Source organism: Antrostomus carolinensis, unplaced genomic scaffold (genome assembly GCF_000700745.2).
Source record: "Antrostomus carolinensis isolate BGI_N321 unplaced genomic scaffold, ASM70074v2 scaffold5921, whole genome shotgun sequence".
Lineage (NCBI taxonomy): Eukaryota > Metazoa > Chordata > Aves > Caprimulgiformes > Caprimulgidae > Antrostomus > Antrostomus carolinensis.
The window spans coordinates 1-55,386 of NW_010293374.1; the positions used below are offsets into that span (position 1 = coordinate 1).

Consider the following 55,386-nt stretch of genomic DNA (forward strand, 5'->3'; position numbering starts at 1 on the left):
AGACAAGTCCACAGTGCAGTTCCTCACAATATGATGTAAATATACTCTTCAATTAAGTAAATGGTACACCTTAGAAACTTCTTTATGGTGAGGGTGACAGAGCACTGGAACAGACTGCCCAGGAAGGTTGTGGAGTCTCCTTCTCTGGAGACATTCAAAACCTGCCTGGATGCCTTCCTGTGAAATCTCGTTTAGGTTCCTGCTCCGGCAGGGGGATTGGTCTAGATGATCTTTTGAGGTCCCTTCCAATCCCTGACATTCTGTGATTCTGTGCTAGCAACTTTACTTACTCCTTTTGCATAGTCATTAAGGTACAAAGTTTAATATGTCACATACAATTTCTCAGTGAAGCATTGCATTATTAATAGGTTCTCATTTGAATGTGCCTTGAATGCAACTATTTTAAAATTTAAGCATAAGTATGATTGCACTGTTAGAGTATTATTCCATAAAATTGCACAATGACATTTCTTTAAAGAAAAATAAATATTCTGTGATCTCAATCTGTAGGCACGTGTCTGTAGTTGTATATTATACACACACACACACAAAGTTTTTTGTATATCTGAATCAGAAGATCATCTAATAGCTCATATATGCTGTATTGTCTGGTGTACAAATGATTTATAGAGCAAAAGCTCCTTTAGACCTGGTACCCAATTTTTCCCCTAGACATGCAAGGTCCTGCTCATAGGAAGGAATCTTAAAGCACTAAGCTGTCAAGCCTACAAAAAAAAAATTATGCAGGCTTAATTGATGACTACAAAAGGATTCTAACTAAAAGGATTTGGTCAAATAGCTGACTTCCTTTCCTCCCCTCCTTTTCTGGGTAGTCAAAAGTATTGCTCTATAATGAAAGCCATTATTAAAGGACTAGAAACGTGAGAAAAGCTGAGTATGTAAATTCTGTAGGTGTGTCTGAACAGCTGAAACTGCAGCTATTAACCATGATCAGTGTTGTGCTACAATTTCTTTATAAATCAGTTATAGATTTAGCAAATTATTTTTCTTTATAGTGGAGAGTGGGTTTTTTTCATTCAACTAATTTCTAATGTAAGCAAATTTTACTCTCATTATAAGGCCAGCCCTGTAAAGAGTCAGTCTGATGGATGAAAATTTTGAACAGTTGTGATCATGTAAAAATAAGAAACTAAAACTGAAGTTCTCTGTCTCTGACTTGGTTTAGATACCACTCTGATAAGTCGATGCTTTGTATCCCTACTTCAGTTCTATTTGCACAACATATTTTTCAAAACCATTGTTTACAATTATTTTCTATAATTCGTGATAATTATGATGTACATGATAGATAAATACAGCAAAGGGCGAAGATGTACAAAATTCAAGCAGTTAGCCAACAGTCTGTTTCAATAGCTTTTAGGCACCCACATGTCTTTAAAGACTGTGATTGCAAGTTTACGTAGCACAAATTTCTTTTAAGCTAATTTCTTTTGGCTAAACAAATAATGAAGAGCTAAACCGCACCAGAGAGCATTCAAGATAATGAAAACCATGCCTTTGGTTATTTTCTCTGGACTTTATTTCCATTTGAAGTTCATTTTTATTCTCATTACATATTTCATGGTTAGAAAGCTGGAAGAGGCCATTAGATTATTTAGCTGGAGCTTCTGTATAATGTAGGTTCTTAATGTCAACCTATTATTTATATGTTTAGCTTGTAACTTCTATACAATGAAAGAACAAATAGAATGTATAATTCATATAGTGTTTTTCTGTAAAAGTATTTCTACTGAAGAATACTTCTATTAATTTCAGATTTGCAATGTCACTTTATTTTAAGATCCCAGTGGAGTTTTAATCTTGTGTTTTAGCTCTTAAAATAATTTTAAACTATTCTGGCAGTAGTAGAAAAAAGGCTCTTGGGTACAGAGCTTAGTTGTCTAATTTCTAAATAGTTTAAATGCTAAGCCTGTAAAATAAATTATGTATAGCTTGAATTTAAATGAATAAAGAATACTAGTTTGGGAAATAGCTTTAATTTAAAAAGAAAATGATGGGGGTTTATGTAACTCTCAGCTGGGAATGCATTTGTTCACAAAATAGCTATTTGTTGTTTTGAAAATTTAGTTCTGCTTAAGCTACAGGCTCAATAAGAAGCCAGCCCACAGACAATTTCCATATAAGAGCTAAGCCACTGATGCACCTAGTTTGGCTGGCTTAGTAAAAAAAAAGACTGTAAATTGACTTCTTGTAAAATGTGCCTCACAAAAAATTAATGCGTGCGAGGTAGAAATTGTGGGTATTTTCTTCTCCCTTCTACTCCCATGAGGTATAAGATGCCAATTAGTGTACAGGCACCACTGTAAGCACTGAAAACCCGTCTTTTGTGCATGAGGTTCCCAGACCTTCATTTTTTTGGCTGTTTTTGTTTGGTTGGTTAGTGGGTTGGTTGGTTGGTTGGTTTTGGTCTTTTTTTTGTCTCATGCTATACCATGGAAGAATAGTGAAGCTGCTGGTTTTGATCCATAGATCTTTCACTTAGACACTGAAATCTCTTCCTCCCCCTGCTTGTAGGCTTGGTAGCCTCAGAGCTGTGCTGTAGCCAGTCTTCCACAGGGTGTCTTTGCCAGGCTGCCTCCTGACCTACATCAGCTGCTCCTGTGCTGTGAAGAAGGTTGCCCTTCTTTAGTCTGGCTGGTAGGAAGACAGCCTCACCGCAGGGTCCTCCTCTGCCTTTTTCCTACCCCAGGGGCAGTGTGGCCACAGTTTTCTGCACAAAAGGGTGAGTTATTCTTCAGATGTGTTCAGCCTTCTCTGCACATATGTATTTGAGGGTGCCTTTCCTAAGTACTAAGTTTCTAAGTTCAGTTTCACTTGCGTGACACCAGGATCTGTGCCATTGTTGCTACTTCTCTATTTTGAAATAACATTTCTCAGGCTTCAGCTTCTTTTTCCCCCTTACATGCCAGTTTGACTCTTAGGACATTCATTAGGGCTTGGTTGCTTTGTTGTGTTTTTCTGGGGTGGGGATGGAAGGGAGTTACTCTTCTTTGAGGTGAACGTCCTTCACTTCAGGTGTTTGGTTAAGCCTTCTGTTCACCATAGGGCATCCTCTGCCCTCACAGAGACACTTGTCAATAAAGCTGTCATTGGTTTTGGTGGGTGAATGTTTTCCTGATATGATCAGGAGTATGTTTGGAAGAGGGAAACATTGCCAAGAAATTTGGACCTGTGTCACAGAAGAAAACCATCAGATTGTGATGTTAGGACACTGATCATTTTATGCAAAACCACAATATGAAAAACTCTGTATCCCATTACAAGGCAACAATGGTTCTAGGACCAACTCCTACCTTAGGGTCTGCTTACAGCTGTACTTTTTGTTTTCCCAGATAATGCAGCTATCTGCTTCAAAGGGACAGTGAAGAATGAAAAAGAGGAAGGACTTTTTAACTTGACTTTTTAACACCTGTTTGCTAAAAACTGTGTGTATAGGCTGTGCCATATGCATTACTCCAGAGTACTCAAAACTGTTCTCTAATCCTTTTAACTGTGTAACTCCAGAGGTATTCTAGGAACTTTTTGTACCTTTCATACTGGATATTTTCAGCCTGGGGTTAGATTTTTCTACCATTGAGTATTTTATTGGCATTACTTACAGATCAAGAACTACTCAGCTCTTAGAAAGAGTACCGGCATTTGTCCTGAAGGTTTTGCCATGCGTGAAAGGGAAAAACAGTGTTATTTCTATTGATTCGCCTTCAGACCACGTAGCAAATTCAAAGAGAAATAACTAAGTGAAGAGAAATTACTAAGTGGCAGAAGGGAACAAGAAATATGTTCCTGGGCCTCAATCCGAAAGGTCTTGGCGTCTTATGAATGTCAAGTCTGAAAATGAAAAAGCGATGTCAATAAACCAGTGCCTTTGCATTGCTGGTTGGCAAGTTCCCTCACTAGCTCTTGCTGTCCTTCCTGTCAGGATCTGTCACTGTGAGGGAGATGATGAAAGTCCCCTCATCACACCATGTCGCTGCACAGGGACCCTGCGCTTTGTTCATCAGGCCTGCCTGCACCAGTGGATTAAGAGCTCTGACACGCGCTGTTGTGAACTCTGCAAGTACGACTTTATAATGGAGACCAAGCTCAAACCTCTTCGGAAGGTATGGTGCTTTTGAATTTAATTACACTCAAGTGTCAAGTGGCCAGAACAGCTGTGCAAAATGCTGGCACAGTTAAAGAAACATCTGCCTGTCCAAAATGGCTTTGTATTTGCAGTTGTTAAATCAGTCCCAGTGGTTTTATTTCTACATTTAAGTTAGTTAATTTACAGAGGCAGAGGATTTGGACTAAAGACTCTATTTCACCATACATGCAATATGAATGCACAAATAATAGGCTTTTGTATTTAAAATTTTTATCTTCAGCTTTTTGTTATTGGCTGATCTGCTTATTTTTAAGCCACTAAGAAACCTTACTCATCATGTTTTGCTCCTGAATAACACAGTCCAGTTCACCCAGTAATTTTTACGTTGAGCCCATAACTTCTGGTTGAGAATGACATGTATACCAATGCAGACATAGCAGTTATAAAGTAACACAGTCAATCAATTTAGCTGCATCTGTTCTAACTGTTACACTTGTGGGCAAATTAATCACTCGTACATTAAGATTAGTTAATGGAATCTAAACTACAGGGCGACCTTGTATCCTGAAAGTCAAATGTACACTATCCGTGCTCATCTGTTTTCCAGGATAAATCAATGTAATGGTACATGGGTTTTCAGTATAGGGAAGGAGAACAGTTTGTTAAACATATGTGGCTTTTGTTTTCTTTGGAGTGAATCATTTCTCCTTTGATTTTTTCCTAAAAATGCTCTTATCCTTTTTGGGTTTTGTTGCATCTTTGAAGTTTGAGTTAACCTAGAATAGGGCAAGTTTTGATTTAAAATAAATTTCAGTGTGAGAACCCTTGAAAAATCTGTAGAAACTATTAGCTTATAACTAGTGTATGCATATGTACAAGTGCTTAGATGGCAAAACACATTTTGTTTTTTTCAGCTTTGCAGAGGTAGCAGTTCAGAGAAAGGAGAGCAAATGAAATTCCTTCTCATTTCCTATCCAGACAAATTATCTAGTAAGTCCCTGATGATAAACCACTTTTGAAGAGAGAATGGGGATTGATTTGACAAGCAAAGCTTGTGATAGGAAAGGACACAGTTCTCAATTGCCAGGTAGATCTTGTCAGGTAGACTGGAAATTGGAACAGATGTAAATAAAAAAACTGATGGCTAAAAACTTAATTATATTGACTTAGTTTTTAGTAATTGCAGATAAATTTTAGCTAATGTGACAGGAAGGAGATAATTGTATAAAATCCCCTGCCTGTAGCATACCTTTTGAGGTTTTTTTCTGTATATGCATTTCTATTTTCAACACAAATTGCTTTAACCTTCCATCTAACAAATACACTTGCAATACTTTTCCCAAGAGAATATAGAATTATCAGTATTTTTAACAAATGCCTCTTCCTGATTGTGTTAGATAATAGATAGAGCATCTTTTAAAAAATTGAATTTTTAAAAAAAATAAAAGGGGTGAAAAATGTGCATAACTGTTGATATCAGAGGTAGACACCTTTAACTGTGTGTGTCTCTTCATTGCTGCTCCTGTCCCTTTTTTCTTTTTTGTTAATTGAAATAAATTAATGGAATACTGACGGATTTAGAGTGGTAAGGTAATTCCTGGAAGTATGTTGCTTCTTAATTGAATGATTTCCACCTTATTCATCTTATCATTGGTTCTCAGGTGAGGTTTTGATTTCTGGCATAGCAAAGATGAGCCTCTTCTTTCAGACAGGATATTTTTGTTTCTGCTCAAAGTATTACTCAAATTTAGTATATCTGCCTGACAATAAATGCTGAGAGCATTATCCCCTTCAAATGCATTGCTAACACATATTTATCTATATAGTATGGACCCAAAGTCTAATTACAGATCATTTTTTATAATTTACACCCATTTCAGAAACCAAAACTTTTCCAAAATTTCCAAAATTTTCAAGTTAAAACCAGTTATCCTTTTGCATTTATAGCATTCAACTGTGACACCCTTCACGTGTGCCAAATAAGTGTATGCACCATTGCCATTGTGCACAAATTTACAAAGCACTAAATGGTTTACAAGAAGCAGTTTTGTAAACCAAGCATTTGTAGCAAAGACAAGGTAAGGGAGGACAGAGCGATCTTCAAGAGACCTGCTGGGTAGTTATAGCTGACTGGTAACTTTTCACCCAAATATCTTCTATAAAACTCACTGAAAGTACTGTTTTGTCAAAACATGCATTTTGCAAAAGTGGAAGGTTCCAGTGAAACACTGTCAAGTTTCTTGTAAGCTTTTATGGAGCCCAGAGCCTCAGCTGTGGTACATTCCCTAGGAATCCAGGTTTTCAGAAGACAGCATGAAGAGTGGTTACTAGTGATCACAGTGCTATGGGACAGGCAGATCAGAAAGCTAAAGCTCTCCACAGTCCTGTCTCCTTGTTGCAGGATCTGAAAATCACTACAGAGACCTTAGGACTTCCAGACCTTCCTGAAAGCTTTAGGTTTTGCTGAGGCTTCACTATGTACTAGACTCAGAGTCTTCAGTCTCCAGCACTAAGCCCAGCCTGGCAGCATTGAGTTAAAATTTCCCAAATTTCCTAAGGATGGAAAATGAGGAATTCTCTGGTCATAATGACAAGTACATTAAGAGCAGTGGCAGTTATATCTGAAAATGATGCAATTCTTATAAGCTTTGGCATATGCCAGGTAGAAACAGCAAAATTGACTAAAAAAAATTATTTATTTTGCTATTAAACTTTGAGGAATTCTGAAAACAGATTTCATTTCCATGTTTCCTGAAGAAAAGACCACAAATTTGGTTCCAACAGAAGAGTACCTATTCATTTCCATAAGAAACTCATTTTATTAAAAAAGACTGGAAATTTCCCCTAAAGTGAAAGTTTCTCACCAGCTCCAGAAGATGCTATTTCCATGGCCATTAGACCTGGATTTGAAGTGGCATTCTTTAAGTGAAAGTGTCACATCTTTCCACCATCAGTTTTGATTTTTAATCTCTGACTTTGCCATGATGTGAGATTCTATGATTCTGTACTTTAGGTCTTGACTGTGCATTGCTTCTTTATGATTAATTTTATCATAATAACTTTGTAACATTCCAAATGCTGATCTCCTGAAGGGAAAAATTACAGACCACAGGACTTAATTATAGGTATCTATATTTTTTTTCGCAGTATCACAAAAGCAGAATTTAAGTATAAAGCAAAATATTTGACTCCACTGATGAATTACTATCTTTATTCATGCCTCAGTCTTTCATGCACCCTCAATGTTTCAGTTTTTTATTGAAGTCTGGGGTTTAATTGCAAAATCATGTTTGAATATCATGTCATACAGCTGTTAGCACCTATAAGTGACAATGTGCAGCATACTAAGTTAACATAAATCAAGATACTTCTATTAAATCAATAGTTTTGTGCCAATATGCAACAGTTATTTAATTTTAGAATCCCTGAAAGCACCAGACATCAAATAAAACTTAGTTTAATCATTTTGGTAAGTCTTTGCATTGAAGTAATCCTTTTAAGCACTGATCAACGGACATTGCAAGTGTTTCATGTATTTGAACAGGTCTAATCACTTGGCTAAATATAAATTTAGAGATTAATTGTTAAGCATTGCTTTCTTTTTCATGCTCTCTGTTATGTTTATCTAAGGTTATAAACAATACAGTTGCATTTGTAGCTGTACCTTTCAGCATTTGCAATCTATAATGCAGAATTTCTTATTTATATAGTGACTTTATTTATCATGGAAGGAATTAGAAAGTGGCAAGAAGCTTGTGTGAGTTCCTTATTGAGCTCTCTCGGGTAATAGCTTCATCCTGAGAAAACAAATTCTTTAAAAAAGATGTAAACCTGGTAAAGTAGGATCAGCATTTTGTAGCTCCTGAATTTGGTGTTTGAAGACAGTAGAAACAGGAACTGAATGAAAATACTGTGAGTATGAAATGGATTAAAGTGTCAAATTAAAGGCACTTAAAATGCAGAAATATCTTCAAATGGAGATATCTCCACACTGTCTTGCTATACTTCAAAATACTTTTTATATTTCATTGCTATCCATTTAAGATGTCTGGTATCCGATGAGATGCTTTACTTTGATACATTATTCCAACAGATTATTCTGTGGTGTTAGATATGTCTATTTTCTCTGCTGATTTTATTTTTGAAATTATTTACAAATAATGTCTTATGTGAGGCATAAGAAATATTGCATATTGTTACCATGTCATTACTCTTGGTCATTAAGGAAGAGTGAGTTGACTTTTTGTATAGAAAAGCATTATGCACTGGCTAAGGTTGATTTTCTTCCTGAATTCCTCCCTTAAAAATAGAGGATTAGGACTGTTCTTTTAGAACAGAGTGATAATTTTCAGTTAAATTAAACAGAACAAAGCCAATCTTAAAATACTGATAATGAGAGAAACTTTATCTTCTTGTTTATTTTGAATGTGTACATCTATCTTCTAAGTGTTTACTCCTCTTGTGTCCTGTATTTGTTTATATACTGATAGATAGCACTTCTGTATCGGATATGAGGTGCATTTGGCTGGGTGTTACACTCTTGAACTCTGTGGAATTTCTTGTGTACCCAGCTGCTCTCATCAGAGGAGAGGGCAGGAATGCTATCTCTCCTCTTGGTATCATTTATTTTATAAATAACCAGATTGTAGTAAGAGTGATAAAATGTCCATGCCAGCTTTAACTCCCATACAAGATTCAAAGGTTTAAGTCTCAGATGGAGACAGGTGGTTCATGACTGCCCAGAGCAGGGTATTTAGGTTCTGGAGAGAAGCTGTGGAACTGGCGTAACTCAAATTTCCATAGGAAGCAAAATCCAGTTCAAGCATATCAGTGCCCCTTTGTGGTAGGATTAGATATTAACTAGTTAAATCAGTCTGGGGAAGATTTCAACTGTTTGGTATGATGCTGATTTAACTATTGGATCAAAAGCAAATATTTAGTTTTACTATAGTAGGTTAAAGATACCCTGTTTGCAACAAGACCATCAGATCTGTAGGAGCTGTGTAACCAATTAAAATGGAGAGTTTGAGCCAACAGACGACTTGTGGGTTAATGCCCAGCTGTAAGGCAGAGAAATCAGCAATTCCACAGGCTACTTTAAAAAAAAAAAAAAAAAAAAAAAAAGAGAAACCCCTGGGAAGCAAAAAAAAAGAAATTCCCCAGGGACCTTAAAAAAAAAAAAAAAAAAAAAAAAAAGTGAATCACCTGTGAAGCATCAGAAGATAATTAGAATGCTGCTCTGAGAGCTATTGTAGACAAACGGAAAGTCTACAGCAAAATATTTAAGTCCCATTTCCCTCCCAGACTTAATGTTTCACTCTCAAGCAGGGACACGTCTGCTTCTCCTCCCTCTATTGGAGTGAAAACTGTATGGGGAGCCTTTTTTAACAAAACAGTCATCACCTGCACTATAAATCCAGCCATTAGAACCCTTAGCTAATGTGTGAAGAGTGCCAGATTCAGCTCCCTTCTATGTACTCAATGCAGTCCTATAGAAAGAGTAAATCTTAAAAAGTATGACTGCTTGGAGGAATTCATTCATAACTGGGTGCTTTGTGGATAAATCTTTTTTTCATAAAATCTGGTAGCATGCATGTTACATTCAGTGATGTGGATTAATCATCAACATTAAGGGTATTGATTTATTTTTGGTTCAGTGCTAGCTGGATAATTCGTATTTACATTCCTTATTTAAGAATATGGCGTTCACTCCTGAAAGTGATATAGCCTGTAGAGACATCTTTGTGCAATCCTGCTATGAAATCAAAGGTTATAAACCACTGCCATTATAAACCACTTCTCCCACCAGAGCAGACAGTCAGAACTAGAAGTGACCTGCAGAGACTCCCAGGAAAAAAAAAAGAAACTTTGAGCACTCATTACTGTATCGCTTGCTGTTTACTTCTTATTGCCCTGTGCTGCGAAGTATGAACCATCTGGCTTCTTCATCAGTTTTCTAATAAGGCTCATGATAAGAAGTGATAGCTAATATTGCATAGGTCAGGTAACATTGACTGCTGTGAGATTAGTTCTCTTTTAACCCAATTTGGTGAATACTTTGCAGTCCTTAACGGAGGAGAAGATCCTACATTTCCTTTTGATTTCTGGTGCAGCAGCACAGCGTTGTCAAGGCAACCTGCTCCCCTGTTTTCTTTCTTCCAGTAAACTGTCTCAAAACATCACTAGCCTCAAATCATTTCTTGTAATACGTGAGGTCAGACACTCCACCAGTATGCACAAAGGCACAAAGCTATTACTTTCTTATTGGCTATCATGTCATTATAGCAAATAACTTCGTGCTCAAGGGAGAATGTGTGTATTAAAGCTTTTAAGGTAAAAATAATTCTATAGCATTTATATCCTGTTGTGATGCCTTGAGGATGCAAGGGACTACTTTGTTCAGACCGTTGTATTCCTAGTTTTTGAGAGAGAGTAATAGAGCATTACTACTAATTTATCTGTATATAGATAACATGCTATAGTTTGCAGAGTAATGTTGTCTTGCATTTTGTGCTGTAACAAGAATACCTTTACTTCTACCTTTCTTATCGTAGTAGAATTTGGGTTAGCTTTCTATCTTTATATTTCTTTCTCTTCCATTCAACACAGCTTTTATTCACACAGCTGTTCCAGTTCCCATGGATTTCTGACTAGAGATGCTGACCTCACACCTTGAAACCATCATAACATACCCCTAGGCTTGCAAGAAGCCATCTTACTATGGTACTTTCCTGGGACTCCCCCATGAGCAGCATCCTTCCTGAAGGGGGAACAAGATGTTTTTATTGTCATTGCTTTGAACTTGCATTCTTTTAAGAAGCAAACAAAAAAATCTTATACCAGAAAATTAAATGAAAACGTTTCCCCTTCTAATTAGCTGCTAGTAACCAAATTTGCTACTTCTGCTGCTTGGTAGCATTAACAAAAGCAAAGGGAATTCAGAAGATTGTGCAGCTCCGGGTATTACTGGTGTTATCCACTATTGCACAGAACCATGAACATGAGCTCTGGGAGGTACAAATCCTTTTGTGCTTTCTGAGGCTGAAATAAACAACTGGTCTGAGCTGTATTACAGATGCAACTTGCATCAAAAGGTTTAATGTTAATTTTATTTAAAAGGTCCTACCCTATCCTGCAGTTTTTCAGCCTCTCAGTTATTTTTAAGTATTTGGAGTCTCTCTTTCATTTTTTTAATTTCAGCCCTTTCAGTGTTCTGTTTTTACAGCTTGGGCTCATCAACAGTTATAACAGAGGAGGAGCTGGTAGCTGAAGCATTGAAAATAATTAAGACAATCTCTTGATAATGGCTGTACAGCTAAAAAAAATATAAATGGAACGGTGCCCTTAGACAAAATGTATAGCTAGTAATATAAAATTTAAAGAGCATAATCAACCCAAACATTGACCTAAACCAGTCATTGTTATTAATGGACTTCTGTAACAATGCAATTTTGAATCTAGGGATTTTACCAGCTCTAATAGGAGTGGGCTGCTATTCATGATCTGATTAATGTGTGTATTAATCTCTCACATAACTAATGCAGACAATTTTACCGTGATTATTTGCCTCAAGTTTATTTTGCCTGGGAACTACTGATGTGAGAATGATCTGAACTGAGTTTTAGTTTACAGGCTGATGTTTGCTTGTTGGTGGAACACATGCAAAAAATGGCTTCTCTTGAACATAGTAATGTTTTCTTGAACATAGAAATATGGTGCTTGACTTAAATTATGATAAAATGGGATACTTATCAGTTTATCCTGTATATTTTATTATTTTGGTGTTAACTGATTTTTATTCCTGTAGCATTTTATTAAAATTACTTGGAAAAAAAGATACTTTTCCTCCAGGTATTTACATCTTTATTCATTTGCTCCAATTTGTATGCGGCAAAATTGGAATGTATGGCATTTGTTGGAGATCTTTCAGAATGAATAGTTTTCCTCAGCTCTTTGCTAGAGCACTAGGCTGTAGTTTTGTGTTAATTACTGTAGCCTTTCGTCAGCACAGATTTCCTAATTTCATTTTTATTTAATCGGATCAAAAGAATCTCTCTCGTGGGAAAATTAAAAGACAAAGAAAGTAACTGTAGTTATTCATTGGGAAATCAGTATTCTTGATAAAGTCATATTTGTAGATAATGAAGTGCATCAGCTCCTTTTTTAAATCTTGGTTATATGGCAAGTTAGACAGATGCATATATAGTGTGTATGTAGTTGCAAAAATAAGATATCTAGATATGGTTAAACAGAAATATATTTAGAAGTATCAGGGGTTTGGTATACAAAGACATTTAAACCAAGCCACATCTTTGTAATGATTCAGACTTATTTGGTTAAGGGAAGCTCAGAAGTTGAGTTTCATTTTCCATACAATGTAGTTAGGTTGCTCTTACAACTTCAGGAAGAAAATAATGACCATATTAAAAAACAAAACAAAACAAAACAAAACAAAGCAAAACAAAAAAACCCCTATTGTTCAAGTTCACTTGTACTATTAATTTAATGGGTATCGGCGGCAGGGAGAATTGGTAAGAGCAGCTTTAATCTATATAAGTGAAGGATAGAAAATGAGATTAAAAGACAGACAAGATGTTCTTGAGGTTCATCCAACAGTAATAAATGGCTACTCTTCATTCAGGGACTTTCAGGTATGTCCATTTCCAGTCAACTGTATTTGTTTTCTTGCAAGACTCCTGAGCCCCCTAAGGTACCTTTGTACCCTTCCTTCCTCCACTTACTGCTATACTTATCTTCATTTCTGTTAGGACACATGATGATGAAAGGCCTTGGGCTGTAGCGATATAATATATGCTTCTGTAGGCCAGGTTGCACATTAAGTTCTCCAGGTAAATGGCTTTAGGTTTTGAGTCTGTAAAATACAAATTGGAACTCTAAGGAATTTTACATATTGGAAAGAGTAAAATGACTATTATATCAAATGGGAGAATCAAGGACATGATCAGCAAAAAAAAAAGACCAAATACATTTAGTAGAAGACAGTAATGAGAATTTTCATGCTTGCACTAGTGTAAGAGAAGGCAAACTTAGATGAAAAATATTCTCCAGGTGGAATAACTAATATTCTGTTGTAACTCCTGACGAAGACTCTATAGTCAGCATTTATAACTACAGTGAAATAAATAGAAAGTATATTTATTGATTTAGCTTTTCAGGTGTCACTAGTTTTATTTCATCAGCTCTAATTTTGAAATTTTCAAGATACTTCTCAGCAGGCTAGAAATTTGATATAGAGGAAATTAAGCAATGTGATGAATACCAAAGAGAAGGTGATTCAAGTAAAGACTCTCTACCAAAACTGTGATCATATATTATGATCTAGGAACTATGTCTTAAGTTCTTAAGGGAACAGTTCTTCAGAAAAATTTCACTTTCATTGGACAAGGCTGAAGGAAGTGGAGAGGTATACAACACTATCTAATAGGGTGTTGATTTTCCAGCATGTTGCTATCCACCTTTGTCTCTAATGTCTCTCCTTTTCCTATTTCTCCCATGCTATCCCAGCTTTCTGTCCACATCCATCACACTATTTAAGGCCAAAATACACTCAAGTGTGCAAAGGGAGCCTGTGCTACTTAGTATTCAAAGACAGAGATTGTGCCACAGATTGCTGGGAGATGGTTTGTTATGGCTGCTGTAGTGGAGGAAAGACCTGTGGTTGCTTTGACCCCAGCACAATCCATCCTAAATCCAGCACTGAGCATGTGTCACGACTGCTTTTGTATTGCTCATAGAGTGCATACCACAAAATGCAGCACACCCACCTGCTTTGCTTGGAAAATGAAATCTCAGTTTAACTGGTCTTGCAGGAAAATTATGATCTGTGCTTTGTGGTACAGTAGTTTGATTTTTATTTTTTTGTGTGTCTAAGTTAATGTTGTTTGAGACCTTAACTGTGATTTAAAGGCATTTCCTACTTAGTGACTGTGCAGGAAAATGTCATGCTTTCAATTAGATGTGCTGCTCTTATGGAAAGACAGAGTAGACAGGTGGGAGATGACTAGCTGCAGAGAGAATAAAAGTGGCACACAAACTAGATCCATTTGATAGAGAAAATGATTATAGAAATACTGTAGGAGAGCAGGTAACAGCAGCATCTGCTTTTGTTCTTGACTAACTGTGATAAAGGTTAGTGGAGACATAGATTCTTCCCCTTACTTTCTTGCTTCTTCATGGGTTGCTCTCGTGCAGCTTGTTTTTTGATTTTTGAGTAATAAAAGCATATGCCCAGGCACCTAAGGTAAATCTTTTCTAGAGTTCTATATGTGTACCAGGCATTCCCCATAGTTTTTACAAGCTTTGCATTATGGTGATAGTTCACTTCTGATCGGTCACTTAATGTTTCGCCTATGGTTTATCTGTCAGGATTATCTTATCTATAAAGTAGCTGAAGCGTAATATGCTAGGAGATAATGATCTTTTTCTTAAAAATCTTACACACAAGACAAGAAAGGAAACAACTGTAAAAGAGAAGCTCATGATAGTACCAAATGCTGATCATGTAGACCTCTGTTGAAGAAAGAGTTGGTTAATGTTGTTTCAACATTCAGAGGTGATGCTTGGAAGGTAAATGTTTTGTAGAGTACGTTTGCATTCTATATATTGATGTAAAATAATTTCTAGCAGATAGGAGCTAGGAAGAAGCTCCTGATATGGAGAGATTATGCCATAATTACTTGCCATGGTGTTTCTTGCATGTTTCTCTGAAGCATCTGGTATTGGCCTCTGTCCGAGACAGAGCGTTGGGTGAGAGGGACATGAGATCTGTCTATTCCTGTATTTCCAAAGCTAACCTTTTTTTTTCTTGGGATGATTATGATGCAGGTACTGAAGTTCGTCTAGTTGGTAAATGACAAGTATGCTCAATAGTACCTCCAGAGTGCAAAACCAGCTACTTCATTGTAGAAATGATCTTCTCAAATTACTTAATACCACTATTTTACACTTTTTAAGAGTCTGCTAATTGATGACATACACATCTGAAAACTGAATAAGTTTGTGAGGAGTGCATACAGATTATAGCACAGAAGTCCAGCTCTTTTAATTGTCACTTTAAAAAGAAATATAGTGCTGTCTTGATTTTGATAAAACTGAATTATTACTTCTTGGCAGATGATAATCTTAAGGTGTTTATCAAAGTGAGATTTTTCATTATGTAGTTCTTTTATTACTCTAGGAATGCAAATCACAGATAAAAGTTAATTTAAATGTGTTTGCTTTTAGAAATGCACCCATTTCTAGTTTAGTTTTAAACTTCTAATAGGTGTTTTAAGTACACAACAGACATAAATTTGAAATCCAGCCAGGTTTGTTTAGTGTCACCTAGGGACAAAAATAGATTTTATGTACACTTCAGACAAGTTTGCTAGAGGAGGATTTGTACCAGCTCGTCTAATGAGCTGACTAGGTCAAAGTAAGGTTGTGCATATGCTGCACCATATGACATGGGATTTTAAAATTTATTTTATTTTTGTGATTAGTGGCTAATGTAGCAGGGGTCTAAGTCTGATCTTCTATTCTTGATCCTTAGAAGAGTTTCCTCTCTGGGTTGTATCTTTTGACAAAAGGCAATGACAGATACGTTTTCTGTGAACCTGCTCAGTTCTTCCTATCTGAATGTGCTCTGGATGTGTTTGGGGAAAAGAAAGCGGAGGAGGTGTTTTCATGGCCCAAGCCCTTCTCTTTCCAGCCATCAGACCTGGCACATTCTGTTCAGCTATATGAGGGGCACTCCTCATGTTGGCAAGGGATGCAGTGAGACATGCCTTGTCCTTCTTTAAGATGCAGTCCCTCAGGCACAGGCTGCGACCATATGTTGTTTAGATAGTGCAGGGTGGCCCAAAATGCTTTTTTTCAAATTATAAGGTTTGAAGTCTCATCTCTGTTCAACACTTCAAATCTGCATGAGGCTATTTCGTTCTTTGGACATGTGTGTTGGCTCTTTGTCCCTTATTACTATTATTTCTTCCTCTTCCACCCAATGCACAAATTCCATTCCTGCAAGTTACCTTTGCAGCTGCTTTCCTCCAGCTGGTAGGTCGATAGTAGTGAACAGTTTACTGTGGAGCCTGAGGCAATTAATGCTGCAACAAGTGACCAGAAAAACCCTCCCTAAACCACAGAAAATAACACTGAGCTACCTGCTCAGACTACCGACATATCTTCACTGCTCGGCTCAGTTCATCACACACTCTTCCACGTCTTAAGAGGTTTTTTCAAAAGTGCTGACTAGGTCCTTCAGGCCTGGTTTGAGATAAGAGAGGTGCTTCTCTGTATATTCCTAGATACATAACTGTGCATATGTATTCCTAGAGACATTAACTGCATAATGCAGTTTCTACAACAGCCCCTAGTAAATAATTTTAGCCTTCATTTTGCAGGCATGATTATTTCAAGATAGAAGTTGGCTCAACGTCTTTCTTTAGATTGTAGAATGAATTCAGAAAATGTCGAATGATGACTTTAGCTCTAGGTGAGAACAGATGGAAGTCCTTCCAGCTGTGGGTGCTGTTTACATTACATTCGTTGTCATTTCTTTTTTTGCTAAGTGATGGATAGGGAGAAAAATGTCAAAATGGGAAAAACATTCAATATGAGCAATGTCATGCCTGTACCAGATTCCCCTGTCAGGCCTTTTTACATGCAATTCTTAAAAATAGGGTTCCTGAAAATACCCAGGAATTAAAGGTCCAAGAATTCATAGTATATTGCAAAGCAGCCCATTAACTTCACTTTCAATTTGGCAGCCTCAGTGATGAGCCCCTCTAGGAGAGAGCTGTGAATCTGCAAACCTGCAGTAGATACGGAGTAGGTTCAGGAAATCTGTGCAGACAAAATTTTGTAGCCAAAGTGACAGAAGATTACCACTAGCAGGAGGCAACATGCGGATACAAAATGGGGATGAGGGCAGGCAGAGAGTAAATCTACAATCTTGAAGGTGGGGAAAGGAACATCAGCAGCAAATTTTGCAGAGTACAATTCGGTGGTGTGGTAACAGCTTTTGTATGAGCAGTGTGAAGCTTTTGGTTCTGCATTTAGCCGTCATGAAACCGCTTTGCGACAAGCCTAATGTATAAGAGGGAATTAAAATTGCAGATTTACTTCTGTCTATAAGAAAATGGGCTGGATTGGGATCTCTAGAGTATGAAGCAGCATCCTCACATGTGCAGACAATCTGTTTTCAGAGGATATTAAAAAAAATCCATATTTATTTGTTGCATATTGATTAACCAAGTTTTTATTAGAAGTGACATGCAGGGAGGCGAATTGTGGCCCTTTGAAATAAATATCAGGGATTTTTACAGACTGTGTTACAGGAAAGGGAAGTAGTTGGCTCCGTATGACTTAGATATTCTATGTGAGCAGGCTATTATTTTTTTTCCTTTTAAAATTTTTTTCTTTCCCCAGAAGACTTATGACTGCATTTCATAATTGCATGAGTACGTTATGAAATCAGTAACTATTCCCTTTAAGTTTCAGAGCAAGATAGTCTAAGAAACAAAACTAAAACACCAGGTAGAATCCTAGAACAGTGTACAGTTTTCCAGCTGACACTTTCAATATTATTACAAACTTCCTTGGCAGCAAAGCATAGGAATTCAGGCTGAGGTGCACATCGTGTTTTAGAAGTACCTGTAAGTAGTAGTTGCGGTAGGAGGAGCGTTTCTGGTTGCATTTACAGTCTGGCTTCTTCCCTTTGACACTTGGTACATTCTGGCTTCTTGGTAGGAACCTCTGAGGCAGGTAGACAGTCTCCTACCACCCTCCAGTGGTTTGCAGAGCACAGTTCAAGTGTAATGTTCAGAAAGCTTATTCAGAAAATAAAGAGGCTTGGAGGTATTTCAAGCTTTCTTCTCGGGATACATATTGTTGCGTTGTGGATTTGTTTGGTGACTTGTGTAAGAGGTTTGTGGTTGTTAGATGTTACGAAGTGTTTTAGCACACCTGTTCTGTGGAGCATAATGATATTCATGCAGTTGCTTGTATTTGCAGGACATTAAACCATCTGCATCTGTGATGATCTTCAGTCTGTCTTTGTATAGCTGCCAGGACTAAGGAATCTGTAGGTGGTGACAATCAGATGTACGACAGTGAAGGGCTGCTTCAGAGGAGGCTGGTCAAAAGCTACAGTGTTTATCTGTCAGTTTAGTGGTTTAATAATTTGCAAGTCATTATAAATATCTCCTCTGGCTGTTAAAGTCTTCCATTTTTTTTTCTCTTATTCCAGTCCCTAGAGCACCTTAGGCCTATTAGCATGTAAGTTTCCAAAGAAAATTGCATCTGGGCACTTACTTTTTTGTTATTTTTCTGGCATGGCTGTGTCATCAGCCTTGTGGCTGTACATTTTTCCAGATCACTGATGAAGATAATAAAATGTGATGCAATTTATTTTTATCTTGCCATCATATAGTGAATGTAGAGAACCATGAGAATTACGGAAGCTTCAAAATACAGCACGGGTGAATCTGTCGGTGGTTAAGGAGGCATTGGTGTGCTGTGTGACATGGTAGCAGCTGCCAAACTTACTCAACTTGGGCTATATTGAATCCTAGACTACATAGCACAGTAGAAGGAGCTGATGCTTTCACTGCTCAATCTATCATTGTCTCATAGACTTTGCTATGGAATTTCAATCAATTTTTATTTCACGTAACAGTGCTTTTATGCAAGTAAGTCTGTGCTAACATTAACAGTTAAATTTTAGATTTAAACCTATTGCAAAAATCCTAAAATAGTGAATTACACTTTTCTGTTCCAGGCCAACTTAAATTGCTGGTTTATCTACTAATATCACTCATCCAGTAGAGAGTGACAGTAGTCACATAGTGCTCTCTGTTCAGCCAAATTGAAATACATGAGCAGGACAAGAAAATTACCTCAGCTACCACAGGGATCACCAGGAGGGGAGCACAAAGTTTAATTGAATTTCCCCTTTTGAGCACAGCCCATCATGACTGGAGTAGAGAACTGGGACTGCAGCTAGGGCAGGCTGAAACAGAAGCACGGCTTTGGGAGACACAAAGAGTTGTAAAATGCTCTCAAGCACTCTGATCCCCTTGCATCTGTACCTGTGAGCAGGAGTCTCTCCTTGGTCCTTTCTTGTACCCCAACGGGGAGTGTGAGGTGCGCTGCACAGTCTTCCAGTTCCATAACAACCCACGTACTCTGATGGCCTCTCCCATTCTCCTGACAGCCAGCCTGTTTCTGGTGTGGATATAATAGACACACAGGCATGCTGTCTTGTGGGAGAGGAAAAGGGGACAGAGAGAGGATGGAGAGTCCAATAGGCCTTGTCTTGCTTTCTGGCTGGATTTGATCATGGGATGTTAGCAAAAAAGGCCTACTTTAGCCCATTTCCACTAGCTCCCACTCATGTTACACCTTTCTTGTAAATCTCAGCTAAAGTTTGAGAAGTTATTCCTTTATTTACCTATTTACATTTAGAATAATAGGACCAGCATTATTCTTCTTTGACTTTAAAATTCCATATGAAAAAACTTTATTTGACTGGGCATTCAGATCAGCACTCTAAGGCTTTTGTGTATGTCATGGAGAGTAAAATGGCTATGATGAGACTACAGGTATACATAGCAATGAAAATTTAGCACAGAATTTTCTTTCCACTAAACCAAAAATTGTAGCATCAGAGTTGAAATGACATTTTCTTTATGTTCAGCATTGACCTCCCACACAGCATCCAAATCTAAGTGAAGGGTTAAGGTAAAATCCTTTCTTCTAGGTGGACAAAGACAACTTTTTCTTTGGAAAGAAAGTCTGTTGCAAGGCTTGAATTGAATTTTCACTGCAAAAAGGATGAAAGTCTCCAGGTCAAATGCTGTGTAACCTGGTGACTGTAGTGATATGATAAGACTGTGATGATAGTGCCACAGTCTATCTGATCTGACATCTGAATATGACCTACATGAACTACAATGAACATAAAGTTCTGGGATTTTTTCTTTCTTTTTTTTTTTTTTTAAATGCCTCCCACTTTTCCAGGCTGCTAGACAAAATCCAGCAAGCTTATTTTTCACTCCTAAGTACATGTCTCAGGAATTGAAATGATGTATCAGGTGGTAAATAAGTTGCTAGCTCTGTCTCTTTTTGTATTACTCAGGAAATATTTCAGTTCTTCTAAACAGTTATTTAAGCCTTGTGTTCATAAATTTCTGGCAAAGGCTAGAAAATGCTCCAGAGATTGTGTTTTGAGGCAACAGCTCTGAAACATGCAAGCTTTAACTGCCATTAAAAAATGAAATTTGTTTGGCCTGGTGTGTACTGCTCTAAAAGAAGGATTTCTGAGAGTTAGCCCTCTTGGTGACATTGCAGTGGTATTCCTCAGCTTTTGCTTGGTTGTGCTCTATAGAAATGTGACCTGACAGCAAATAGTGCTCAGACTAGAAGTATGGCTCTGTTGGTTCAGGTAAAAGTCTAAGCATCTAGCTTAGATGTCATTTTGACCCAGCCTTAGCACACCCTGAAGCTGTCCCGCTGGCAGTGCCAGGATGTGTGGATGCTGCAGCACACTTCAGTCCTGCATCAGCATGGCTGCAGAGAGGTGGCACTGCTGGACTGTGTTTTGTACGTGTTGCAGTCATCAGATGCTAGCAACCGACTCTGGGATTATTCATCGTTATCGAGACATTTTGCTTTTAAATATATTCTTGCATCTGTTTTCAAAGGCAAGCATTTTAGTAGAGAAGGGTTTTATTTTAAAGAAGTGCTGAAAAAAAGTCTTCACGAGCAAAATTAAAAACAACAACAAAAAAAATCACCTCAAGAGTTGCACTGTTCAAATGCAGAGAATAGCCTAGTTCATTTTCGAATAACCTTAGCTTCAGCTAGGATTTAGTGTCACAATTCACAAACGTGTGCCTGGAAGTTCCTCCTTGCATTACTGACCCTGTTTGAGTGCTCTCATGTACAATCATTTCCACATAATCATTTTTTCAAGTTTATTGAACTTAATCCTCAATGCAGTTGCATTTCATGTTTTTATTCTATGGGAAAGCTGTTCCACAACTGCATTCCTCTAATTTTAAGTGACTGAGAATAGCTGAGAATAGTTTAAGTAAGTATTACAAGCTAAAGTTTGGGGTTTTTCCTTTTCTCATCACCAGAAGTGTGCATCAGGTAAAGTTAAAATAACTATATAGCTTTTTACCTGTGTATTAACATGTTAGGGCTGTACTGCAATGACATTACTTTAGATCTAATTTACAAGCAAACAGAAACAGAACAGAACTCTTAATTCCTCTGAATCTGTGAAAATGAGATAATCGTAAATTTTACAGTGACAATACCCATACTACTGTAATGTGTATTATAAAAAATAAAAGTGTATATAAGTATATATATATATAAAAAATAAAAGTGTCAAAAAATAAGAATGTAAATGTGTATTATAAAAATAATTCTATTACAGCATGCTTTTTTGGTAGGAAGAGCCAGAGTGGGCTAATCAGTTTCTTGTAAAATTTTACAAGTCCGATTTTTTTAAATTACTTTTTTGTTTTTATTTGCAGTGGGAGAAACTACAAATGACAACAAGTGAGAGGAGGAAAATAGTTTGTTCAGTCACATTCCACATCATTGCAATTACCTGTGTTGTTTGGTCATTGTATGTTTTAATTGATAGAACCGCTGAGGAAATTAAACAAGGCAATGATAACGGTAAGCATCTTTTATCTTCTTCAGTCTTGTTGATATGCAATGGATGAATGTGAGATGCAGCTACGTAACCAATCACATTTTGTTCTTAAGCTCACTGATATATGGCTGTATCAAATGCTTTAATGCAGAAGTAATGAATGCATCAGTGTTAAAAGCTTATGTTATGTCCCTGCAGAGACACTTCTACCTTGTGTAATCATTACAACAGCTTAACTAGCCTGCTGGTTCTTCTTAGGTTAATCTCTCATTATCTAGATATTTCTAAAGCTCAGACAAAAAGATAAGTCAAATTCAAACAGCTCAGTGCAAGTTCAGGTCATAAAACAGCAATGTATTTCTATTACCTACTTGAACCTTGATATCCTGTAAAGACATGATAGAGCCCTTTCATCAACAAGCTTCCTAATACAAACTTCCAAGAGACTGTGTTCCAGTTGTGTTAGGCCTTCTTGTGGGACCTAAGTAGCATGAAAAGCCATTCCTCTCTCCTTTCAAATAGAATATAATTGTGAATGTCCTTATTCCAGTTGTGTTTATTGTGAGGGTGGCCAAATGCTGGAACACAGAGGCCATGGAGTCTACATCTGTGGAGGTACTGAAAACCCAACTGGATGGGTGTAACTGAATGCATGTATAACATAAGTAGGGGGGGGGTTGGCCAATACTTACTGTATGTGGAAACTATATTGCAAACTGAACTACTGTTTTTCATTTCAAATCTAAATTTATTCAGTCTAAATTCAGTCTTAAATATGAACATGATGATGAAGAAGACAGGAAGCTTTTGAGTTTTGATGTGAATTGACTTTAAGAATTAGACAGTAGAATGACAAAGGTTTCCAGCTTTGTGCTCTACTCTGAAGTTATGAAAACAAACCAAAACACAACAGGCAGAGTTTTGTGCCTTGCTAGTTAGATAAATATTTGATGATATTCCTGACACTTGTCTTTCTTGCCTATGAGGAAAATATGTAACAAGCCTCAGTAAGTCACAGACAAATGTATAATACAAAGTTTTGTTTTGCATTCCTTCTAAATGGGTAACCCTGTTTTTCATCTGAAAAAACTGGCCCTGAGGACAGGACTAGGCATGGCTTTGAACTTCTATTTATGAGTACAGCTACATCACCCTACTCATTAAAAAGGGGGAAAGGTATGTCTGTGGATTAGGTAAATTTACACAACAAAAAAGCTAATGTGAATTTCTGTTGTTATATGGAATGCATAAGAATCACATCAATTAATAATGGGAGGCTCAAAAATTATTTATGATTTGCATAGAATTCAGTATTTGCCAAATGTAATGGACAATTCTCCACACTAAAAAAAATGGACAAAGAAATGCCTTGGGCTACTTACAACATGCAAAAATAAGTGTTTGTGAACTCTTTTGCCCCAAAATTTGCAGTAAAGTACTTTTACAGAATCAAACGTATTTTGGGAAAGAGAGGAGGGACATACATGCAGTTTGCTTTTTTCTCTTTTCATTACCTCTGTTTAAAAGGGAAATGCAAAAAAGACAGGGAACACTGAACAGGAAAAAATTTATTAACATATTTTGAGGAGAAAAACTGAAATCCCTGAATAATAATATATAATAATGTATAATCCCTGAATAATAATAATATTACTGTTTGTTAATATTGTGTAAGTTTAACAATCCCTCTTTTACATGTATCTCTCAAATTATTTAAAGGGATATTTTTTTCTTCTGATGAAAGCATTTGATGCAAATAAATAAAAACGTAAACCTCTTAATTGGTAAACCTGTCACTGGTGTATAGAAAGGACAATTTAAAATATATTTTAAATATTCTAGAATTTATATGGCACCAGTGGTAGAGAATTAAGTTTCACATAAATTTGCTCAGCTTGAAGTAACAGGTTTAGGCTTAGCTGAGCTTTGTCTCTTCTAATAAAGCTCGAGTCTGTGAAAATATGGTAATCCTGGAACATACTGAAAGGTACAAAATTCACTGTGCCATACCAGTTAAGCAAAATGATGCTTTCTGTATTACCATGGAAGAAGCAGCAGCACATCTTTACTTCTAAGAGGTAGAAGAAACTCTGAAGGAAAGCTGAGCTGTTTATTCAGCCTTTTTCTTCTGAGCTCAGCACTCCAGCTGTGACTTGCTGGTTCTCTGTGTCATTACCCACTGATGTGGTTTAGTCAGATGCATACCATACTGTTTTCATAATTAAGAGCAAAAAGAGACTGTGATTTTTAAAAAAAGTTACTAACAGGGGAAAAAAAAAGAAAAAGAAAAAGAAAAAGAAAAAGAAAAACCACATCACTGGATATGACACCTTAGCTAAGTATTCTTTGTTACTTCCTTTTGTTCCAAGAACAAGAAAGGCATGACAGATGTTTTTGTGAACAAATTTAACAAATATAAAATAACTCATTCCTGGCAAATTCAACTAACCAGAGTAATAGGAGCTAGGAAAACACAAAGATATTTACATGGTCTTTGTATGCCTTCATTTTGCTGCAGATTAAGAAAAAAACCCCACAATTGGCTAGCACCATCACTTAATACATTGTTACCATTTCTAAGTACTGTTAAACAATTACTTCAAACATTTTGTGTGCTTTTGCAGTAATTAATATTCTTCTGGTCTCTGTTTATTTAATTAAAAGCCCAGTTCCTATGTACTTAACAGTAAAGGGGACACTTAGATTGATGAGAGTCACACATGGCTAAATGTAAAGACTTGCTTTTGAGAAGTCCAGGTTACCAGGTCTAGGAGTCAAGACTGGCTCCTTGCTGAAGCTCTTCTGCTGAGTTCCAAAGGAACACAGATTGCTTTCCTGCCTGTGGCAAAAATTTCTTTCTTGTGTAAAACTTGGGTAAGACTCACAAATATCACCATGTTGTTGTGATATATCACCACTGGTTACAAAAAGCATCTGCAAGGCACCTTGAATACTACATTCAGTGAGCAAAATATTATTCAAAGACCTTCCATACAGGACCAACAGGCCTATTCAGATTGTTCAGACTGACAGCTTAAACACTGATCCAGAGGTCTGACTCTTGCATATAGCATTCAACATTTAAATATGATGAGGCAATGTGTAATAGAAAGGCTGGTAGCTGTTCCTTTATGTTAGGCTACTGAATGGTTGAAAAAAAACAGATGCTGTGGTATGAATTGAGAAGGCTGTTCCCAATACAACATTAATTTATTCTGTTAAAATCTTAAGACTACATTTAGGCCAAGACAAATAATTTTAACATTATTCGTAGTATAACCAAGTTCAAATGCTCTCATCTCTAGATTTTTTGTGTTAGCAGCCATGTGTTTTTCTGTATCAATGTTATTGTTCAATGCAATGAGAAAAATAAGAGCAGATACACCAAAAACTGTAAAGTTACTCTTTTTTTAGTACATAGGAATGTAAGTTCTGCTTTTTGATATAGATGTGTTCAGTGGGGTTCCACAGACAGCAGGAAAAAGAGGCCAACAAAGGCAGGTGATGCAGGAGATGAGAATGCTTTCCACTACTTTTTTTTATTATACCCTGGCTTCAGGATGAAGCTAGGACCAGGTAACAGTATTGTAAATGCTCGTGTTCTAGATACTCTAAACAATGTTGTGCTTCTAGCATGAAAAAAAAAAAAAAAAAACCAGTTGTTGAAGAGGTGCATAAAATTTCTAGGTATCTTTTTATCTTGGTTTTGGTACTTGTATTTTTGCTTAAGCAAGCTATTGAATATGAGGATATTACCAAAAAACAGTAAAATGTTTTGGTTTGGTTTTGACTATATTGAGTATTATGCTTCTTTCATGATTAGTGACCTTGAATTTCTTATTTGAAATGCTTGTTTCTTATTACTGTAGTGCAGATGTAGTTTCTCGGCTGGCCTATGGGATAGGAAACAGCCGCTCTCTCCTACTTGAGTCATAACTACTTCAATAGTATATACATACCTGGGTATTCTTAGCAGGTGGCTTCTTCTCAAAATATTTTAATGATATTCAGTACTTGATGTGCATTGTATAACAATGGTAATAAATATAAACATTTTATTTCGAAGGTGTCCTTGAATGGCCATTTTGGACAAAACTCGTTGTGGTGGCCATTGGATTCACAGGAGGCCTGGTCTTCATGTACGTGCAGTGTAAGGTTTATGTTCAGCTGTGGCGCAGGTTGAAAGCCTACAACAGAGTGATCTTTGTGCAGAACTGCCCAGACACCGCCAAAAAACTGGAGGAGAAGAACTCTTTGTGCACTCAGACCTCGGACGTCAAGGATGCAGTGGTGGTGCCAGTAACACAGACAGGTACAAACTCTCAGCCAGCAGCTGGAGAAATGACATCTGAGGTCATGCCAGTTTGACAGAGACGGCATTGTTTCTTCCTTGCAGAATAAGGTGTAGTGTTTTCTACACTACAAATGCTACAAGAGAGTAGAAATGACTGTGTGTTTTTTCAGTTAAAAAAAAAAAAAAAAAAAAGACAAAAACCAAAACCCCACAAGGAAAATGGATCCAGCAAAGCAACTTGTTACTGTATGGAATGTGACCATTTGTGAAGTAGTTTCTCAACTAGTCAGCAAGTGTAGTGAAAGTGGAAGTGTAGAAAGTGCAATAGAGAACAGGTTTAACAGACAATGCCAAACCAACATGACAAGAGTACTTTTTTTTTTTTTTTAATTGGATGGCTGGGAAAGTAGAAACAGACCTAATATAACAATTTTGTTTACAGAAATCAAAAACAAACCTTGAATCTGTTTACTACTAAAAGTTGCATTTGCTATTTATCTTCTTAAAGTTACACTTCAGAAGGTTCCATTCAAGTGATATGCATTAACTGAATGGAAGAACATAGAGCTGCACTCACTCTCTAAGCCTCATAGAGTAACACACGTTCATGTGATGCAGTGGAGCCTGAATGTTTGGGCAGCTGTGTCAGCTAAGGATATTTGAAACATTTGAAGGATAGCATTGTTTTTAAATATGCCTGAATTTTTGAAAAACAAGCAATTCCAATTCATATGTCCATAAGCTACAGATAGTTTTTTAAGTATAGCTGTCAGCAAAGTAAGTACGGGAAGGAGAGAATGTGTAGATAGGCATTTAAAACAGCAGCTCAACTGTTTATTTTACTTTGCAAGAATGAATTAGACATTAATTGAATATACAAAGTTTTGAAGTAGAACTATAAATGAAAAAATACAGTTTACTACAGAATCACACAAAAGTAAATTGCATATTATCAAAGGTCTGAAAAAGGATGACACATAAGGAAGATGGAAGCAATTTTTGGTTTTATTTTTTAACGTTCATAATACAGAAAGGTAGAAGAGAATATACCTACGTATCTTAAGAGAACATTAGTTTTTATCTGATTCTTAAAAGTTAGTTTTTATCTTCCTGAATAATAATAAAAAAAATTATCAATGGTTTCCCTTTGTACTGCTAAACTTGAGGTGTTAGATATTCAACAGTTCAGTTGTTATATTAATGTTCTGAGCATTCTCGTGTAAAAATGAAATGTGAATAGCATTAAAGGGTGCAATAGATAAATGAATGTAGATTAATACTGTGTCCAACAGGATGAATTATATATAAAGAACCAATTTTGTGATTTATTTCTCATACCTGTGATGTTTACCATCAGGACACAACAGCAAGTATTGACTTGGAGTAGTTATGTACAGGCATGGACAAGTCTGAGGCCTGAACATAACGTATGTTTAAAAAAAAAAAAGTTAAAAGTTCTTTTTTGATCTTGTATTTAGATAAAGGAGGAAAAGCAAACAAGCAAATAAAGAAGGAGAGTAAAGAGTATAGGAGAGCAGAGGTTCATTCAGAGGGGGAAATCTGGCATAATTACCATTGAACTAGTCTTCTACAGAAGCCTTGCAGTCTAATGGTAAATTTCCTCTACATACTCAGATACCTACAATAAAATAACAGAATCATCAAGTTCTTTCAAATATCCAGGGTTCTGGGCCAAAGTGGTATTGGAGTTTATATGTATTAGGCATTCCTTACTGAATTTGTTTACTGGCTTAAGGCTCAGGGAATGCTGGAAGTAGCATTATTAGCAAGAAATGTGTCTTTCATCAGACCATTATGTTCTTTTGTATTGTAATTGCTCATGTAATTTGGCTGTGACTAAGTGATTGTCATCTGGCTAGACAGGACACAAAATATTGGTGCTTGAATAGGCCCACATTAATATGTGATCTGTTATTCCAGGTGAGTTAGAATAATGGCTTTTTCCACATAATGACACACACTTTTTATATAAAATAACTTTCCAAGTATACAATTATGAACTGGAATTATAGCAGCTTCTCATTTGAAATTATATACAAGAGTAACAAAATAATTTCTCTGTTTATAATTGTGGAGGAGACTTCCGAAGGTCTTCAGCAAACCATGACAGGACTAAGGAATGCCTCATAACTGCACTTACAAGATATTCTGCAAAGACCTGGTTTTCTAAAAGTGTAAATCTACTTGCTAAGAAGTAAATCTCATGATATCTAAAGTTAAAATTACTAGCTGCATCTAAATGTCTGGAATTATGTTTACAATAAAACCTGATGAATCACAGCAAAATTGACAGACAAGGAACATTATTATGAAAGATAATTAAGATCCTTCTGAAATAATCAGAAAGTTTCTTACTAGGTGACAGTAACTCCACTTCAAAGACCAAGCCAGCTTGTTCTTTGACTGGCTATAGCATCATGGCCCCACTGAAAGTACTTTATCCCCTATTTTGACAGTTTACTGGAGACCAATTCACATGGGTTTTTTTCTTGCACAAGTATAAAAATCGAATCAAAGAAAAAAATACCTGAGACAAATCTATAGCATCCAACAAAATTACTATACATTTACTGAAGAGTCAGCAAGAGAAGAGACAACTTGCAAAACCATTTTATACTGATGACTTCAACTTCAAAACACTATTTTGGCATTCATCTCAAACTACATGTGCAACTGAGCTTACAGTTAGTTAAACAGATGAATGGAGAAAGGCTTCCCTTGAAATTCCACCTTTCTCTTTGAAATATTAATTTGGACAGCAGGAAAAGGAGCAAAATGGGACAGTGTCTGCTGAGACAGATAATGAGACAAGAGAGATTACAGCAGGCTTGAAGCAATCTTTAACCTTTTAAAGCATTACAGTATTAGCCCATGCATCCCTTTCTCTTCTTAGGTGCACTGGATATTCTAGAGCTTTCAAGGATTTCATGCAGGATTGGAATTTGGTTTTGAAGCAGGGCAGTTCCTCTTCAAGAGGGCAAGGAGCTATTCACACCAACATGCCTTGGCTACAGGTCTACATGAATAAGGAAGGTGCACAAATGCTGACACCAGACAGCTGCTTATCAACCAATGTTTTTTTATTCCCACACAAAGCACAATTTTCTGTATTAATTTAATGACTATTCTATCCTGCAAAACAGTATACTGGAAGTTTTAAGATACATTCTAAGACTTTTTAATGAAAATGATATATCAAATAAAGATCCGTATCAAACTGTCTGCGTAGGCACAGTGCATCTCAGGCAAACACGCAGACAGCAGAATTTAGCCTGGCTAAACCCACAAGGGCAGAACCTTGCACTGAGCTGCCATTATGGAGAAGAGCTTAAGCTGCATTCTTGTTTAAGCAAAGTTTTAATGAAGGTAGGTAGAAGTAATCTGGTGTCAGATCAGATGTGGAATTTTAAACAAGATACTCTTAACCTGTGAACATGCACAGGTTTCTTTTCCTGTTTTAAGTTAAAAGCATTATGAAGTTTATTTAAAACTGGCATAAACCACCACTTTTGACTATCATTAGCATTATGAAGATTCTCAACTAGTCCAATTGTGCCATTTACACACTGCTATATCTGAAAGCAGTGTTTATTTTTGTTGTGTAGAAAAAAAAACCAGTAATTTCCCATCCCCAGAACAAACCATTTATGATTTGTAATAATGCAACGAAACTTACTCTATGATGAAAATATTTTACTGTGTGTAATATTTGGAACTATGAGTTTGTGGTACTTGTTTAACTCCCTCTCTTTTGCAAAAGAAAAATTGTATGTTCTTGTGGGCGAGTGCGTACTGAAAGATAGAAAGTAAGGGAAACAAAAGTAATATATATGCTTATTGTTGTGAAAAAAATGTATTTGTATTAAACAAATGACCCAAATTACTGTAGTATTTGTATTTTTCACTTTGTTATAGAGAGAATATGCTGAACATGAATTGGCAAAACCACACTGTTGCAAGAAGAGTGAACAATATACTCAGCTGCATGCTTAAAATTGATAAACCTGCTGGTGGTTTTGGGTAGTGGCTAGTTTTGTGTACCATTCCTTGGCAGAACGCTTAGGAAAATACCTCACAGTACAAAAAAACTATGGTTGTTTAACTTGCAGGAGGGAAGACTGGAAAGGGATATATAAGAATAGGCTTCAGCTACATAAGGAACTCACAGAAAATAACAGGTTTTAAACACATAGCAAAATGGACAATTGGTACTGCAGGAGAAGAGGAAAAAAGGGGAGCAGTGCCTTGGAATGAACTGTTTGTTATATAAGATTTTGGAATGTCCAACACTAGAAAGCTTTAAAGATGGGCTAGAAAAACAAAGAGTTAAATTGTTTAAAGCTAATTCCACTTTAGATTGTTAGAATGGATCAGGTTCCCTTTTTCATTATTCTAGAATTCAACTTGGTGATATTTTCTTCTTTTCCAAAAACCCGAAAGGTAAATGTTTATTTTAATGAGAAGAAATAGTACATGTTTGCATTATAAAAGAATTTGCATAATTTAAGTCAGGTGTAAAACCAAATAAAGTATCCTATCTTGATAAATACACAGCATTCCAACCAAACTAAAAATATAGTTTCCTAAAAAGGGTTGTAGCCACCTACCCTGTTATCTTTATCCTAGGATTGTCAACTGGGGAGAGAGTGGGCAAAGTGTCAAAACCTCACACTTCTAGCTGGAATAATTCATCATATGGTTGGTGACTGCTAAGAATATATGTTCAAAACACAGGAGAAGCATTCTAGCAAATTACATTCCCTACATCCAAGGCCAACAGATTGTTTCTTTTGTTAAAGCTGCCCTTACTATGTCACAATTTAAATCAAAGATGTATTCATTAATCCCTACAAGATAGATAATACAGAAGAAACAGCATAACCAAGGAAAGTCCATTAAAAATACATATATTAATTTCCATTTATTATAGCATATGGAAAAATAGAACCAAATTTGCTTTTAGAATTAAGAAAATAAAGGGGGGTGTGTGTGTATATATATATATAAATATACACCTTTTTGCTTTGCACACAAGAGTTCTAATCTCTTGTTGAAGGGTACTATTAGAACACAAAACACATTTCTGTTCAGTTTGCTCTCTCTGTACACATAAACAAAGAAACATGCTGTATAGTATTTACTCACATCTCCCTTCCTGCCCCCAATAGAGGCTGTTCTGTATGAACTTCATCTAAAAGCCAAAAAAAATTGCCAGTTAATGAAGAATTCACCCAAAGTACTTTAAATGGTGTATGTACTATGTCCACTACCTATGACGTGGAGCTCAAAAAATAACCTTGGATAAATTTTACACTGTGGTTGAGAACACAACGATAACAGTCTGATGGAGAGAGTGGGCCCTGGGATTAACTTCCCCTTCTTCTACTTGCAAATACTTGTGACTGATACTAACTAAATCACAGAACTTCCTTATTTCTTTTTTACAGCTCAAATGTAATCTGTATGAAAATACAATAGTCAGCACTAGTACAAGTAAAAATCAAGACAGAAGGTCACCATCACTTTTAAGTGTGTTAACTAAATTAGGTCTTATTTTAGCAATGGATAACTTCTCTTGAAAGCTGCATGGGAAAGTGTCTAGCCAGTATGACAGAAAGAATGACCCTAAACAAATATGGAAAAAAGTACCAAACTACCACGTAGTTACAATGCCTTTAGCCCTTACGTAATTTATAATTGGAGGAAATAGGGCTCTAACGAGGTATGGGTCATTACCTCTCTGTATACGTATGTCAGAGAGGTATAAATGTTCTACAAAATTTAACAATAGTTCACAAACAGTAAAGAAGTGAAAAGTAAAGTAGCAAGATTTAGATAGGATTTAAAATAAAATCAGAAAAAGAGAGAAACCAACAAAATGGCTTTCAGAAGCTAGACTGCTACTTACAGGAGCTCTGAAAAATGCAGTCAAAAGAACAAATCAGTCTAGAAGAAAGTTCAGGCAAAGGTTTTATTTAGTGAATCTTCCTCACGTGCCACTTTACCTCTAGGTTTGCTAGTACATTTTGAGAGCTGAGGAAAAAGAATAATGTTTCATTTAAAAAGTATGGGCAAGAATTTTTGGCCAGTTCATGTCCTAGCAAAGGGCACTTTATAAATTTTCAAAACAGCACATTACTGTCTTGGTTGACTGAGTGTGAACTTACATGGTATTAGTAGAATGCTGCCACCTTTCTGAATTTCTTTAGAAAAAGCTTCTGGTTTTTGAGTAATGCTGGCATTTTGGTCTAATAACTTAGTTTAAAGTTTAAATAGTTTTATTTCTCATTTGTAATGAGTAACTAGTTGCATATTAAACTGCTCCTTTTAAGAAAACTGGGCAGTATTTGCAATAGAAGCAGTTAAGGCTTAGGGAACACGATTACATGGCCACCCCAGTAAGTCTCCCACAGTCAGCTTTTTAGAGTTTCACGACAGGAATTCCACACAGGCTCTTGCTAGCTGTATTTAAGGCAACAGCTTAAACTGAAGTGCATAAATAGCAACACCTCATTAGCAAAGTTTATTACCTTCCTAAAACTTACTTCTTTTAAGGAAGAAACTCTGTGAGTCAATCATAATGAATTTTTACTCTTGAAATAGCTAGAAGATCCAAATATGATGTATGCATTTTATGATTCTGAGTTTGACCAAACCAGCCAATCTGACATACTTCTGAAGTGCAGGCATTTCTTTGCCCTTTACTAGAAAAATAAGTCTGGAGGAATTATTAAGTGGAGAACATTTTCTGCTGAGAAAAAACAATAATGTCCTTTTTTACTACTCTTTCCAATTTGCCACGTGTCTAGCAAAAAAGTTTTTTAAAAGCTGGACTCCCAACATACACATTTTTTGGATCCTAAACTCTGTCCTCACATATGGCAATGTCATTACAGAGATGAGTACACCTGCTATGGCAAAGACCAAAACGAAATATAAACACACATAGGATACCCTCTAAGTATATTCCTTGAACTACTTAGCAATGTCTCAGAAAATGGTTAATATATGTTGCCTTTTTGACTTGTTGCATCCAACTGCACGTACTGAAGTTCCATAGGGATTGACACGTACTTGGTAAAGGAAAAATACAATAATGAGACTGAGTGCTTCACTATATGCCTGTTTCTCCTCATCACATATGTTGGAAATCTCATTCTTTTAGAAACAACTTTGTGGGGCAGATTGGAAAGCTACAGTGAACCGTTCCATTGATTCAGTTGCCTTTGTTTCTGACACTAAAGAACTGTGGATTAATTAATTCACTACATACATCCAACCTCAAGGATAGCTTTTTTTAAAAAAAAAAAATAAAAATCAACTTACCTTAGTAAGTACACTGCAAAGTACAGTGTAATAAATTAGAAGTATTTTAAAGAACCCTGAAGTTCTTATATAAAAGTGGGCTTCCATGTTAACTTGTTACTTTTTGCTAGAAATCTTTATGTTTAATTTGAGCCCTGATGATTAAAGAAACTTGAGTTTTAACAATTACACCATTGCAGTTAACAATTAAAAACCAGGGAAATTGTGAAGCAACATCTGACAAAGTTAAGAATAAAATAAATCGTCCATAAAATTAATCTCTAACCAGAAAAAAACCCCACTGTCAGTTACAGAGAATTATAATAGAGGATTTAACATTAAAGTCTGTAATTCGTAGTTACAAGTAAACATACTTTCAAGGTATTCCCTACAGCTTGTTTCTAAGAACAGAGAACATCACATAAAGATTTCCCATTCCCACTGCTAACAGCAGCTGCTTCCTAGACTTTAACTTTAAAGAAACAGATTAACAATTCAGATCTCCTGAGAGCATTCATCTTTTTCTTCCACCATAGGGAAGAAACTCATCAACATACAAAACCCTAATAGCTGCCTTTAAAGCACAGGCATGACTGGACTATGAGTGACAGAAGAGATTCCACTATCTTGTCTCAGTAACAAATATGAGGCAAAAGACTCTCTCTACCCCTACTCCAGGCTTCTCAGAACAAAAACTCTGAGCACAGAAATAATAAATAAATAAATAAATAAATAAATAAATAAATAAATAAATAAATAGCTTTGTGTTTTTCTTTCCCATTGCCACATTAGTATTCTGTAACAAAACCCATCTGGCAAATTGGTCTTGCACATTATCAACTTAAGCCTAATTTAACTTTCAATTCAAATATGAATATTTGACATCTACATATTATTTTTTCTTATAAATCAATGTACGAAGTTCATACACAGAAACTGTTATTTTTTCATTACTTATGCAGCAGGTCAACAATACAGTTTAAAATCCAGCTAAACAAGCAGTGAATAGATGGATTTCAAGGGAGAAAATCCACAAACTCAATGAAGTCCCAATTTTAAACATGTTCTTGAAGTGTGAACAACAGATATTAAAAAAATAAGTAACTTCAAATATTTGACTATCACATCAACCACACAATAGTAACTTTTTTGTAATGGCCAATTAGTGATTTTTTTCAAGGAATACAGCATATCTCATTCTCCATAACTTTGCACAACAATCTTTTTTAAATCATTCATCAAGATGTTATCCTAATATACTGTTGTTACCAGGGCATGCTAAACCTAGTTACTTCATTTTCCTTCTGTATTTTACCCAATGTGATGGGAACTTTCACTGCAATGTTTCTATTTACAACTTCAAAGCACATCAGATGTTGTACACAAGCTAAAATTTAAGATTAGTCTTCTGAAAGGCAAAAAATCTGTCAAACCACTGAACAAACACACACACAGCTTTAGTTCAGAGCAGTTCCCCTGGCTCAGCTTCCACCAGCTTAACAGCTCAAGTTTTATAAATCTAAACAAGCTGAATTCCACAACACAGCTCAATTTAACAAAGTTAAAAAAATATCAGAGGCCTGCCCTGAACTTCAGCACACTTATTTTTAAAACAAAAATATAAAGCAGTAGTGTGATGGCCTAGTGATATGGCTGTGTCAGAGCATGAGACCTCTAGCCAGGTTTAAGACTTGCAGTCCATCTGAAGATGCATTAGATCACTCACACGTGCTTCAGGTCTGTTATTCAGGTTTCTTTAGATTCATTTAAGGAGGACAATGGTTAATTCTGTATTACCTAAATAGGCTGGTTTCCCAAGACGTGAAAGGATAACACAAGCCTATTTTATAAAGAGGGAAAAAATTAATATAGATGTTAACAGAGTAACACTCCTCATCAGTACCACTTGTTGCAGAGCTAAGAAAATGCACACCTAGAATATCTGCAAAAGAAATCTGGGAAGCCCACGGAACTATTTACCATGATGAAGCCAGGAATAATTACTTCTGCCTAATTAACAGGCATCTGGACTGTGACTGCTCCAATGTGTACAGACAGTACATCTGAACTGTGACTTCTGGGTCCAGACAATCTAATCTGCACTAACAGAGATGTCCTACTTAATGCCTGCTGTGAAATTATGCCTGGCTTTGCCCTTGCCCTTTTTTCCTTCCCCCCCCCCTCCCCCCCCCTTCATTTTATGGTATTAAAAGTGAGAATCTGCTAAGAACCTTCCCGAAATACACATTTAAAGGCATCTAAAGAGTTGCTTCATAAAGCAAGCCTGCTATTTCAAAGTCCTAAGCAACTTAATTTTAAAATGCACAGCTTTCTCAACAGAGGGGTCAGGAGAAAAAAAAAAAAGACAAAAGATGTATTTCAAAACAGACTGGCGGGACTTTAATTGGCTTCTGATCTGAACTCTTCAATACCGAGTGGTAAGGACAGTATAATTCTCTCAAATTCCTTTAGCAAAACATAAAATACTCCATATTTTATTGAAGTCTTTCCAGCTTTCTATGTTCCTGACACAGATTCTCAGACAAGAGAAGGTACAAGAGAAGATTTCTCCATGATTAACTGATGTTCCATGTATCTGATCTTTTACATATACACTTCCACCAAATAGGAGAGCATTTCTTACACCCAAGATGAGTGTTCTGTGCCACACAGTACAGCACTTTGTGAGATGAATCCTATCACTGCTCTCCACAAAACTGCATATACCTAGAGGCATCCACCACAAGAGACAGAGGAAAGTTGCCACAAGCTAGGCCCACTGTTTACCAGGGTACCTGCTGTTTATATACTAAATGACATCCATTCTTGCCATCACCAGGAAAAGGTAAGGATTTCTCACCACAAAGTATTTCTAAAAGGTGGCTGAATCCTGACTGCTCTATGACCAGGGAAGAGCTACTCAACTAGTCAGGATTTCAAAATATAATCTACAATTGCTTTGTCAACTCAGAAGCCTGCATCCTAAAGGGAAAGTATAGTACAAGAACTAAGGACAAAATTAAGATTTTAAGTATTTATTTATATTCAAAAAATTTTATCCAATAATATACAGCTTTACCCAATAATATACTATTTATTCTTTACCATAGGTACACCGTGAGCTCATAAAAAATGCCACTAGCAATGCCTTTGCGAATATAGTTGGAATCTATTCTCATTTCCAGTGGTAATTAAAATAGATTTCTTAGAATTTCCTTCAGCTGTTTCAGCTCTTGAACCAGCTGGTGCTCATTAGGCCACCTCTTCTGCTTTATTTAATTCTTCTTTAGCTTCCACATCTGCTACCTCAGGGTGACTGCAAGCACTGCAAGCAACATCCATAGCTGACAGCTTTTTCATTTTGATGTTTGGCAGTTTCTTCAGATCACCATCCCATTCCCTTAAAGGAAAAAAAATAAAAATTAAAATAAAAGAAAAAAGTAATGAAAAACAATTACCAATAGAAATAGCAAGAAGGAATGTCAGAGTTAATTCACCTTTCCTCAGAAGATGCTAACTCAAGTGAGGCTGCTTTTCTAAATTATACTATCAGTCTCACTGCAATATGAATAAGCACCAACGTTTTCACCTGATCTTGTACACTACAGCTGTAATTTCTCTGTAAAGAATTAAGTACTTTCAGATTTGACATTCTGAACAAAAAAAAAAAAAAAATATGATTCACTTTATTCCCACAGACTATTTATATCCTCAGTTACTTTAGGCCACCTGCTTTTAGGCTTGAAACACTCAACTCCCAGCCTTTTAAGCAATGAAAAAGCAGTTTGGAAGAGCTTCTTCACGCAGATGCCCAATTGCAGAGCTAACACCACATGTACATAAAGTCCTTCATTAAGATTTATGGTAACTATTAACATCTTGTACGACTGACTTCAAGGGGACACAAAATATTAGTAAACATTAATTCACATAAGTATATTATTTCAAAAGGCTACATGAAGGAGAAGGGTTCATTTAAATATCACAAGTCAAACCCAATACTCAATTAACAGAATGCTTGCTTGATTATAGTAAGTGCACTTCATGGATAATTTTTCTCAAGGGCAGAGACAGTATTTGCCAATTTTAAGACAGACATGTTTTTGCTTTACCAAGGTAATAAAACAACAACACTTCCATCAGATGTCCCAGTACAAGAAGTCAATTGCGTATTTATAAACACAGCAGCCAGAGACCTGTCTCTTCTCTGAGATTTCTGGCTTTATTCCAGTATCCTATAGGTATGACTTCTGGCTACATACCACCCCTAGGAGTTACTGGTTTATCACTCCTGGCAACATAAGCATTCATAAGTTGTTATTTTTTGTTAAAGTATCTCCTTTGATAGAGCTGTCAGCAAGAGTGTTCATTCAATCCATTACCAAGGCATACTGGCCTGCTGGCCCAGATGAGCCAGCAGCAGGCTTCACAGCTTGCGGATCTTTTAACTGGACACAAGTCATCAATTCGCTTAAGATTTTCAGCTAGTGTATACACACAAACACCACTGTACTACACCTAGAGCTGGCTCTGAGAAAACACGACTAAGAATTTAGTGCTGTTTTAAGATACTGAATGGTAAGTTCTGACTACAAATAACTTAGGTCACTACAAGTAACTTAGTCAAATGTTATATGACTACAATTACCATGTGAAATCTCATTTCAGGTAAGAAAACAGTGTAATTCCATTTATCAATAAATCTATGTCGATCCTTAAACACTAACAGTAAATGCTAATCCTTGTGAAAACAGTGAACAGCCGAGGTGAGAATTTTAGGTGAAGAGAAAATATTATCTAAGAATATTGAAAAAAAGATAAGTTACAGAAATGGAATTTTAACTGTCGAAGCTTTCTAACCCTTCCAATGTTCTAATGATTGAATGTCACCAGCATTTAACCTGTAACAGCCAAGAAATGCTGAAATAGCAACACTATACCCACTCTGTTTTTTTCAAATTCCAATTCTTTGACAGTTTTGCATAAATTTTTTAAGAGAAAAAACATACAACGTGTCAAATTCAGAAACACTGTTTTGCATAAACAGATTAGTAGTGATAATAAAAAAGAACTTACCTGAAAAATTTAAGATGCTTTCTGTTCATAATGTCTGGGATTTCTAATAGGAAGGAAATTAAATTCTATTAGATGTGTTACATTATTCAAGTGAGTCTCATGTCAAGGACAGACATGTGAGCTAAATGGCTGAACATACTATTTCAGAGGTTATAAAACCAAGAATATGAGAATGAGGATTCACATTAGAAAGTTTCTAGAGGAATATATAAACAGGAAGACTCTCTCATTGCTAAAGAAAAGAAAGTGAACTTATACCTATCAACTGTTCCAGAACTCAAATGTACCAGTTACTGAAAATCCAATCCCAACAAATAGTAAAAAGAGGGTGCTTCATTTTCTCTAAACTGACACATTGGAGAAATAGCAAAATTTAGTTTCCTTCTAAAGAAGTCCAGCGAAGAAACTAGGAAAATAATTAATTTATTATTTGTTTTAAAAGCATAACTAACACCCTCAAGCAAGATCAAGGTCTAGTTATGCTAGTTTTTAACAGACTCACTCATGTAACAAAAAGACAATTTTGGGCTGCAGAACTTACTATAAATATGCACGGCAGATAAAAGGTAAAATAAGAAAGCTTAAGTTTCAAAACTGACCTAAATATATAAGCCTCACTATAAATTAATGAGTACTAAGTGGATCATAAGTATTTAGAAATGTTTTTGGAAAAAAATTTCAAAGCACTTACATCTCCACTACAAGCAAGACAGATCAGCAGTAGAGTTATAGTTGTAGAGTATACTCACTACAAATCTTTTTTACTTTGGTAATAAAAAGTAAAGCAAACATCTTCATGACCTATGGGACAGACTCTTTATTTTTCCCTCCTGGAGTAGCCAAAACATTCCTACCAGACTCCCTTCCTGAGTCTTAAGAGTAATAAATCAGGTCATGCTATCAATGCAGGATTATAGATGATTTTGCTACTACAGAACGTAGGATGATGATACCTGTCACTTACCTTTGTGTCCAAGACAGTCTTTACTATTCAGAAAAATATTCCTTCCCTTCACATTGGGTTATAAAGTTACCAATTGAAGAACAATAATATATGCAAAATCTTTTGATACCAATTTACACTGATTTCTCTAGCCTGCTTCTTGGTAAATAAAGTGATTCTTTCTGCTCACAGCTGAGCAAAGCAAGGCAAAGAAACATTTATCTAATTCTTTTTTTGTCTGCTGATTCCTTGGTTCTGATAAACACCAACACCACATTAGATCCACCCTGCCCAACTACACATTGAAACAAAGCCATGGTTCCCCTTGCTTTCTTTGCAGTCCCTTGAACTGCACTCTTGGCAGCAGAGTGTCAAATCCTGAAACATCTTAGCCCCTGTGCGAGAAAGAAGTTCTTCCCTTCTGTCAAGTATTTTACAAGGAGCAACGCCTACTCAGTTTGCTTCTGGGACAGTGAGTCTGGCAGAAGTGGCACCATGCTCATTTGAGACAGATGCCCCAGCAATATGCTGAGATTTGTATTTGTTCCTTCTGTCAAAGCACTGAATACAACATAGAGTTCAGTGCTATTCACAGACAAACCTAAATGATAAGACTCTCAAATGAAGCACTTGCAATTGCTTTTTTTGGTTGAAAAAAACACCTTGGAAATAATTTAATGGCATTTATTAACTTATGTAGGACTTTTTCCGAAGAGAATATTCTAATAATTTTATCTAGCCTGTCATCCAGGGCTCAACCAACATCACGAGAAAGCAGGCATTCTGAAAGGGGGAGATTCTGTGACAGACCAAGATTTGGCACTGCATCGATCTTTACTACTCTGGCAGTAGCAAAACTTTTAAGTGATGCTTACACATGTGTTTGCAATATGTTATACAATGCAAACTACAGAGCTGGAAGAACAGAACTAGAAACTCTAGTCCCATGAGTATAGAAATAAACTATATACTGCACAGTAATGGATTTTTTCAATTATGGTGGAAAGCTGAAGTAGCGCTGTATTTTCAGATTAGTAACACGTGCCTTAGAAGTATTTCCTTAGCATGAAACAGTGTCCTGGTTTTTGCTCCTAATTGTGAAATTCTTAGTTTACTTTAGAAATGTTAAGTCACGGGAAAGTGTTTTCTGAACTGAAGATGGAAAAAATGGAAGATGGAGAAATATGGCACAGGGTTTAGTGGAAAAGAAATGACGATGGTATTTTGGGGAGCAGATATTGCCTGGCATTCTTAAGAGGAAGTATTCAATGTGTGTGTATCCTATGTGTTATAACGAAATAGCACTGAAAAATTTAACTAAGCAATTTTGTCATGTTTCTGACCCTTTCAGATAATGTTTTATTTTTCTGTCTTTCTTCTGAGGAAGAACAAACAGTGTGTTAGCTTTCAAACTCTGTCACAAAGACGTTAGTGCTTAACATCATTTTGTGACAAGGAAAAAGACAAAGTGACTGAGCTTGATTTGTAACACAGAACTTGTGTAAAATACTATAAAGTCGAAACCTTTCCAACTGTTCAGATGGAGAAGCACTGGATCAGATCACTTCAAAGTTCTTACGGGCATCAGAAGTGAAAAGTTTCTGTCAGCTGTAGGTCTAACCAATCCTGCCTCTGTGCACAAGGCTTGGACTGGAGGGGTTCTAAAGCATAGCTAAAGAAAAAGGGGATGGAGGAGCTAATCCTGGTGTCAGAGTGCCCTTCTAAAGCTGTGTCCCACAGCACTTCTTTTTACCAAGTGCTCTGTGACAGCCTGCTGGGATGTTTTATTTCCTTCCAGAAGTATGCTGTTAATAAAAACATCATTGCTCTTCACAGAAGTAACCATTTCTCTCTTCCAAAGCAAAGATGCGCACAAAAGATTTACCTACATCTCACAAGGACTGAAATGTCACTGCTCTGACAGTGCTGTGCACAGAATACAGGCTGCATATATATCACATCCATTAGGACCGTCATACAGAGAAACACCCAAGTCAGGTCAAAGGATGATATTGCAGCCTGAAGTTAAAAAAGGAAAAGGATGTTAGAAAATGGAGACGCTCTTTAGATAAAGAGCTATTAAGTTACACAATAATGATCATTACAGAAAACAGCAGCTAACAAACAGTACAGTTGTTACACTAGCAGATATGTGTAAATGATACAACTTCCATCTGAATTAAATAAATTTTCTTTTATCCTGAAGTTTCAAGAATTCACTAACAAAACTGGTGTGTTTTCCTTTAAAGGCTGTTTTTCCTCAAGATTTACATTGTGATTCTGTGAGAACATGCAAGGTAATTAAAAGGTAATTATCAAGCATGTATGATGTTCAGATGAAATAATTATGATGCTTTTCGACTGAAAGCATGCTGACTCCAAGTTCCAAGGGCATATCCTGTAGATATCTAGGATTCCCTTTCAATAGCTTTGCTATGAAAACATAAGACCAGATTAAAAAAAACATACACAAATGAAAACATCAGGAAGAAAACTGCAGTAAAGATTAATTTAAGGAGTAAGGAAGTGACACATAACTGCTAATGAACTCAACCTCACAGACTGAATGTTCCCTGTGCAGATGCTATTTAAAAAAAAAAAAAAGACTAAAATTTAAAATGCTTTTGGATACCTATCTATCACTTTCACAAACAGCCAGTAAAGAATAATTCATTTTTCATTCACAAATAACTGATAAATATATATACACAGCATCAAATTTTAGGAGACTTTCCTAAATGTGAACAGTTCTTATCATGTAGTCGCTTCATAGCAAATGCACATGCACACGAGAAATAACTGAGTTCAAGAACAGGGGGGGAAAACCCAACAAATACCAAGTCAGTTATAAAAGCTCCTCTCAATAGAGCTTCCAGGGATAATAATGAGCTACAGCATAAAAGCACAGCTACCAGCTGATTTCCATTTATCCCCAATCTCTAATTACAGTATTTAGCAGCAACTATTTTCCCAGAATGAATACTGTGCTAGACAGACAGCAAAACCTGCAGCAGCTGTGATAACAAATAATGAATGATTTGAGAGTGTATTTAATATGTAAAGTTGCACTATGCTCTCTGAATGCTTTACTTACTAACACTATAATAGCCTCAATTTTTACTTACAATATTTCTGGATTCTTCTTTATTTTTATGTTGTGCTTGTGCATTTGACATTTTTCTATCTAATCCTATTGCTCTTCCTTTTCAGCTTTCCACAAAACAGTAAGGAAAAAAGGAAGAACTAAAATTTAAAAAATAAAACCAAAAAGCAGATTTCCTACAACTGAGCTATTTGATGATATTCATAGTATCTATCTTCCTATGACTTTTTTCCCTCCTTCTAAGAAACTAAAGATTACACATCAAGTCGCACAGCTATTCCCAAATTCCTTTGCTGTTGCAGGATCTGAAAGTACTAAGTAACACTGGCAAAATTTTTAGAGCCATTAATTTTCTTTATTGCTAAAAAAAAATAAATTGGGGGGAAAAGGGAATATGACACACAACTAAAACCTTGCTGTGCTTTGTATCCTAACCACAAAACAATGTAGATTTTTCATGTCTTCCATGACACATTTTCATTTTTAGAAGTATGGACTGCGTTTGAGTAATACTTTAGCACCAATGCCAAGGTCACTGCTCAACTCCAATGTGCTTACTTGTTACAGAAAAATACATAAATTTTACTGCTATTCTGTACTTGACTCTCCTCAGAACACATCTTTACTTTCTGCACTTTCATTATCCCTTTGTCTTCCTTATTACATCAAATTACTGATGCTTCCTTCCCTGAAGCCTAGTTCCAGCTATCAAATTTTCAGTCTTTTATTTCTCTTTCTCACATGTAGGTTGCATCTGTGTGCTACCTCCAAAATCAGGAATAGTTTCAAAAAGAGTTTAAGTGTTTCTTCTTAAAGAAGACTATGCACCTTAAGAGGAAATTTTCAGCTCTAATGCTTATGTTGTGGTGAGCAAATAAAGTCTTCATGTTAATGCATATTAAAACATGCTCACTCACTGAAGTGTGTTAAGATAAAAAAATACTTTGCATACTTGCTTGGAAGGTCCAAGCAAGCTGCTGAATAGAATTTGTGTCTGACAGGTGCATTAAATTTCACTTTAGTTTCAAAAATGTTATATATGCCTGCACTAAAGAGGCAGTACTAGTAATAGTACAGAGTAGTAAAGCAGAAACATATGAGCCAGATCTCCACCATTTTTTTTCCCTTTTCTTCACCCTGCCCCTCCTCCCGAACTCCTCTGCAAGGTATAAATACCTTGCAGTTAGTTAATTCCTTTAAAAAGAAAAATAAAGGTAATGCCTAGAAATTTCACTTAGATTCTAGCCTTGTGAGCAAGAGGAGAAGGTGTGACCACAGGATTTTTTTTAATGCTTTTACATACCTATTCCATAGCCTTCATAGAGCTGTCTTTCACGTTCTATGGTCTGCTTGATGACAGCTTCCCGTGAACCATGCTGTCTTCCTTGTCTACCTTTAATACTGTTTTGTAATTCAATCTGCTCCAATTCAGCATTGAATCGACAAATATAACTGAAAGAAATAAAGTGCATTTATGCTAGATGCAATCATGCAAAACTTTTGCAAAATAGAATTACTTTGATAATCTAAGAAGTTCTTTTACTAATTGTATTTATTTTCTATATTAACCAGAGATGTTTCTTAGATTTGAATTACTACTTTAATCTTCAAAGTGGAAGCTCCATTTAGAACTTAATTTGAATCACCTGTGGCTTCCGGAATGACTGAGGTTTTTACATTTGCCTTTTTTTAAACTATGTTTGGATAAAACAAAACTCACATATTATAATTCAGCTGCTCTGGAAGATGAGTGTTAAATATAAGTATTCACAACTTTTAATTGCTGAATTTCACCATCTCAGTTATAATTTTTAAATTAAAGTTCTTCTTTGGCATGTGTTCTACATAATGTCGCAAACATCCAACCCAAATCCAAAAAGTAAGATTTTACTGCCTTGACAGTATCACTAGTGTGGATTAGCAGTTTACAGGTTTCATGAACAGTGTAGGAAATATATCAGAGCTTCTGAAAGGAAACTGATAGAGTACACCTGTGTAAGAAAACATCTATATTAGGTTATTTAGCTAGCAGGTGACAAATGGTGACAAGCCACAGGTACACACATCCAGCAGCACAGAAATAATCAAGTTCTTTCTTAGCAGATTCAGTTTTCATATTTCCTACTCTGAATTGATCCACCTGAGTACTGTTTAATCTTCTCAGCAAAGAAAATTAAACAATAAAGAAGAATAAAGGAGTAACTATAATGAAATCTGTGCATTTAAGTGTCAATTAATAACCCGACTAGCAAATTCATTAAATTACTACTGTCCAAATCACTTGGAGTCCCCCACACGCTACAAAAGCAGAGATTAAATAATTTAAAAAACAACAAACAATACATGACTGACTTCAGTAATTCTAGTATGAATATATACATCTTCCAATATATAATTAACCTCAGCTGCAACAAAATCAAATACTTGATATTATTAATAGTAATATATAAAAAGTCCTGCTCTGAGTCATCATCACGTTACTGATCTTATTTAGGAACCTTATTTAAAAGACAAATTAAGCTTTTTAATCCTGTTTTTAACACCAGTCTTACTTTTCAATTAGTTCACCAGCTTCCTTCTTCGTGTACTCAACTTTATTGGGGTCAAGGTGACTTTGAAACCATTCCAATTTTTCTCCTACAAGAATGAAATTAATATTAATGATTACACCATCACTGTAGCACCAACACAGATTAAAGTTCTTCAAAGTTTTTTGAAATAACTCCACGTTTTTCAAGATTTTGAATGGCATCAGACTCACTGGTATTGTGTGTACCAGGTATGAAATACCTGGTACAGACATATAAACCACATCATTTAATATGTATTTTATATCTTCCTTACATAAAAAAATAAGTTACATTTTGCTTTACTAGAAATCAGTGTTTAAAGTATCACCGGATCAAGTGCTTAAGATGGAAACTTAGGAAGGTCCCAAGGGGAAAAAAAAGGCCCAACACAACGGCTGAGCAAGAGGTTTGATCATCACAATTTTTATGCAGATTAAATTGAAGAGGTGTAGTGTCAATTATATGAAAGAGAAAAATATTCCAGGTTGTGTCTCAAAGTTTTTAATTTACTTGCTAGAACAGTGTGTCTGTGAACCTACATATATCATCCTCTTTCACAAGCAATGAAAGAAAGCATAGAATCATAGAATTGTTTGGTTGGAAAAGACCATTACGATCATCTAGTCCAACTGTAAACCTAGCATTGCCAAGTTCACCACTAAAGCATGTCCCCAAGTACCACTTCTACATGTCTCTTAAATACCTCCAGGAATGGTGACTCCACCATTTCCCTGGGCAGCCTGCTCCAATGCTTGACAACCCTCTTTCAGTGAAGAAATTTTTCCTAATATCCAATCTAAAGCTCCCTTGGTGCAACTTAAGGCCACCCCCTCTTGTCCTATCACTCACTATTTGGGAGAAGAGACCAACACCCACCTGACTACAACCTCCTTTCAGGTAGCTGTAGAGAAGAATAATGTCTCCCCTGAGTCTCCTCTTCTCCAGGCTAAACAACCGCAGCTCCCTCAGCTGCTCCTCATAAGACTTGTTCTCCAGCCCCTTCACCAGCTTTGTTGCCCTTTGCACACGCTCCAGCAACTCAATGTCCTTCTTGTAGTGAGGGGCCCAAAACCGAACACAGAACTCGAGGTTCAGCCTCACCAGTGCCGAGTACAGGGGCACAATCACTTCCCAACTCCTGCTGGCCACACTATTTCTGATACAGGCCAGGATGCTGTTGGCCTTCTTGGCCAGCTGGGCACACTGCTGGCTCATGTTCAGCCGGCTGTTGACCAGCACCCCTAGGTCCTTTTCTGCCAGGCAGCTTTCCAGCCACTCCTCCCCAAGTCTGTAGCGCTGCATGGGGTTGTTGTGACCAAAGTGCAGGACCCGACATTGGCCTTGTTAAACCTCGTACAACTGGCTTCGGCCCATCGATCCAGCCTGTCCAGATCCCTCTGTAGAGCCTTCCTACCCTCAAGCAGATCAACACTCCTGCCCAGCTTGGTGTCATCTGCAAACTTACTGAAGGTGCACTCAATCACCTCAACCAGATCATTGATAAAGATATTAAACAGCTGGCCCCAAAACTGAGCCCTGGGGAACACCACTCGACCGGCTGCCAAGTGGATTCAGCTCCGTTCACCACAACTCTCTGGGCTTGGCCATGCAGCCAGTTTTTTACACTGCAAAGAGTGCACCTGTACGAGCCTTGAGCTGCCAGCCTCTCTAGGAGAACACTGTGGGAGACAGCATGGAGACAAGTACAATAAATAGAGGTACAGATGTATAGAACAGACATTTGGTCTATATTGCTCTGTTGTCATGTACACTGACTAAAGATTAAGCTATATTCAGCCCCAAGTTCAACCCCATATATACTACTTGAGTTAAAACGTTAGGTGTTTTAGCATTTCAAAAAGTCGATTTCAAGATTAGAGAGTCAGATTTTAGAGAAAGAGACTCTTAACTGGAGCATCTATAGTTGGTAGTACTTAAAATCTACACTAAAGAGTACTGTATTCAGTAATAGAAGTTTATGCTCACCAATGATGCTCAAACGCAAAGCTTTGTCAGTTTTCAACCTAACAGAGAAAAAACAGGCATGTTAGCCAGGAATGAGTATCATAAAAATAATTATCTTCATTTTCTTTCTCCAGAAAATCTTGTTTTTGGATTCACAGTGAAAGTCAAGGTAAAATTCCAAACAGAAATATTTGTCAAATTCAGAACAATGTAAAACTTATTCCGCTTCATCTGAAAATTCTACTTTTTGGTAAAACTACTATCTGAAATTTGTCCAGTTAACTTATTAAGTTAAACAGTTTCTTGGAAGAAATTAAATGGATGAAAACAGGACACAACACTCTTCTTAAAGCACATCAAAAGGAATTTCACAGAAGACCTGCATTGTAATAATTTCATTATTTCAAACATTGTGCTGGTATGTTTATTGAGTTGGAGATCAAGAGCAAAAGATCTCACCACACTGCACCCTTGCAAACAAGCATACAATGTGAAAAATACCATTCTAGTATATAATTAACTTGTAATAATTAAACTTTGTGCTTAGTGAACAGTAAAAGTTAATGTGTTAAGAAACCAAAATTAACAACTTTTATATAAAAGATTTTAAAAATCCACCTAAAAGTATTTTTCACTTCACTTCAATGCCTGGTGGGTTACCTGAAGCTTTCTGTACTCTATGAGATATGTGTACACAATTCAGTTTGGGATTAATTCCCATCCTATTGAGCAGTTCTCAGAAACACAAGTTTTCTAACAGGTATGACAGTGCCTCACGTGTTTTTGTCCTGAAGCTATCAGATTCAGTCTGCAGCAACTAATGTTGCTCAATGTCACTTTATTACCAGAAAGGAAAATAATACATTGTTGGGATAAGTATGAATTTTGTCACTGGAAAAAATACCACAGCCATGCATGTTCAGTATATATATCCAAGGACCTCTGACAATTTTTTTAAAGAAGTCTATTTTATTTAAAAAGAAAATTGATAAAGAAAATCATAAGGATATCATTGACAAAGAACAAATACCAAAGTTCACCACAGTTCAAAGCTAATGTGCTCGTTCATTAAATTCCTTCTACTCTACAGAATTTAATAAGCATTTTAGAGTTAATTAAAGTAACTTAGAGCACAGAAGTCTGTCACCTGTCACAAAAATTCAGATCAAAAGAGAAAGCCCTACTTTCCAGAGACAAACATACTTGTGTCACTTGGCCACAAACCTACAATATTAAAATAAAGATTAGCTTTTTCAAGAAGCATTTCATCCTCTGAAGATCATCTAAAAGCCACATAAAAGGAAATACACAGCATGTGTGAGCTGCTAAGAATTCCACTAACACATTCAAAAAAAGCTTTTTTACTTCTATAGATACCCCAGCATCCAGGATAAGCATTTTTAATGCAAAAATCTATAGAGGTCAAGCAATGGGGTTTGAGTTTTATCATACTTGCTAAAAACACTCAAGCTTGTTGATTATTTAAAAGATTTTAGTGTCTAAACAAAAATTACTCTTGTTCCTGTGGGTTAGAGGACAGACCTGGATAAGACTATATAAAAAAAGAAAGGAAAAAAGGAGTTAGATTAGAAGTCAGCTTTAAAACTCGGCTGTAGAAGATGCCTTCAATAATAATTGTAGTAAGCAGCAGAGGACTTTACAGCAGGGAGTTTTGAAGGGCAATAGCAACCAAGAAAAGGACACACATCGCACACACTGGAGCTCCACACCAGTGGTCCCTGCTGTGAACCTTGCATGGCAACAAAGCCAGCATGTCTGCAAAGCGTTGCCATGGAAAAAACCTATATATATGCCATCTAGAAAAGCTGCCTGACTAGAATCATAAATCATATCATGTATCTATGCTTTAGAACACTACAAATTACCATTTCCACCTGTAAGTGTCACTAGATAATTTATTTATCAAGGCAAGGAAGTATATAACCAGGATTTTCTTCTGGAAGAAAAACCTTCAGTCTCTAGGTGTACAAAGCTTATTTCAGTATAAGAAATAACGAATGATAAGATCAGATGTTGCCTTATTGTAGTCTTCACAAAAACCTCACCTCAATGACTGCTAGAAGACAGCAGCATTAGCAGGGAGGCTAATCAAATAAGGTAAGTAGAAGGAAGTTTCTCTCATCTCCTTCCAAACAATAAGTAACATCTTTTGCTCAATCGAAAGAGCGGATGAATGCAATCTGTGGCAGGCTGTAGCTTCTTAATGACTTTCTCCTCCACCTGCCTCCCAAAAATCATCTGCTTAGGCATGATTACTGATATGGATGATTAGTGGTTTTCTTGATGATTACTAGGTTAAAGTCTTCATGCTCCATCAGCACCTCTATCTCAGATACTGTATCCAACTGTTTAAATACTAACAATGAATAAGTATTTGCCAAGTCACAATTCAGTATTTTTCCCTAGAATATCCACACACACAAATGCCATCTATGGCTCTGAGAACTAAGACAGGCTCTTTCACTAAGGCAAAAAAAAAAAAATCACAGTTGACAGGACATATTTCCTTGTTTCTTGTTTCAGGTTGCTAAACATTTTCCATATTTCTCCCTATACATGTCTGGCTTTGTTAGCTTAAAACACCCAATTAGTGGTTTGGTTAAGCATTTTAGGACACTTTCATATGAAAATCCCTCTATAAGAATTATGATTTTTTTGCAGTTCATTTTTCATTTCTGTAAGCAAAACAAATAATTTTGAGACCTAACATTTTTTCAGTTCCACATAAAATCTGCAAGAGTATATCTCAAAGCATCACTGCTGCAAACAAACTAGAAAAGTAGTGGCTCAAGGGAGATTAAGAGTTTAGACAACAGAAAAACTAAGGAGAAACAAACAAAGAGCTCCACAATGAGATATTTTAAGGCTACTGCCTACTCCTTAGGGGTCGCTCCTCAGCTCTTGTACCTCAGAGCACGACAGTATTAGACTAGTATATCTGTAATGAAAATGCAGACTCCTAAAAAAAATACAATATACACACAATACAAAGGGTGTATTTTGACTCAGGAGGGAAAAAACAATAAAAAAAATTCAGTGCTAGATCAGCTTTAGCTACCAAAAGCAGAGAGATTTCAGCAGTTGCAAACAAAACATGACTGGTGTTGGTACATCACTACTAAGAGAAGTTCCAGGAATATCCCATTATGATCCAGTTTCCTAAAGTGTAGAAAAATCAGTGTTCTACTGGCACCAGTGAACCAGCTATTGCTGTCTCCAGAGCATTTTTGTAACTATTTAACAAAGCAAACAAGTTGCCTATAGGAATAAGGATTCACATGTAGATTAAGAGAGAATAAATTGGTAGCAATATATTGAAATTTGTTGCTGCTCATTAGATCACTAGTAGAACTGAGAAGAGGGATGTAGGTAAGAAAAAGATGTGATTCAAGTGAACAAGAGGACTTAAGATTGTAGTCAATTTTAAAAAAACAGTTGGTCTGTCTCCACTTACTATGATCAAGATTGGTCTTTTGCAATGCAGCCAATTTCTGGACAATAAACTTATTATTACTGTCATATTTCAATTGAGAATGCTTGCATTGAAAAGTATCTGGACAATGGAAGCTGTAAAAGACTTCTGCAACTCAGAGCAGAATTTCTCCCTTTTTCCTAGTGCTGCATTAAGTACTGAAATTCCTTATGGGTAATGTCTTCCCTTTTTCATTTATCTTGTTTGGGCAAAAAAATACTCAAATATGCATTTCATAATTAAATACAATTTCCTTTCCCGTTTAACAGAAAGAGGAATGTGCACAAAAGTTATTTCTCCTCCTCCATCATATAGAAAAAGTAAAAAAGTAAATAGAAACCTAAACTGTCTTTAGTCCTGAATCCTGTCTCCAGCTAAGTATAAAAAGGAAAAAAAAAAAAAACAAAACAACAAAGGCAAACATGTACTGATACACCTACAAAAGATATTCTCACCTTCCAGTAACACGCCATTCAAGGTCTTCCTACACCCAAAGTAATACCTTTATTGAATAGTAAACTACAGATAAAATGTACGTATGTTCAAAAAGTATTATTGCACAGATCTAGCCAACCACAATTAAAGCATCTTCTGGCAAGTAAATCCAGAGCATAATTAAAATAATACAGATGAACCATATCAACTTCCTATATTTGTGGATTGTCTCTGATCCTTGTTTCAGAAGGAAAATCAAAGAATCAGCTTTTCCATGCTGCAGAAGTACATTAGGCTGTACAGGGAAATTATCCTCTTTACTCAGGGCTGGTGAGATCATACTGGGAATACTGCCTCTGGCTTTGGGCTCTCTAAGAAGAATTATTTCTATATGCTAAGAAGCAAGGTCAAAAAAGTACCAGATTTGTAGGTAAGACTAAAAAAGAAAATACTGTAGAGATTACCAGGGAGCTTCTCCTATTCACCATCAAAGGATGTACTAATCATCCAACCAGAGTTGTCATTAAATAGAAGTAATTTGGAAAATTGTTTCTGCAAATACTTCAAATTCAGTAAGTAATTTTCCAGTGAAAAACTCTTCAGTAAACTTACTGCAGTTAAGTCTCAATTTTGGAAGTGACAATGTCAGAACATTTATTTAATACTATCAGCTGCTGCTAAAAGGAGACATTTAATAGACCTGCAAAAGCAATGAGGAAGAAAAAACTGGTGCAGGCTACTTTGTCCTGAGTGTAGCAGTGGAAATCTTTCCTCAGTCTACAGCACCAAAATTCATCTTGTCTATGAGAGCTCTGCAAACTGAACCTAAACCTCATCATCAGAATCTATTAAAGAAACTGAAAGCTAAGTAAGTATACTAAAAAAGACTGGTTAGTGGCTAAACTGACTGTTCTGAAGCACATGCTTAACTCCCAATATTAAAAAAAAAAACAAACCAAAAGCCACACCAACTTCAGATTTAAGATTTAACAAGCTGCTCATTAAGATAGAGATCCAAAAGAAAACAGAACCCTTAAAAAGACTTTTAAAGACATTAGGGAAGAAAAGAAATCAAGACTATTCATGGCTTTTGAGCAAACTGATCTTCAAGCCAAAACAGTACAGAATGTAAAAACATCCTCCAATTGCCTATATTCAAATGCAAGTTATTTTTAGAACACCACAACAAAACAGATGAAAAAAGTGCAGATCTGTGAACAACACTAGTTAATAGTTTAGGACCCAGAACTGCAAGATGTAGAAATCTTATTTATAGATAGATAATTTTGCTATTACAAGAAGCTTTGTATGGTTCAGACTGACACACTACTTTTGGTGGAACAGTTTCCCTATGCAAAATGAATGGCTACATCTTTTACCACCAGCCTAGAAGCCTCACACCTGAAACAGTAAGAAAGCTTGAAAAAGAAAAGGCAGGAATCAAGAAAGAGAGCTTAAATAAAAGGATAGCAATCTCCAGGCTCTAATCTTAAACTGAGTTTCTCTCTATGCTGCACTTCTGCTCTGTGAAGCCATTAGGCTTCGCTCCTCCCAACAAGAATGCAGGATAAACAATCTTTTCTTTCACTGGGTTGCCTGAAGTTCACCTTTTATTAGCTTGCTCAGCTGCCATTACTTAATGGTGTTTCATAAAATAGCATTTTTTCCTCAGTTAACCTGTGACATGTACCAAAAGGCAGTCTGCTTGTTTCACTTGGAAGGATTCTGGTGCCAAGACTAGCTCCTTCTGCTGCATTACAGAGGAGGAACAGGAAGGCCAACCATACTGCTATAAAGACCACTGTCTCTTAAACAGGTAAAAAACTAATTTATAAATAGGTTCATTTCTTTTACGTAAAATTGCTTTATAAAATGCAATTAACTTTATAAAGAAAGGCTGAAGTAACATGGTAAGACTTAAAACGTGTTAGCAAAAGTATGTGAACTGAACTTACATCCTCCAAAAAAAAAGCTTTCACAGAGGATTGTCATTGTGCAGAAGTGCACATTGTCCCTGTCATTGTGCAGAAGGGAAACTACTGTAGCTCAAATGAAGGACAAGGAGCATTTAGCTGTCTTTAACAACCACTGACAATGGGTGTTAGGAGTTAGAAGGAGGGCACTGCAGCAATTGTTCTACATGTACTGCTAGTCAAGATAAGGTGTTAATTGCAAGGCATTGGAAGTAATCTCCCTAAATATATACCATCAATTAATTCCTGCTTAACCTGGTTCTCCAGCACTGAGAAGTTAACTGTTGTTCAATCCAACAAATCCATTTTTTTAGTATTGCAATTATTGGTGTGGCTTAAAAAATAAAATAAAAAAATAACATGGTTGAACAGAGAGCTGCATTCCATGATGTAGCAACTGGAATATCATCTGTAAAACTACAACTGTGGGGGCTAGTGCAGATAAAAGACTGCTACTGTCATGTGTTGAGCTATGAGACTTAACCTACTCTGGCAAGCACAAACAGAAATCTGCATAGTAAAGATTAGGCACTAGAACCAATTCTCAGATGACCAATTCTCAAAATTAATACATTTGGTGACAACTGCTGAAAGAAAGGAAAATTCCAATAAACTAAAGAATTTAATTTTTTGTCTGTCATTGGAGGATCTAGAGCTTTTTTTTAAAAAAAAAAAACCAAACCCAAACTTAAGGTAGTCTAGATCATCATATGAGAAATGGTAAGGTGTGTTACAATTGCTTACTACAAGTACATCTGTCTAGAGAATCAGTTAGAAAGTCAGTAACATTTCCAGTTTACTGAACCCTGTGTCCTCAAAACTAGTAAGTGGCCTTTAGTTCATCTGGCAATGCCAGCAGTGGACTAAGACTCCACTGCCACCAAAGTGGCTCTGGTAGCCCAAGACACCCTGACACTGCTCTGAATATCCTTAAAGCAGTAGACTTTTCAGCTGTTCAGCAGAAAGAAATGAGAAATCTGCGACAGAATAGAAACTAAAGGCCATCTGTCTTTTCCCTGTAGAAGGGGGAAGTAACACTTAAAAGCAGAAAACCAAACTTGCCATGGAACATCAGGGCAACACCAATGAGGAGTTAACTATTCACTTTTATTCAGAAATCTCTCTTCTGCAGTAAAGTTTCTGAGTTTGCCCTTCTATGAACTCAGCACTTCAGCAAAAGATGCTAGACCCTAAGCAGAATTCTTATTAAATCTTAAAGTCAAACTAGGTGACTAAGCTGCATGTGAAATCGCCAACGTCATGTCATTCAAAAAGCAAAACACTGTGACAAGAAGAAACCTATCTTGTAAAGACAGTACCAAAAATGAAGTAGCAGAAAGATATACTTTGTATAAGCTGATTTCATGAATGTAAACCTGACAGGTCACATGGCCCAACAGTACTAAGTTACATAGGTCTTTCATTTATCTTAAGGTTATATCAGCATAACAGTCTCCTTCCACCACCATCCTGCTCCTTCCCTGAACAAAAAATATCTACTGTGAAGCTGTCCTTTGGTTTGTACACTGATTCTGCACAGTCAACTTACTTTTCCTTCTTTTCCTGTTTGTGTGCTTCCCTTGCAAGCTGTGCGGCTTTTCGGCTGTAAGGATGGATAATTTTCTTCTCTTGCTTCCCTCCTTGGGTTTTTCGTAACTTTGGCTGAAAAGAAATCAAAGATGCTGTACACTGCTAAAATTAAGTAAAACATAAAAAGAGAAGATAGGAGCATACACCACGCTTCAGACTAAAAAGATATCTCAGAAAGCCCTTAGCTTACACTAGCAGCTAATCAGGTCCACCAGTGAGATCTTAACCTCCTCATTAACAAACAAAATTACTTGAATATGGTACATACTGCAACAAAACTATCAGAGTATGGAAAATGCTATAAGAAATCTTACATAGTCACTACTCTCAAAATACTTATTTTGGAGAAACCTGCAGCTAAGAAACTAAGATGATCTCTCCGTAGCTTTGCAGTAAATGTTCTCATTCAAGCTTCCATCCGATTGTTGTATCAGGTTTCCAGACAAAGGCCATAAGTAATTTGTACAACATAATAAAAATGATTTTCTTGCCCCTCCCTGCAGACCACGAGAATGCCTCACACCAGGCAGCAGAGGCTTTCCTCCTCTGGCCCTTCATGCAGCTGAGAGAGGGAACACCACTCACAAATTTAAAAAACACTATAACACTGTTTTAAGTTACGTTACTTTTTGGTGAAAAAGTGTTTGAACAAAACTGAAAGGCTTTATCAAACAATATGCAATTTAAATTCTTTAAAGTCTTTAACTGTGTGCAAAGGAAACCCCTGAAAGCACGGAGGCTAAATGTGCAAATGTGACGCAGGAAACAGCGATCAATAAACAGAGGCTTCAGTTCATCACATCAACTGTGTCAGCATCAGTGTCCAGGAGAGAGGAAAAAAA

General features: G+C 36.4%; 2 protein-coding genes across 2 annotated transcripts; one reads left to right on the forward strand and one right to left on the reverse strand.

Annotated features, from left to right (window-relative positions):
• The first annotated feature begins 3,836 nt into the window (after window positions 1–3,836).
• LOC104518819 (E3 ubiquitin-protein ligase MARCH1) lies at window positions 3,837–26,144 on the forward strand. Its single transcript, XM_010177234.2, has 3 exons — window positions 3,837–4,121; window positions 21,652–21,799; window positions 25,843–26,144. The coding sequence occupies exons 1-3, from the start codon at window positions 3,837–3,839 to the stop codon at window positions 26,142–26,144; spliced, it is 735 nt and encodes a 244-aa protein (XP_010175536.2).
• A 10,397-nt stretch (window positions 26,145–36,541) lies between these two features.
• TMA16 (translation machinery associated 16 homolog) lies at window positions 36,542–54,646 on the reverse strand (the record flags this gene model as incomplete). The annotated part of the gene is made up of 6 exons (XM_010177235.2): window positions 36,542–36,796; window positions 38,473–38,515; window positions 43,822–43,970; window positions 45,071–45,155; window positions 47,075–47,112; window positions 54,504–54,646. Coding segments are annotated over 6 exons (606 nt in total), but the record flags the coding sequence as incomplete, so codon positions are not given.
• Between the last annotated feature and the right edge of the window lie 740 nt (window positions 54,647–55,386).

What these genes read in the sequence shown, in the direction of transcription:
- LOC104518819 (XM_010177234.2), top strand. Translation starts at nt 3,837, where the DNA reads ATGAATGTCAAGTCTGAAAATGAAAAAGCGATGTCAATAAACCAGTGC. An exon ending in AGCTCAAACCTCTTCGGAAG is followed by an intron (nt 4,122 to 21,651) that starts GTATGGTGCTTT and finishes TTTTATTTGCAG; the next exon opens with TGGGAGAAACTACAAATGAC. An exon ending in TAAACAAGGCAATGATAACG is followed by an intron (nt 21,800 to 25,842) that starts GTAAGCATCTTT and finishes TTTATTTCGAAG; the next exon opens with GTGTCCTTGAATGGCCATTT.